Source organism: Dipteris shenzhenensis, chromosome 14, assembly GCF_047967505.1.
Source record: "Dipteris shenzhenensis isolate YYH24624 ecotype China chromosome 14, Dip_SZ_1.0, whole genome shotgun sequence".
NCBI classification, from domain to species: Eukaryota; Viridiplantae; Streptophyta; class Polypodiopsida; order Gleicheniales; family Dipteridaceae; genus Dipteris; species Dipteris shenzhenensis.
Genome location: NC_141609.1, coordinates 43,090,180 through 43,146,609, shown reverse-complemented (window position 1 = coordinate 43,146,609; position 56,430 = coordinate 43,090,180). Strand labels below are relative to the sequence as shown.

At 44.3% G+C, this 56,430-nt stretch overlaps 1 protein-coding gene across 1 annotated transcript; it reads left to right on the top strand.

Annotated features, from left to right (window-relative positions):
* Positions 1-8,343: 8,343 nt before the first annotated feature.
* Positions 8,344-53,019, top strand: LOC147894671 (uncharacterized). The gene is made up of 6 exons (XM_087385354.1): positions 8,344-8,544; positions 11,310-11,426; positions 23,730-23,799; positions 24,120-24,361; positions 51,353-51,469; positions 51,949-53,019. Exons 2-6 carry the CDS (start codon positions 11,331-11,333, stop codon positions 53,017-53,019), a joined length of 1,596 nt encoding a protein of 531 aa, XP_087241480.1. The 5' UTR covers positions 8,344-8,544; positions 11,310-11,330.
* The last annotated feature ends 3,411 nt before the right edge of the window (positions 53,020-56,430 follow it).

The window sequence follows — 56,430 nt, the reverse complement described above, 5'->3', positions numbered from 1 at the left end:
AGGACAAATGGGAGTATGTTGATGGATCCATACCTAGACCATTGGCCGATCCAGCCACCAGTAGCTCTACTCCATCTGTTGTCACAGCACCAGCAACGGGATCTACATCGGGATCTACATCTACACAAACAGTTTCCGCACCAGTAGCAGATCCTGCCATTGCCCGAGCTCAAGCAGAATGGGATAAGAAAGACAAGTATGCCTATCACCTGATCAAGCAGAATGTGCAAGATGTCATGCTAGGACAGCTCAACACAGTCAAGACATCAAAAGAAGCATGGGATATGTTCGCAGCTCTCTACGAGTCCAAGAACACATCCAAGATTCTCACCTTGAGAAACCAGATCAACCAGAGTTTCCGCAATAGCAATGAAACTGGTCATGCTTATGTACTCCGCATCAAAGACTACAACAATCAACTTGCAGCAGCAGGAGAGACTATGAATCCCGCAGAAATGGTTCAAGTAATCCTGAATGGACTAGGAGAAGGATATGAGAATCTGGTCCAGAGTATTGCCATCCAACGGCAAATTCCAACACTTGAAGAACTTCAGTCAGTTCTACTTGGTGAAGAACTCAGGACTCAGGCCATTCAAGCACGTAAAGGTCATTCTAATGATCAGGCATTCACCGCTTCAGACAGAAGCAGAGGCAAAGGCAGAAACAGAGGTAGATCATATCAGAAAAGTGGTCAAAATCAAAGTCAGAATCAGCATCAGCATCAGCAGCATCAGCAGCATCCTCAGCAACATCAAAATCAGCAAAGAGGAAATCATTCCAACCGAGGAAGATTCCAAGGACGAGGAAATGCATCCACCAATGTGTCAAACATTCAATGCAACTATTGTCACAAGTTTGGACACTATGAAAGAGATTGCCGCAAGAAGCAGTATGACCAAGGCGGTCAATCCAGCAGTAATCGAGGGAATTCCCGAGGAAGAGGAAATCATCGTGGTGGACATTCTAGTCACAGTCATTTTGCAAATGAACATGGAAATATGTTTCTTGCAAGTGAGGAATTGCATCAGACTGATACAATGCACCTAGACACTGATTTCAATCCCAAAGAAGATTTCAGCTATCAAGTCAACCAAGTGGAACAGGATCCTTGGTACATCGACAGCGGTGCATCATCTCATATGACAAATCATCAGGAATGGTTCACAGAAATGAAGCCATTAGAAGGTCAAAAGAATGTCATCTATACAGCAGACAATACACCGAATCCGGTTCAAGGGACAGGTGTTATCCCTATGAACAATTTCACTGGTACAAAAGGATTAGTCAAAGATGTGCTCTATGTTCCGAAGCTCAGCAAGAACCTTTTGTCAGTAGGTCAAATGACGGAACACAACTACAAAGTCATCTTCGACGGTGATGAATGCACTCTCAGAGACAAATCCAAAAGAGGTCAGCTAGTAGCAAAAGGTGTCAAAGAAGGACGCTTATACAGGATGCTAGCTACAGTACCAGATAAGCATGCCATGTCAGCTCAAATGCAACAGATGCCACTATCTGCAAAATGGCACAAGAGATATGGTCATGTCAACTTCAAGTACTTGTTAGATCTAAGGAATCAAAATATGGCAATTGGGATTCCGAAGCTACAGTTTCTTGGAAAGGTTTGTGAAGCATGCTGCTTCGGCAAACAAAAGCGAACCAACTTTGTCAGAAGTACCTCTCGTGCACGAGGTATTCTTGATTTAATTCATACAGATGTATGGGGTTATGCCCAGACCCGCAGCATCAATGGTTCACTTTATTACTTGACCTTCATCGACGACTACAGCAGATATTGTTGGGTCTACTTTCTGAAAGAGAAATCTGAAGTGTTTGCCAGATTTCAAGAATTCAAAGCCATGGTAGAAAACCAAACAGGCAGAAAGATCAAGGTCATGAGATCAGACAGAGGAGGTGAATACATGTCTTCAGCCTTCATGAACTTTTGCAAAAGTCACGGCATTCGAAGACAATTCACATGTGCAGATACTCCTCAGCAAAATGCAATAGCTGAAAGGAAGAATGGGACTTTAGCAGACAGTGCTAGAGCAATGCTTAGTGAAAAGCATCTTCCGAATCAGTATTGGGCAGAAGCAATAGCTACAGCTAACTACTTGCTTAATCGGCTTCCTACCGAACTGATACAAGGAATGACTCCTTATGAAGCATTCACTGGACACAAGCCACGCATTGGGCATCTCCGCATATTTGGTTGCATAGCATATGCCCACATACATGATGATCATCGCAGGAAATTGGATGCAAAGTCACGCAAATGCATCATGGTTGGCTACAGTGAAGAAAGTAAAGCATACAAATTGTATGATCCCATCAACCGCAAAGTCATCATCTCCAGACATGTAATCTTCGATGAGGAATCAGAATGGAAAACCTCACCTACACAGGAGATAGAAGCATCGACTTCACAGTCATCTACAGAACAGGTTGATGAAGAAGAGCAAGAATTGCCAGCAACACCCCAATCAGCGTCACAGCAGCTCAGACGGTCTACTAGGGAAAGCAGACCACCAGCCAGATTGACATATGCTCAGAAAGGCAAAGCAATTCAGGTGGAAACCACCAACTATGCTCTTATGACTACCATCATGGCTACAGAAGAACCAGTGTACTTCGAAGACGCAGTAGATAAGCCAGAATGGCAAACTGCTATGAATGAAGAAATGGATGCTTTGTATAAAAACAACACTTGGGAATTATGCGACCTTCCACCAGGAAAGAAGGCCATAGCCAACAAATGGGTATACAAAGTGAAGTACAATCCAGATGGCAGTATTCAGAGATACAAAGCCAGATTAGTTGCAAAAGGATTTGCACAACAATATGGCCAAGATTATGATGAGACTTATGCTCCAGTAGCAAAGATGGATTCCATACGGTTCTTGATATCACTAGCCACACTCAGTAAATGGAATGTGTATCAGCTCGATGTCAAGAATGCATTTCTCAATGGTTATCTAGACGAGGAAGTCTACATGCAACAACCAGCAGGTTATGTTGAACCAGGACAGGAGAACAAGGTTTGCCATCTCAAGAAAAGTCTCTATGGCTTAAAGCAAGCACCCAGAAGTTGGTACAGTAGAATTGACAAATATTTTGCTGATCTGGGATACATGAAGTCCAATGCAGATCATACTCTCTACTACAAAGTTCAAGGGGAAGATATTACTATTGCACTTTTGTACGTAGATGATCTGACTGTGACAGGAAGCAAGGATAGCTTCATCAGAAAATTAAAACAAGACTTATCTGCAGAGTTCGACATGAAAGATCTTGGACTTATGCACTATTGTCTTGGAATTGAGTTCTGGAGAGATTCAGATAGCACATTCATGAGTCAGCTCAAATATGTTGACAGTCTCCTGAAGAAGTTTCATATGGCAGATTGCAAGATTGCAGCCACTCCCATGGAACAGAGTTTGAAACTTACTAAAGATTCAGAAAAGCCTACAGTCAATGACAGATACTACAGGCAACTCATTGGATCTCTTATATATCTGACAATCACACGGCCAGATATTTGTTATGCAGTAAGCTCACTAGCACAGTTTATGGCAAATCCAAAACAGTCTCACTAGAATGCGGCCAAAAGAGTCTTGAGATACATCAGAGGTACAAGACAATTTGGGATAGAATACAGAGGAAGTCATCCACGGTTGCATGGATACTGTGACAGTGACTATGCTGGAGATCATGAGACCAGGAGATCGACACAGGGATATGCATTTTTCCTTGGTCAAGGTGCTATATCATGGTTATCAAACAAACAGCCAACTGTTTCTTTGTCTTCGACTGAAGCAGAATATAGAGCACTCACTACAGGTGCATGTGAGGCTATATGGCTCAGAAGACTATTGTCAGAAACAGATTACTTTGATGAGTCAAAGCCAACAACAATATACTGTGATAATTAATCGGCTCAAGCATTGGCAAAAAATCCAGTATATCACTCCAGAACAAAGCACATTGATGTCAGAGAGCACTTCATCAGAGAAAGAGTGTTACTTGGTGACATCACACTGCAGCATTGTGATAGCAAAGAAAATGTTGCAGACATCTTTACCAAACCACTCGGTAAAGAGCTATTCCAGAAACACCGACTAGCTCTTGGTTTGATGCAGAGGAAGGACATTCCCATTAAAGGGGTGTGATGGAATGTAATGCTCAGTCCTTCTTCGATTCCCCAGAATCATCATCTTGAGGGAAGGCCTACTTCATGATGTTGATCTTGAGGGAAGGTGTTGAGAGTTCACGCTCAACATCATGTGATCATGTGTGCATAGCACCATCACGTGATCATATGTGCATAGCACTAACCTTATAGAGTGCTATAAAGGAAAGGGTTAGATCCCCTAACCCTAACCCTAAAAGGGTTTGTATATATTCTATTTTTTCAACTAATTCTAGTGTACAGTTAGTCATTTGTGGTGTGCTCTCTAGCTGTGCCCTCTCTCCTCATCTCCACTCTTCTCCTCTCCCCTCTTCATATTTTGTCACACCCTGCAAGATCAACATAAAATTTCCTTCGCAATTGAGTGGGGTGTGTATGATATTTGGGCTTACCAATGTGCTCGCCACATTCTTGCAGTAGTTGATGATCACCATGTTCAAGGAGTACCTAAGGGACTTTGTAAAAGTCTTCCTGGATGACGTGTGTATGAACTCAACATGGGATGATCACTTAAGATACCTAAAACTAGTCCTTGAAAGATGCAGGTTGTATTGGATATACCTGAATCCCCTCAAGTGCCAATTTTGAGTCAAGCACGGCGTGATTCTCGATCACATAGTGTCCAAGAATGGCATCTCCATGGATTACAACAAGATCAAGCCCATTCCAGAGTTACCTCCCCCCACTAATGCCAAGGGAGTGTAGTGGTTTACAGGCCATACGGGCTACTATCGAAGGTTTATCCTATTTAATGTAGACATAGCTCAGCCATTGTACAAGCTGTTAGTAGTCTTTGAGTGGATCGAGGAATGCCCTCAATAGGGACAGATCCCACAAACTCATCAAGGATGCAGCACCATATCAACTAATTATAGGCCAACTATACCGCATGGGAAAGGATGGCATCATGCGCAGACGTGTGCGCGAGCACGAATACATCCACATGCTTGAAGAAGCACATTTTGGGATAGCAGGTGCTGGGTTGAGACAAAGCTCTTAGAAGCCCAGGGCACAAGGCAAGTGGGTTGCTTGGGTCTAGAAACTTATGACAGCACCAAATACGCGATCCTAACTCAGTGGGGTTCAGAAGGTAGTAACACAAGAACCTGTCAACTCTTGATGCAGTTCCATAAGAACCTACCCTCGACCTAGTGTGATGAACAAGCCCCCAAGCCCATGGAGTGTCATGATTCCTTGAATAGTTTAGCTCAACGAAAAGGTTGCCCAGGTCATTGAGCAAGCAACCCAAGAATCAAGCCCTAAAAAGGGGTAGTTACACAAGAACCTTCCTCTAGGCCCATCCACGTGCCATCAAAGGACACTTTACTCAATAGAGCACCCACACAGTATTACTCAGGCATAACCCACCTACCACATCAAGGGTCATGGTACCACCAGGACCTGTTTCCACACCGATTACAACCACACAAGAACCCACATGCCTTATCCCAAAAGAGTTTCATAAGAGTGAATGCCACAGTGCCAATACACCCCTGACATCCAAGATGATGCACAAACTCTCTACATGCTCTACTTGGACGATGATGCGGTATGCTATTACTCGACATTCATCTCCATTGCATTCCACACAGTCAGCAAGTCGAGGTCTAGGTGAGTTTGCATGGTAGGCATATCACCCACATGCACCAGCAGCTCACACGTCCTTGGTATTCCAATGCACCCACTCACATTCATGGTCATGATTATGTGAATACGGCCAATACATCTCTTGTGCATGTTCTTCATGTTTTGCATCATTGCATGCTGACCTCATGAGTCTATGTGACACCTAGTCTGTTCACCCTGTTTTTTCCCTTCGCATGACACCCTCAGCATCCACATCCCCCTCTTTTTCCTTTTTCCTTTTTTCGTTTTTTCTTATTTCCTTCTTTCCCTCTTTACCTTTTTCCCCTGTCTCTCTCTCTTCCCCCCCCTCTCTCATAAATTTTGACAACTGCTATCCCCACCACTGTTGCCTTTCTATTATCCCCATAGCCATTGCCCTTTTGCTATCCCCATGGCCCTTTTCCATAGCTTCTATCTCACTGATCGTCGCCTTCCTGCTATTCCATTGATCCATCGACCAATAACTCCTATCCCCATAACCCGTCACCTGATGCTATCCCCCCAGCCATAGGGATACCAAAAACTATAAAAGGCCACCTTATCCCCTCGAGTCATCGCCTTTTGCATTATAGCAATGGCCTATGTGTCAAGAATAGGGACACACACATAGGAAGGGAAAGAGAGAGATTATTGTTGCTAGACATAATGTGTGTTGTGCACTTCAATGGTTGCTAGTTCATGAGATGTTTGCTCTATGCTCCATTGAATGCTGTCATAATTACAAGTTTTTTGCAATTGCATTTAAACTTGTTTCCTAACCTTTTTTTTTGTGAGCCATATTTCATTCTAGTTTCTTTTTGCAAAAAGGCGCCCAGACAAGTGTATGTTCTCTATAATTGTTTGTTAGGTCATAGGGGTATATCGAATGATTTGTGGATTAGTTCATTTTTTAACGACTTCCACATGTTATAGTATGATGTCACTTCATCTAGCGATGAGTTTTTAATATAGGTCAGATGAAAAACATACATGTCAATTGTGGATGGGCAGATGATACCAGTAAGTCACTTGGTAGGTTTTGCAATATTGTGGGTGGTTTCAAAACAAAAACATGGTCTACTGGTGGCGATGTGTTGATGAATTTGAATGGTCTAAATGAATGCTACATTGATAGGGAACGATTATGTGCATTGCTTGTTGTGTTGATATTTATTACATGCTTAAGAAAAAGCTGCTAGATTTTCAGATCCGAGTTGCTGCAACACAATGTTATAATTTCATGCAAGCCTTTTTTTATTATTTTATCAACTTTGGTAATGTATGATGTGGAGTATCTTGTAATTGTATAAAGGTCTAAGAGGTGTGCATGTTTGCTTAAGCAATTTATCCATATGCTATGCAATGGTTTTTTTTAAAAGAGGGTGGGCTTTTCTTGACCTTATTTGTGCACCAATGCAAGGAGAAACCCATTAGGGGATATTTGGGATCTCAAAAGTGCCTCCAATCAATATTTTCTTATCCTTGGGGAGGAGTTTGAGGTGGACGAATGGGAGTGCTCCTTTCTGTAGGCCAATATCATGTTGAGGTAGCACATAGGTATTCATGAGGAGAGTGCTCATTGGTTGCTTCTCTTACACAAGGGGGCACCCAACCCTTTTCTCCCCCTTCTTAACCCATGCTTCCCATGCTTGACCCTCTTCAAGCCTCCTCCCATTTACACTTGCCCCAAATCATCCCCATCCTCTCCATCAATGGTGTTGTGGGCCTTTCTAGACAAGATTCTCTCTAGGCTATTCTTGCTCTAGCATATTATACTTCAGCCCTCCTCTACTCTAGTCCAACAGTTCCTCTACTACTCCTACCCTCCTTTTCTCCTATACTCAAGTCCAGGCTCCAGCAGCTCCTTTCTCAACCTTAGCAACTTGTAGCACCTCCTGCACCTACACCTACTCTAGCACCTCTCCCTCCGTTGACCCAGTCCCACTCCTTTTTCTCTCCGTCCCTCACTTTCTTGTGTCATACCTGCCCTCTCAGTCATTTCCTATCGACTTTAGGTGATGGAGTTTCAACTCTAATGTTTTGGACTCTCTCCTCCTCTGTTGTACCTCCATTCCTACTTTTTTCTCTCCCCCCTTGCTCTACTACTCCATTGGCCTCTCTTCCTTATTATAATCTACCTCATTACATTGTTGGGCGCCCTTTAATAGCAAACACCTAGATCCATCCCTTATTTTCCTCTTCATTACCGTGCAAGTACGATGAGGAGCATATCCACATGACCATGAAATGTTGTGGCCAATTGTATATTCCATAACACCAAAAGGATTTCTGTAGTTGCATTGGAATATGTCCAAATCTGGACTAAGTAGTGGGGAAAGAATTTTTGGGAAACAAAATTCGTAATTTTGCTTCTTGAGGAGGCCAAAATGCTTTTGTGGAAAATGTTTTCCATGGTCAAATGATGTATTAGTATTAATATATATATTTGACGAGTAAAAGTTACCTCGAAAATGTTATGACGTATCTTCAAGCAATATTTTCCCGTGATAGAGCCGCCAATAAGGTAGAGCCATAAGCAAATAGTTTTAGCTTTATCTTGAGGATCAGCTAGGAGCATGTCACAAGTCAGATTATAGATACCCATTATTAAAGGTCGGTGAAATATGTTGCGTGGTACGACAGAATCACAGATCGTACGTCCAGCGTTAGAAATGAGAATGGCTTAGAGGAAAGTGTAATGGGATCTTTGAAGGTAGGGTTGCATGCTTGCCTTGGGAAATGTTGACTAGGTAAATGGAATGCCTTTTCGGTTTTGAATCATAATTCTCGGCCTTTTCCAACGTGGGCGTTGGTTTGAAAAAATATAGAGGTTGCATTGTTGTGTCATCCTTTCCTCCGGCCTATGGTGAAGCATTCATGTTATAACACAGATCAGTTCTTGTCCGATCACGATTTTTTTTTGAAGATCTGATGTTCACATTAAGGATCTTGAAGGTTTGTTGAGTCTTTCTTTGTGGGCTTTATCTGCAATTACATGGTTTGATCCCGATGCTTTGAAGTTAGCATAGTTTGTACTGTCCACCTTATTTCGTGTGTGATTTATTCCCCACCTTGTTTCGTGTGCTGCTTTTGGGCGTTACATTTTTCCTTCCATTTGTGAGCGGTGTATTTTCTTCGTTATGTATGGCATTATTCTCTGTAAAATGCCACTTGGCGGTCCATTGGCTACCCATTCTCCTACGTACTTTGCCGGTCGACTATTGTCGATAGCTACTTGTTTTATGTAAAAGTGAGTCCTTTAGTGCTAGGCTCCATTTGAATGCTTTCACTGACGACTTACGAAACACCCCTCAAACAGTGGCTCTAAATAGGCTGTGTGCTTCTGAGCTCGTTACACTCCTAGATGGATTAGGCTCACCCTCTGTTTAAACGCTTGAGATGCATTTCCTCTTTTTCTTCATACGTTCAAGTTTGCTCCCTTTGTGTGATAACAAATGATCTTAAGATCTACCGAAAATGCAGCACTTTAAAGGATATGTAGGGTCACGAAAGCCTTATACAGATTCCTTGAGTCATCCTCTACAAGATAACAGGGTATTTGATTGCTTGGCTCTCAGTTCGGAAAACATTAGTAACAGCTTAGAAAGATTAGTTTTAACTTTTGCCTTAAAATGGACAGTTTATTGATGTTTGAAGCGTATCCCGTTCTAACTGTTGAACGTTAAATTCCTCCTCATTGAGTTGAGATATTTAAAATTTGGATGGAAAAATTTACCATACATAGAGAAGGTTGCTACGTTTTGTTTACAACAAAAGATGTTGAAGGTTCAAAGAAGTGAATTTAGAGATTTTCATAAAGCAGAAAATGTTATCAGTAGTTCTGGAATACACCAAATAAGTGTTCCTGATGTTGGCATTCGAGGCAATATAGTGGCCAAATCTGAAATTTTTGCTATCCGAGGCTTCAAATATCCATGAAGCCTTCAGCTAAATGGAGTGCCAGGTGGTTCTGATGTGTATAAAAGCACTTATGAAAATATTAGAATACTTTGGATGTTGGTTACTAACCTTTGCTATCCCAGGCTTCAAATATCCAAGAAGCCTTCAGCTGGATTTAACAAATGGAGTGCCGGATGGTTCTAATGTTTATAAAATCACTTATGAAAATATTAGAATACTTTGAATGTTGGTTACTAACTTTTGCTATCCCAGGCTTCAAATATACAAGGAGCCTTCAGCTGGATTTAACAGATGGAGTGGCAGACGATTCTGCTGTAGTTTTTGTTTATAAAATTACTTTTGAAAATATTAGAATACTTTGAATGTTGATTACTGGATATGTGTTGGAAAAAATTCCATGAATTTTTCCATGCCCCTTGGCTACCCGCTGTCAATCTTGTTGCCTGAAACAACGATATGAGGCCTCCCAGCCCTTTTTGACCCATGCTGTCGACCAGTATTGCAGCTGCTGACCAGGGTGCTGGGCCTATAAATGCCCCCAGCCCTGGTTCCATTTGTGCTGTCCTGCGCCAGCCCATTGGCCCTCTCTATTGATGCTTGCCTCGGCTATATATAGCCTTATGCGAGACCTAACACAGGGCAGACAGTTAGCCCTAAATGCTGACAAAGGGTGGCCCATGTGGCTGCCTTAAAAACATTCCAAGGAGGATGTCTATGTGCTATCCATGTGGCAGCCAGGTTGATGCCACGTGGCAACTCTAGTCTATTAAAGGACTTTACATCACGAGATAAAACATGGAGAAGAAAGGCAAAATGCATTATGTGGAACTGCAAAGTATGGGCTGACGCCCTAGAGATCTTGAGAGCAATGTGGGGGGAAAAGAGGCTTGCGGGGGATGCCCCATAAGTGGGGTCCCACCTTTTAGGGGAGAGTTTTTGAATTGAGTGGCCTTCCAGTTCCTGGAAAAGGAAAGTGCGAGGCATATCCCTCCCAGATTTTAAGGGGACTGAGTGCAGTTCCATTTTGTGAGGGCAGAATATTCCTCCCCCGTGTACAATGGGAGTTATGGACTTTTAATGGACCCTGTTAATAACAATCAACACTTACTGTGCCTTGATATCTGCTCTGTGTTTAAGTACTTCGATTTGCAGTGCTCTTTCGACCAATGTCCAGTTATGATGATGCTGAGTGTTTCAAAAGAGCCCTCCTATATCACATCCTGACTGAATAGCTAAACTCTTGGCTGCTTGAAACCGTCATTTTCTTTTAAGAAGTAGTCATTTTCTTGGACTGTGCTCAACCCATTTCTGTAATAATTAGGTACTTCTAAGCTTTGAAGTGCCTAAGTTACGTTTTCAAGGGATGTCTTGTGCTGGAGCTGTATACATAGGGTGCACTTCTAAGCTTTGAAGTTCGTAAGTTGCCTTTTCAAGGGATGTCTTGTGCTGGAGCTTGTAACATGGGTGGTAATTATCTCCTTTTTGTTGTGGATCATCATTTAATAGGTTTAACATTGGATTCTATACAAGCACAATCTTCTTATGGAAATTTTTTCTGTTGAAGTTTCATGATTCTTTGGGGTCTTTGGGGCAGATTTTGTATGAGTAAGGTCTGATGGAGCATTTGGAGGAATTTCCTTTCATTATTGGGCAAAAGGTAGAGGCAAGGTCTAACATCAAAGGCTATCGTGGAGCATGGTTTCGTTGTGAGGTAGCTTTCAGAAAACTTGTTGTTTTCCATGCATGGTTAGTGTTGCAGTTTAGGGTCTATTTAAGGACAAAGTTTATGCTTTCCCCTATCATTTTTAGTCCCCTTTTGCTTTTTAGATTATTTGAGACTCGACTCTCATTTTTAAGCATGATTGGTGTCACTTTTAAGGGTCTAATCTACTTTCCAAGAGACGAATTTTCCTCTTTTCACTGTTGTTATCAGTTCTTCTCAAAGCATTTGGAGACCTTGATTCTCACTTGTATGCAGGATTTAAACTCTAGTGGTGCAAGGTCAAGCTTATGGTTTAGTTTTTTGTTTGCTTAAGCAAACCATGAGGCACATAGGCTTACATTACTCTTGCATGTGGTTCAATCTAAGCTCCAAGTGAGATAGGCCTTTGACTTATGGTATTTGGAAAATTGTACAGCTTGATAGCCCAAACTATAATCGAGAGTGAGCTAGATCACTCATCTGCTAGGAGGACTTTTGAGACAGTTCCTTTCCCTAGCTCCCACGATCATCTTCATTGAACTACGAACTAGGAACCATACATAAAGTGCATAATTTGGAATTGACCACCCAACCATAGAGCCGTCCACTCACCCCCAAGCACCAGAGATCATAGAAAAGATACACGGCCCGCCGATCCTAGGCTAGTAGACCTCAGTATCCCATACCACAGAAGCCCATCCATGAGGTTTACATCGTAGACCTCAGTATCTCATACCACAGAAGCCCATCCATGACGTTTACATCGACCTAGCTTGTCAAGTATAACCATACCTCTAGTAGGAATCACTATCTAGGTACCGATCAATGTCTCCAACACTGAGCCCCCCTATGCCAATATATAGCCACAATCCATAGATAAAGTGAGGATCTTGGGCCTTGAGACGGAGTTGTATGGCATGAGCATGGTTAAAGGGGAGTCGGTTCAAATCACATCACTAAGATGAAGGTGGTGCGGGAGCAGCTGGCGGCGGTTGGTCGAAGAATGAGCTCAACTAGGATGGCAAGGCTAATGCTGGGAATGCTCCCCTAGAGTTATAATAGTTTTGTGACTACGATGATTGCAGGGCAGAGGGTGGCGCCAGTGATGTTTGAGGAGCTAGTTGTACTCCTGCAACAAGAAGCTCGGGAAAAGAAGTATGATGGAACAAATGATAAAGCCCTTTGTAAGAAAATAATACAACGTCTGTGCTCAACAGATAAGAGGATCTCGTACGCAAGAGAGAAAACAAGATAGTATGGAGAATCAAAAATTTGATTACTGTAGAACTGATACAATAGATGGCGCTGCCTCCCAACTGTGTGCTCCTGTGAAAGAAGCTTCGATGGCGTGCTGGAAACAATAGAAGACGGAGGCTGGATGCTAAGAAATCAGGGTTGCTGTAGCTAGTGATAAGAAATTAGGGTTGCTGTAGCTAGTGATAAAATGGGCTTCACGGGCTTGCTCTTATATAGCTACCAGTTGTAGTCGGTTAGGCTCAATTGGGTGACCGACCCAGTCCGCCCAAAACGGTCGATTGGAGGTCAGTCCCGAAATAGGCCACCGACCATATGATAGAACCGGTGTGCAAAACAGAGCAACTAACCTTTGGTGTTCGTTCGGCCCAGAGCCATCCGGGATCATTTGAGGCTCCAAATGGGCCCTGCAACCCGAGAGTGGGCTGTCTCGGGAAATGCTCCGTCTACCCTCAGTGCGGTCAGTCAAGGGATGCCTTCTTGCACTTGCATGTAGCCTAGTTGGCGGTGTGCCAACTCTATCTGAAGCCGTCCAGCCATCAGGCCACACATGGCCCCCATCTGGTGTCCAAACTAGGACCTACCGGATAACCGAGCTACTCAAATGCCTTCTCCTCATATGGGGGCTTACAAGTAGAGTTAGCTGGTTCCCGCGTAGTTATATGAGAGTGGAGCATTGATATCTAACACCCCCCCTCAATGTCCATCCGCAAGTGAACTTACTTTTTCGGCCCAATGCCAAGTCGATGAAGATGCCTCTCCAACAAGTCTCTTCTAAGAGCCTTCGTGAAGATGTCCGCAGCAGTCTTTGTAGTCGGACAGTACACCAAGTCGACCTCTCCATCCATGATGAGCTCGCGTACAAAGTGATATTGAATCTCAATGTGTTTTGTGTGAGCGTGGAACACCGGGTTCTTTGCAATCGCCATGCAACTCTGATTGTCACATGATAACTGCGTAGGCTTATTCTGCACTGCACCCATGTCCCCCAAAATCCTTCTCAACCACACTACCTCGCAAGAAGCAAAGCATGTAGATTTGTACTCGGCCTCGGTAGAAGAAAGAGCAACTGTGGGTTGCTTCTTGCTGACCCATGACACAACTCCAGATCCAAGTGAGAAACAGTACCCTGTCACTGATCTCCTGTTGTCCACGTCTCCTGCCCAATCCGAGTCACAGAATCCGGTCAAGATGTTGCCCTTGGTATAGGTGATGTCATAATCAAGTGTGCCTTTGATGTATTTCAGCACCCGCATCCCTGTCCTCCAATGGTTCTCTCAGGGCTTATTGGAAAACCTGCTTAGTACACGAGTCGTAAAACTGATGTCCAGCCGTGTGTTGCATAGGTAAATCAAGCTGCCCACAAGCCCTCTGTACTTCGCTTCGTCCACCAGTGGTGATGAATCCTCGTTTGAGAGCTTCACGTCTACCTCCATAGGGGTACCAAGTGTCTTGCACTCAGCCATGCCAAATGCCTTCAGTATCTCTCCAGCATACTTCAGTTGTGAAATGAAGATTTGTTTCGGCTCCTGCCAAACTTCAATCCCCAAACAGAAATGCATTAGTCCGAGGTCTGTCATTTCAAACTCTCTTCCTAGCAAATGCTTCGTCTGCGAGATCTTCTCTTCATGGTTCCCTGTTATGACAAGGTCGTTCACATAAAGAACCACGATCATACACCTGCCTTCTTCTTTGAAGATATACAAATTTGCATCAGATGGGCTCCTCCTGAATCCGTTTTGCAGAAAGTAGGCATCAATTCGCTGGTATCACGGTCGTGGGACGTGTTTCAGCCCGTAAAGTGCCTTCTTCAGTTTGCAGACTTTACTTTCCAAACCGGGGATCTCAAAACGTGGTGGTTGTTCCACATATACCTCCTCCTTGAGATCTCCATTCAGAAAGGCGGATTTTACATCCATCTGAAACACAGGCCAACTTCCCTGGGTAGCTAAAGCCAAAACACTGCGAATTGTGGTTAGTCGAGTTGTGGGAGCAAAAGTATCTTGATAATCAAAACCATGTACCTGTGCAAATCCTTTTGCCACGAGCTGAGCCTTGTACTTATCCAACGTGCCGTTGGACTTGTACTTGGTCTTGTATACCCACTTGGTTCCGATTACCTTGCGTTTTGGTGATCGATCCACAAGGTCCCAAGTGTTGTTCTTCATTATGGAGCCATACTCCGACTGCAGAGCGTCCATCCACCTATCATCGCCTTGTGCCTCTTCAAGACACTTGGGTTCATCAGCACGGATCACTTCTGTCATCAAAGCATAGTTGACCAAGTGTTCCTGCATCCTTCTTTGCTTCTCTAATCTCTTGGACCGGCGGTGTTCGGATGGTTCCTCCTCAATGGCTGGAGGTTCTCTGCCATCCAAAAGCTGCTTTACTCACTTCGGGAATGGCCGTTGCCGTTGTGGTTCTGCAGGCTCTTCTTCATCTTCTTTGTCTTGAATCCTCCCAAGCACCGTTGGGGGAGTTCGGTCTGCTACTGGTGGCGGTACTGGATGGATATCCTGGTCTTGGTTGTCTGGGAAGGAAGCATCCTCCTCCAATTGATGCGGCTGTTCTGAGAAGACCACATTGCGACTTACAATTACCTTCCTGGTAACAGGGTTATAGAGACGGTAACCCTTCGCCTCTTCACTGTAGCCCAAGAAAATGCACTTCCGGCTCTTCAGTTCCCATTTAGTCCTGGTAGCATCAGAGACATGCACAAAACAGTCACATCCAAAAACTCTGAAATGTGCAGCTGAAGCTTTCTTACCAGAAAAGGCTTGCAGTGGAGTCATCCCATTCACAGCCTTCGTGTAGCTACGATTCAGGATGTAAACTGCAGTGTTACATGCTTCAGCCCAGAAAGTCTTTGGCAAATCTTTCCCTTTCATCATCCTCAGGCCCATTTCGCAGATGACGCGCATCTTGCGTTCTGCTACTCCATTTTGCTGTGATGTATGTGGCGGAGGTTTCTGCCTCTTGATTCTGTGACTTTTGCAGTAACTTTCGAATTCAGTTGATGTGAACTCTCCACCTTTGTCTGATCTCAACTTCTTCACCTTTCTCCCCGTTTCTTTCTCGACCATTACATGCCATTCCTTGAACCTACTAAAAGCCTCGTCTTTAGTCTTCAGGAAGTATATCCATATCCTTCTACTGTAGTCGTCGATCAACGTCATGAAGTAGTAGGAACCACCCAAAGCTTCCGTCTTCATCTTTCTGCAGAGGTGCGTGTGAACGAGCTCTAGAGGAGCCTTTGCCCTGCTGGCCTCTTTAGGAAAGGGATGCCGATGCTACTTGCCCCCATCATGCAAGCTTCACATACATTGGGCAGATCTGAAATTCCTCTTAGGTCTGCAATCATTCCACTTTTATGCATCTCCTTCAAAGAAGTAAGGTTTAGATGACCAAACCTCTCATGTCACAGCTTAGTGTTCTTCACATCCGCTCGAGCACTGAAAGCTGAGAGTTCATAAATGTTGTTGCGCCGTGTACCTTTACCAACGACCTTCCCTTGAAGATCCAGAATCTGTGTACCATTCTTATCGAATTGAACTTTGAGGTCTCGATCCGTGATCACGGAAACAGACAACAAGTCCCTCTTGATATCTGGCACATAAAGAACATCGGACAACTGTTTTACAACTCCATCTGACTTGAGAGCAATCGTATCTTTTCCTTTTGTTGGACATTTTGCATCATTGTCGACTGCTACCAAGATGTCATTCCCTACCGGCTGTAGAGAGGTATACCAATTCTTCCGATTGGTCATGTGGCGCGATGCACCACTGTCAATGATCCACGGTTCATCCACAGGTACATGAATTGCCTCCGTGCAAATCTCCTCAATTGCGACGAACAGCTCTATTGGTACTGCCTGCACGCTGTTGCTGGGGACTCTGTCTTTACTCCGTTCTTCTCATCTGCAATCTTCTTTCGACACTCATTCTGCTTGTGCCCTGCCTTGTTGTAATAGAAGCACTTGATCTTCTTCCTTCTCTTTTTATCATCAGAAGAAGATGGGTTACCAGAGTCCTTACCCTTTTCTTTGATCCGGTCCAGAAAGCCGAATCTTCTCCAGTCCTCGTCTTTTGACGCATCTCCTCCTCCAGAAGCATCGCGCTGAAATCCTCAAAGTTGAGGGGCGGATTTCTGTTCTGCGTATTCAGCGTCGCAACAAGACTGTCGTACTTTGGTGGGAGAATCCGTATCCACCTTCGTGCCAGATTCCACTAGTGATGGTGATGCCAATCGCAGTCATCTGATCGCGCAGATTCTTCACCCTGGTGATGAACTTCTCTGGCGCTTCAGACTCAGACAACTTCTCGTTCGCGAGTTGAGTCTTCAGATTCTGAATTCGCGTCTGATTCGTAGTCTCGTACTGATTTTTCAAGACCGTCCATGCCTCCGTTGTGGTGATATGTTGAATTAACGCCATGACGGAATCACTAACACTGCAGACAATAGAACACAACGCATCTGCATTTCTTCTTGTCCATGCGAGAATCTCGTACTATCTGTTGTCCTGCATTGGCTGGATCCGGTCTCGCAACCGGCCTCACGTCCACCCCAGTAGCAGTGTCCCAAAGCTCGTATGCGCTTAGGATGGTCTTCATCTTGAACTTCGAGAGTGGATAGTTAGAGCTGTCTAACTTTTTGCTTTCGCCGAACGGTGGGATTCGCAGTCTTGCAGGCTGGGCCATCTCTCACAATCTTCTCGCAAACAGAAAACACACTATTAAATTTTCTTGCTAGAGTCCAGGCTCTGATACCATGTAAGAAAATAATACAACGTCTGGGCTCAACAGATAACAGGATCTTGTACGCAAGAGAGAAAAGAAGATAGTATAGAGAATTAAAAATTTGATTATTGTAGAACTGATACAATAGATGGCGCTGCCTCCCAACCGTGCGCTCCTGTGAAAGAAGCTTTGATGGCGTGCTGGAAACAATAGACGATGGAGGCTGGATGCTAAGGAATCAGGATTGCTGTAGCCAGTGATAAAATGGGCTTCACGGGCTTGCTCTTATATAGCTACCAGTCGTAGTCGGTTAGGCTCAATTGGGTGACTGACCCAGTCCGCCTAAAACGGTCAACTGGGGGTTGGTCCCGAAATAGGCCACCGACCATACGATAGAACTGGTGCGCAAAATAGAGCAACTAACCAACGAGTCCGTTCAGCCCAGAGCCATCCAGGATCATCTGAGGCTCCAAACAGGCCCCGCAACCCGAGAGTGGGCTGCCCCGGGAAATGCTCTGTCTACCCTCAGTGTGGTCAGTCAAGGGATGCCTTCCCGCACTTGCATGTAGCCTAGTTGGCGGTGTGCTAACTCTATTTGAAGCCGTCCAGCTATCAGACCACACATGGCCCCCATCTGGTGTCCAAACCAGGACCTACCGGATAACCGAGCTACTCAAATGCCTTCTCCTCATATGGGGGGCTTACAAGTAGAGTTAGCTGGTTCCGCGTAGTTACACGAGAGTGGAGCATTGATATCTAACACCCTTATAGCTTAGGATAGGAGCAAAGGCAAGGGTATGGCAAAGGCAAGCCCAAGAAATCTGACGATGGAGCGGACTCTTTTAGATGAAGAGAACAAGAAGAAGAGGAAGAAAGAAAAGAAAAGCTTCTATTGTGATGAGCCATGGCATTTGTGAAGGACTGCACAAAGAAAAAGGCTGACTAGAAGAAAAAGGGGGTCAGCTCAGAGTCAGTGGAGTCAAACTCGGCTTAGTTGGTGATCAGAGAGGACCTTTTCTTGGTGGCATCTCCCGGTGTTGCTGAGATTAGGTGTTTGGACCGCAGTGTCACTGACAAGATGTCTGACATTGAGAGATGGTCAAAAGAGGAGTCAAAAACTTTTGTGAAGGTGATGGATAGTGATGACTGCCTAGAGCCATCGGGGTGCTTGGCTGGTGTTGCTGACAAGGAGGGGGATTCTTTGAGAGGAGCTGAGGCCTTAGGGTCAAATGGAGGCTGTGACTTAGAGGGGGCCAACACAGAATCACACAAGGATGCTGATGGTTTAGGTTATCTGGATTTATGCTTGGGATATAAGTTCTCGAGTATGCTATTTGGTTGCAGACCTAGCCTGATGGACACATTGAAACAAAGCTTGAGAGCATGGTGCCTCGAGAACTTCAGGCTGTTCACCCATTATGAGGGGGACAGCTGGAGGAAACTGGTACTTGGAGTGCTTGAGTTCGAAGGTGGGTTCGTGTGACTGACGGAGATGGTGCCATTAGGTGCTACCAAAGATGGACCTGTGTACCAGACTGGTGTGTTTATGCGTAACCGGACCTAGCGGAGAGCTGCCACTAGATGAAAAACCATAAACTGATGATGACACCAGAGGGCTACGACATGGGAGCTACTGGAGCATCTTCATCGACAGATTGGGATCTGGCCAAAATGGGTCGGTGAGGGGGGGTGTTGGGAGATTATTGGTCACCTCCCCATCTGTGAGCCCCCATATGAGGAGTGAATCAAGGGGGTGTACCTAGGGTTTGAGGGATTGCCACATGGACAGCATGGTGGCTGCCAAGTGGGCAGTAGTCAGACAAAGCAAAATACAAGAGGAGTACCTGGCAGAGAGCGCACCTCCAGGAGGGCAGAACAAAGGCGGAATTGCCATGCAGCTGTCCATGACTGGAGCAGGCCAGATCGCACAGGGTTTCTAGTATCTATGGGCTGTGAGGAGGAGGCTGATATGACATCACCTGCAGTACGGATCTGCGTCAGCAGTACGGACACATGTACGTGCCTGTTTGAAGGTGTTCCGGGAGCTGAAGAAGACCTGGCAGGGTACGGATCTGCAGCAGCAAGATGGAGAAGGAAACACGGCAGACCTGGCAGGGTACGGATCTGCAGAAGCAAGATGGAGAAGGAATCACAGAAGATTTTGTAGGCCAAGGGGCCTTGGATCAGGGCAGATTTGGGCAGGCCTGCCTATGGCCAGTGGCAGCCTGCCACGTGGCCAGGCAGGGCCAGCAAAACCTCAGAGTGTGTCCCCCCCCCACCAGGGTCGGCAAAAGTTGAGTGGGGGGGCTGATTGGGTTGGCTCATTTCCCCGGTCAGTCGGCTGTTTTGGAGGGGGGCTTTACCCCTATATAAAAAGTCCATTTGGGCCATACAAGGCATCACCTGGAGAATCAAGGAGTAGTAGATCAGCCACTTTGGGGCCTACATCCAGGAGGAGAAAAGTGGGCTGGAGGGCTGTAGACTAAGCTTGCAGAAGCTGCCCACCTAGGCTGCTACCCAGTCAGTAAGGTGGGGGGATCACTGGACGGAGAGTCTATACAAGCTTAGGAGGAACAGGAATCTAGAGGTGCCAAGCAGATAGTAGGAGAGATTTTGGTAAGATTGGAGGGACATGGTTCGGTGTGACATTGAAAGGGAGGTCTAACTTATAAGCTGCATCATTGATTTTTTGAATGATGCAGACTGGATTGCAATATTTGTGGGGAATCCTTGCATATTTCCTACTCTCTAAGGTCTTAGACCTTTTGGATTTCTAAGATACACCCCCACATGCCTTTATAATTCCAAGGGCACGTTTCTAATTTGCATAAAACTTTGATCTGTCTTGAGCACTTTTTATGGAAGCTTTAGCTTGTGCTAACATTTCTTGCATGTCTCTCAAGAAATATTTAGCTATCTGTACCTTCATATTCTTAAGGTCCAAGGCAATTGACAATCTTGGCTAGTATACATACATAAGCATAAAAAGGCTTAATTCTGTAGCTGAATGAGTAGCATTGTTATAGGTTTCTTGGAGATGTATGCTCTGAGCATTTTTTCCATAATGCGATCTCTGTTTGCCAATTAGATTGAGGATGATTAGTCGAGCTCAGGCTTAAATCAGTTTTTAATTTCTCAAAAACTGCTCACCGGAAGAGTAATAACTTCTCATTGACTATGTCACTAGGCAAACAAGGTCTGAAAATTTGATTATTATATTGCTGTGCTAATTTTGGTGCATTTTTCCTATTAGGTGTAAACCATGCAAGTTTGGTGGTTTGGAGAACTACGACCCAAACTGCATCATGTCCTCTGTTTGTCCGGGGTAATGACGTCCATAGATATACTTTCCCATTTAGCATTGGGATACTGTAGGGAATGCAAAATGCCTCCAATCTTAAAGCATTCTGCTTTCTTAATTTGACATTGTTGACATTTTAACATATAGTCCTGTATCAGATACCAGGATGACCTGCACTAGGGTTGTCATGACATTGATATAAAATCTTTGTCTTCACATCATTCCTATCAGGTATACACAATTTTCTCTTATGGGATAATAATCCATTTCAGATCGTATACGGAATTCTAGCCTCATTCTCAATATCTTGAGAATCCTTATTGATTCTAGAGATACAATATAGTGAGCATTGGATGAGGCATTCAGTTAGAATTGGATTCTATCATGAAGAACAATACATGAGAACTGGTAGGTGTAGGACTTCCTGCTAGATCTGATTGAAATACGTGTTAATCTTGCATTGGCCTTTCAGATAATTTTAGAAATTAGTTTTTATTTCAACAGAGCTCAGCACATTAACTTTGCCAATCCTGCTGAAAAGCATGTGTGACTTGATTTTGATTGTCTTTACAATATCTAATTTGGAAATCAAATTCTTGCATTAGCTTTGTCCATCTTGCCTTTCTTCCCCTCAATGAGGCTGTTTACAAAAATACATAAGAGATTCACAATCAACTATAACCTTAAAACTCGAGCCATATAAGTAATGTCTCCATATCTTTGAGGCGTTTATTACAACATATATTTCGTTTACTGTGTGTAATACTTTAGTTGAGCATAATTTAACTTTTTTTACTTTTGAAGGCAACTGATCTCCCATCTTGGATTGAAGCAGCACCTATATCGAATTCCCTACCATTTGCTCCGATCACGGATGGTTTATTAGGATCCACAGTAGCTAGCTAGGTGTAATTGTTTGAGGGATAGACAATTGCAATATTGTTATAACGTTGCTCCATCAATATGAATCCCATTAGTAGAGATTATATGGCCAAGATACAAGATTTCACGTAAGAAAATCACATTTAAACTAGAATATTAGGAGCAATTATAAGATGGTTAAACTCTTAATATCGTCTAAAATATGAAGAACAGTTCTAAGATGAATATTTTGCTTTAACAAGGTTTTATTATGAATTAGGATATCATCCAAAAACACCACTACAAACTTATACAATTAAGGCTGGAATATATCATTCATTATTTGTTGAAAGTTGCAAGAGCATGTGTGAGACCAAATGGTAATAGTGCGAATTCACAGTGGCCATATCTCATCTCTAAACCTAGTTTTGTAAGCATCCTTGTCATAAATTCTTATATGATGATGCTCCATATGTAGACGAATTTTAGTAAAATATTTGACACCCGCTAATCGATCCTTGAGGTCATCCATTCTCATCCTCAAATTCAACATATATTTGACACCCGCTAATTGATCCATGAGGTCAGCCATTCTCATCCTCAAATTTAATGTGCTTTGCATCTTGTTTTCTTTCTTTTGACTTAAACGCGATAAGAATTCATAAAGACTGGTTGAGTACCAGGAAGTGTGTCTATTTTATGTTCAACACTTGAGCAGATGGTTTTATATCTATCTTATGGTCAACTCTTGAGTAGGTGGTAAAACCATAAGGCAATTCCTTTGGAAATACATGAGATTTTCTATTATTTGTCATAGAGAAATAAATCTAGATTCTTTAGAGGAATTAGCAATCAAAAGAAAAGAGAATGGCTATACATTGAAAAATTCCAAAGTCGGCATCATCTGATACGTTAAATCCTTCCAGAGGGTTTATACTATTTTAAGATGGCTTAACAAAATTAGGTTGAAGGTATACATCATCCCCATTTTGAACAAAATGTTGGCATGTCTTTTCCAATCAATCTTCAAACTTTCACTCTTGGTAAAAAACCATTCTATCCCCAAGATGAAGTCTATCCTATTTAGATTCATAACAAGGAAAGGTAACTCTTCCATGTAACATTAAGCAGGCATCTACACCCATGACAAATACAAAAGAAAACCCATAATCACTATCATATTGGCATCGATACATAGGGAGAAAAATCTCCGAGCTCATGGAGAAAATGGGAGCTGGTGGGGGTGCCAACCCTAAGAGAGGGTCGTTGATGTGTGAGGCTGCTGTGGTGGTATAAAACTTGTGATGGAGCCCTGGGGGCTGTCGATGTGTGCAGTCTGTTGTGGTCTCCTGGCTATGGCCCTGTGCAAACAAGTGCCACTGTCACTCCTGTAGGACGTGTCTATTATCTGATGAGCATGGAGGGAAGGACCCCTAATGTGATCTGTGCCTCAGTCCTTTGGTGAGTCCAATGTATCTCTGGCTTGGGTGCTCGCAGCCTCCGTCTCCGTGAGTCCTGCTGTTCTGGTGCTGTCTTGCTGGAAAACTCGGTGATCACACTCTGAGTGGAGTCTGCCTGTGTACCCTGATTTTGCGTATGTGCCTTGAACAACCGCTTCCTGTGTGGGACAGTCTCATGGATGAAGGCCGCCAAACATCTTAGATGCCCGAATGCACCTGTGTATATGCATCCATGTATGTGTATGGAAATATAACATGTGGTGTTTGCCTATCAGTGTTTTGATTTGTATCTTTAGAACATTTTGTTTGGTCCACTCTTCTCATGGCTAGAAGTAATGCATTGTATACAGTAAAACCCTAAAAGGATGGTCTAGGAACTTATGGTTTGGTTGGCTAACTCATCTTTGTTGTTTGGGGCTTTTATTTTTTTAATTTTTGGAATCTCTTCTAATGTTAGAAAAAAAATTGTTGGACGAATTTGAATTCTAAACTTGAGATTATACTTTGCTGTTAGCATGATGTAATCTGCTGCTCGATTAAATAATATAATTTATTTACTTGTTGGCTTGATATAAACTGTTGCTACTTCGTTTTTGTAATCGACCAGGTTGTGTTTTATCCATTATCTATAAGTCTATTTGATTATCGTGCTGATCTTTAGATACATGTTTATACAAGTTTCTGTCACCCTTGGCAGATAAAGGATATTCATCTTCGTAGGGGTGAAATATGGTGTGCTATGCAGTATTTGGACTTCCCTGATGAAAGTAAGTAACCAGAGCAATACCCAATAAAGATGTCGGTTCTACTGTCATTTATTAGAATATAATGGCATGAATAGTCTTGGCATCAAGCATTTTGAATTTGAATTTTGCCATGCATTGGGGATTGTTGAAATCCGCCTTACACATGGAGCGTATGATATAATCTTTGTGTGATAGAGAGCATTGTAAACTGAAGCAGTGTTTCATTTGTGGTTGGATATTAGTAAGGGTTATGCCATTGCTAAAAATGAGGCCTACTAAGCATGACAAGCTTTTGAGGAAAGGAAGAACACGTTCTTACTATTTTTTGCAATTTTTTCTAGAAGTGAGCTCTACAAAGGCATATCAACAAGATACCACTGGAAAGAAGAAACGAGTGCTAATGCTGCGGCCATCCTTTCCCTCAGTATATAAGGGACTTGACAATCCTGCCATTAGTGGCTCAGCAGGGGCAGTTGTCGTTATCAATGGTGAATGGCAAGTTGGGGATCTTGTAGATTGGTGGTCTGATGGTTGCTACTGGGGAGCCAAGATAATAGCTGTGATAAATAGAGATTTTGTTCAGGTAATGCCCTTGGACTTCTGAATGCTGTTGATTAGGCTACTTCATCTGAGGATCAAGCATGCCTTATGCTTCTGTAACATATGGAGAGTCCAATAACTGTATTCATAATGAAATGTTGGATGCCTCTTGCATATGAGGAGAATAGTGTTGTCAATGATTGTATGGCGAAAGTAGCCATGAGAAAAGATCTGATGGGAAATGGATATGATAAGATGCACCAGGCGGGTGTTGTGGCTTATCCCAAAATGAGAGAATAGTGGTTTGTACATAGAGTCAATGTGGAGAAAACCCAAGTATTGATTGTTGTGATAAGAAAAAAAGATGCTGATATGTCTTTTCTTTTCACAAAGCTTAGAGATGAGTGAATGGACTGCATGTATAGAAAATAAGCAAGGGCATCTTCAAGCTGCAAAACAAGTGTAGGAAAAGGAAAACTCAAAAAATTATTACCACATCCATGTAAATTGTTCCTATTAGGTTATGAAGATGGGGGGTTCAGATGTATGGCAGAAAACATGAAAAAGAGTTGAACTGTTCAAAATACGAGGTGTTAACATCTAGACTCCATATCCAATGCTCTTGGTTGGCGAGGGGTATTCTTCTACTTGGGAGGTGCTTTACCTTTTGTTTCTACCTAGAGTTGTAGTGGCTAAGCCTTACAGAAACTCACACCTTTCAACACTCTTCCTACAGTCCTTTGTATTCAGCTCCTAGAGTATGGATGATATCATGTCAAATATTGATGAGGGTGGCAACAGGTCTGCTCTGCTGCCCCCTCATAACAAGGCTGCATCGGGCCATCGAAATTTGCTAGGCTGTTTGTTGGGAATCGTCTCGGAATCGTCTCCCAAACTGTTATAACCCAAAGGTTATGGCATGTCTGGATTAATGATGGGGTTAGGTCCAAGCGGTGGATCCTTTTAAAGGAACTAGGAAATATGTTAGGACTATTCTCTGTGTACGGGTGCCCTTGACACCTCTTGAGTGGGCCTATATATTTGAGATGAAGGCATTAATAGGGATACCTTGGGACGAAGTCCTTGTGATATTGGGACCTAGAGTAGCCCTATGCCAAGTCTAGCCTAACACCTGGATTGGTGGACACCTGTGGTATAGGACATGTGATTGTGGACATGGCAGGATGCTTGGCTAACCCTAGGTTCGGGTAGTGAGCTCACCAGTTCCCCCAATCCGGTCTTCCTAACCTATGGTTGTTGTTTAGGACTTGGCATCAGAGTAGAACCTACACCCAGGCTTGGGTCACCGTCCTCTCTTGATCTTTTGTTGGGGAGAAGAAGGCTAGGGCCTTGAATGGAATCATGCATAATCGTTGAGATGCACATTTCAGTTTGGTGAACTATCCTGAAGTGTTGGCAACTCAACTGTGTGTGTTTATTGAACAGTAAAGAGAGCAACACAGATTTGAGAAAGAACTCAGATGTACAGCCAAAACGGAATATATATAAAGGTAAGTACCAAGCACAAAAACTACCAACAGATGTACCAACATCTCTAGTAAACAACCATTGAGGTAAGGTACTAAATTTAGCTCTGATTGCTGCATCCTCGGAAGTGGACAACTACTCTTCTGCCATGTGCCTCTGTGTAAGCTTTAGTAGCTGCTCAAAGGTAGAGCACTCTTGCAAAGTTCTGCCCTTTAGTTCACTACTGATAGAGCTTCTCCTATGCACCTCCTTGTGTTCTTCTTCAGAGTGTAGGTCTGACCTAGGTATACTCTGGATCTATGGACGATCTACTCCAACAGTAACTCCAACAATAATGACTCTTTGGTCTCCCTGTAGTCTGTTCTAAGGCTCATTAGAGTACCAAGGCCCCCAATAATGGGGCATGCATATAGGGACTTGATGCTCCCAAAACTTGGCTGACTAGATCCCACAGACTAGCAGCTTGTCAACCGACCCTTTTGTAGAACCAGGTTAGCGAACATTGCAATTATGTGCCCTTCAGGACATAAGATGAAGCTGGCACTAGAATGGGTTTAGGTCCTCGCACATGACCCATTTAAAGGGTTCCTTTAAAGTTAGTTAACTCTAAGGTTAAGTTTATACTACACCCAGTGTGTGGATACCCTTAAGTTAGGGACACCCTTGGATGAGTCTAAATTTGAGCCATGGGCTCATATATGGGTATCCCTTGAGGATGGATCCCTGGGACACCAGGACCTGGAGCTGGCCTAAGTTTAGTCAATCCCTACACTTGGATTGGTGGGTATTTGTGGAATGGGACGCAGATGCTTGGGAGAAGACGTGGACTTGGTGTTGTGGCCTAGCCTTAGACTCGGGTAGAGATCTGATGTACTGGATCTATGTTTGGAGGTGAGCTTGCCAGCTCCCCCTATATGGTTCTTGCTGACCGTTGTTTTGTTTGCAAGTATGGAATGCTCGAAGTATGCGATCTTCGGGTATAGGGTCCAGCTAACATATGCTTGGGTGCATGTGCTTGCGTGTGGCTGAGTTGCCATGTGGACAACATGCAGGCCTCATGCGATTGGCTTCATGCATGCATTGCATGGCTCCTACATGTCTCTTTTTGACAATTGGCAGCCATGCATGCGACATGCACAAGTAGAAGTGTGCATGTGTGTCACATGCAAGCTTTGCATGTGTGGATAGCATTGGCATGCGGGACTCAAAGTGTCCATCCGTAAAGGAGTCATGCATGCTCTTTGGTAGGCATGCATGTTTGGAAGTAATGGCATGCTCTGATTTCTGGGGCATATGTGGACATGCACTGACATGCAAGGCCTAGTGTTAGTTGCTTGTGTTCGAGGTCAGCATCTCCTGATGTACCATTGGTTAGGTTAGGTCAGAGAGAGGGCCTTTGTTGTGGGTGTGCCTGCCCCCTATGAGGGTAGTGTAGAGTAGGGCTGAGGGCAGATCTGTCTATGTGGTGGCCCCACCTGAGGGTTGTCAGTACGGCTGCATGCGGATGTTGAAAACAGATCCGACAAATCCTTAACACCCTTTTGGAATCAAATTGTAGCAACTTCAAAGATTTGGGGCAGATCGCAGAAGATCAAATGCCTTGATGAATGGACACTTGTGGAAGGGTATGCCCTTTCGACGGGACACTTCCTATGAGGCACAACCCTTCACAAGAGACATTCTATTGAAGAGACATTCCTATTGTAATGTACCCTCTCATCAAGGGTCACACCCTTCACAAGGGGTACACACCTCTTCATGCACATACACTTTGGAGTACACACCTTTTCATGTGTGACTCTTCACTCTCTATATAAGAGAGGCCCAATTGTATGGATGACACACAACAGATACCCTACAGACATTCAAGCAATACAATTATTCCTTGTTCTCTGCTATTTCAATCTCCTTTCTGTTCCTTAGCACATTTCTAAATATAGTAAATCTAGGATTTCTTACAGTGGTATCAGAGCAAATTTCGCTCCTGCCTGTAGGAAATGCCCCCCACCTTCTAGCGCTGATTTGATACATCTTTTTCCGCTAGAAGGATATCCGTGCACATTGTGCATGGAAGAGATGGAGAGGATGAGCGTAAAAATTTTTCGCGCCAACCCTGCCTAAAGTCATCTATGGCCTCTCCATCTCCCACACATCACGAGTTGATGTGAATGGACATGACAAAAATCATGTCTTTACAGGTGTTTGGGCTGTCCCAAAACCAAGGGACGCACCTTTTCCACAATCGGACACACCTTTTGATGAAGAGTCTCGACAATTTGCAGCAAATTCAGGGCTCAGTGGAGGGTAGGAAATCCAAATTGCAGTAGGTATATTGGCCCTAGGTGGCTGGAAAACAGTTCGCAGCAGGATCTCTCCTCAAAAACAGGTTCCACATGCCAAGAACTAGTACATACGGTGCTGAAATTAGCCATCCTCGAGAAGCGTGCAAGAGTAGAAAAAGTGGTTTGCAGCAAGAAAAAGGGTGCTGGAAGAGAGAGATGAAGACGGTACATAACATTAGGGCCCAGAAATAAGGGCTGGACCCCCCCGAAGGTCTTTATTGCAATAAAACAAACTTTGTACAACTGGCTCTAAGAAGAGCATGAAGCTGAGTACAATCTTGAATGAATCTAGGAGCTCTGAGGCCCCTTCTTTTATAGACTTGGCCTAGCTAAAAGCTAGACCTGCTATTCTAAAGCTACTTTTTCCTCTCCCTCCGCTCTCTTCCTCCACTCCCTTGCTCAGCCTCCATCCACCCCTACAAAAGCTAAGCTTTCCTGCTTTTAGCCCACCAAGGGGCAGCTTTTATGGTCTTTATTAATGTCACCATCTCCCGGGTGCTTTTTGCCTTGTGGGACCTGCTTTTTGCCACCTGCTCCAGCTTTTTGAGCCTTTTAGCACTCTTCCAATCCTACATCTTTAACCTATTAACCACGGACACCCAAAGAAAAAAGAGAGGACACGTGGCAGCTTGGAGGAGAAGAGCTTGCCACGTGTCACAAAGAAGGAGCTCTTGGATGGAGGCTTGGAGAGGGGAGGAGGTGGGAAGACAAGAGGCAAGCTTTGGGGAGGAGGTGGAAAGACAAGAGGCAGCTTTAGGGGCAAGGAGAAGATAGAAGGTCAATGGAATGGAGGAGATGGAAGGTCACCTTCGGGAGGAGGAGGAGATGGAAGGTCTCAAAGCCATGGGTTAAGGCTTAAGAATCCAATAAGGTGAATTGATTAGCAATTCAAGAATCAAAGATCCACCTTCAGATGGGGAGTGGTTGAGGATGGTCATGCATCTTTGCCCGTGCAAAGCACGGGTTCAGTACTCGTAAACTCCAACCCTTTAACCCATTAAAGGCTAGCAAAATGCTTGCATTCCTAGTTCTTGGACTAATCTTAGTCCCTTGTGGGTGTCCCCACAGTTCCTTTTACCAATGCAAAGCAAAAGTAAAACAATAAAACTTATTCTTATTTAACCATAGTCAACATTGTCTGCCTGAAGTCAATTCCAATAAAGATTGTACTTTATTTCTTGAGAGAAGTACCAAATGGTGACAGATCTGTCAGGAGGGGATTGCATAGCCGTGGCAGCCCTTGTGGAGGCGCAATTGGGCTGGCCAGTGTGGGGCCCTGCGTGGCCACCCTTTGGTGCTGCAGCCCCAGGCTATATATGGGTAGAGGTGGGCCGACCTGATGGTCGACCACCTAGGCTGCTTGGTGGGGGCAAGGGGTCAGCCCCCTATATGGCTGCAGATTTCTAGAGGGACAGTCCCCCTTGCCACTCACTGACACTAAGGTCTGGTATGATTGTGCACGCACACTTTATGACATCCCAAATCAGCCAGTCCCTAACCTCTCACATATGCCATGCCCCACATCCTGCACCCTCTTCACTAGGGAGGGGGTAAAGGATGCCGTAATGAAACTTCATAATGACCAAGTGAAGGATCATGAGGGACTATGCATTGATTTCATTGCATATGGGATTAACCTCCTAGCCCCGATCTCAGCAAAGCTCTTTAATGAGGCTGTTTGTTTGGGGTTTCCACACACCTTGACCATTAATACTATCTCACCCATCCACAAGGCAGGGGATCCCATGAGCCCGGAGAAGTACAGGACCATCATGATTGGACATGTCATGTCCAAGATTTATGCATCAGTACTTGATTCCGAGGTCAGCAGATTTGCGGAGTGTCGAGGACTTAGAGGAGCAGGACAGGTTGGATTCTGGCTTGATCACGGAACCATGGACCACATTCTCACGCTAAGATGTATCATTGAGGAGGCGAGGACACGGAAGCAGAGGGTTTATTGTTGCTTTGTGGATTTCCGCAAGGCATTTGACACGATTTCGAGAGCTCACCTCATACGGCGCCTACATGATTTGGGTTATGACCAGGAGATCATTTGGGCTGTCATGGCACTTTATGAGAGAGTTTCAGGCAAAGTCCGTGCAAGGTTAGGGTGGACAGACGAGATCATGAGCACTATCGGGGTCAAACAAGGGTGTCCGTTATCACCTATCTTGTTTGGCCTCTACCTTGACGAGCTTGAGATAGTGTTGCAGACACATGGAGGTAGGTTGCTCTCTTGCGGGTACGTTGATTTGGATATTGCTTTACGTAGATGACGTGGCTCTCTTGTCTTCCTCAGCAGAGGGGCTCCAGAGACACCTTGATGCACTACAGTCCTTTTGCGAGTCTCATGATCTTCAATACATCTCGAGCCGTCATGCGCCAGGAGCAGTTCACATTTGATGGGTCACTTTTGAGATAGTTTCATCATACACTTATCTTGGGGTTGTCTTTTTCGGATCCATCTTCACTATGAGACCCGCGATGCAGGCTCGCTTGAGTGGAGGATATGCTTCATTGGCCATATTAGAGAGGCAATGCTTCCGCTCGCACTTTCAAGATCCTTGGACCAAGGGGATGCTTTTTGACTCCTTGGTCCTTCTAGCGGGGATGTACGGCAGCCCATGTTGGGGGCGAGACTTGTCGGATAGAGAGTAGGACCATGTAGAGCGGCTACAGGTTCTCATGTTATCACGGATGATTCGTGGTAAGCCATCCATTCCTCATTAGATCATTTAGGCTGAGTTTGGGTCACCCCCATTACAGCTAGATGCTGTATTTCAGTTCATCACGTATCTGTACCGAGTCAGGGAGTATGGAGATTACACCTCTGGGTGTAGTAGGCTACCATGGCTAGCACTGTCCTCTTCTATGGCATTTGCGGCAGGAGGGGACCAGAGGTGCTGGTATGCATGCACAGAGAGATGGTTTGGGCGACTGGGGCTCCACATGGATAGACTACCTCCCTTTCAGTACAACATGCATGCTCCGTTTTCTACCAGGTTATCCGTGAGGATCTCTTACAGTTACACACATTTCGGACGTGGTTGGGATTGAGTGAACTCCCAGTGAAGGTTAGCTTCTATAGAGATCACTTCTTACATATCACAGTTGAGGGTTTCAATGACCCCGTAGGATACACACAGATCTAGTTACCCCACTCACTGAGGATCTCTATTGGGCAGGTCCGGGTCTCTTCACATAGACTACATATTGAGAGCGGCGGAGCTGGGCGACTACCCAGGGAGAGGCGCATATGCACATTATGTGACATGTAGGAGGTTGAGACAGAGAAACACTTCATCTTCAGGTGTCCTATCTACTATGAGATCTGAGGGCGTTTCTATTGCCTCTTCAGAGATAGCTATGGGATTTTGGCCCGATTCCTCTCCTACCCAGACCAGCGATGTTTGGCAGGTTTCATTCATGAGGTACTCAGATACCGCGAGAGGATACTTCGAGCACGGAGACAGGAGCAGACTTTTTCCTTGGCTGATCCCTCTTAGAGCTCTATCACGGAGTTTTTTCAGCCAGATCACATGGACCCCCATGAGACGAGGCCTCGACATGATCGTGACTCGGAGCTAGTGACCCGACAGCTCAGAGAGAGGGTTGACACACATATCACAATTGGGGACATCCCCTCCCTGTTTAGAGTCGGAGCCTGATCGACAGGGGTCACGGTAGCCCTGATTAGATGCAGAGCTATGACCAGGAGACGTGCCAGGGCTGCATCTGTGAGTGGCCGACAGCACTCTATCGCCGATTTCATGCCCGCATTGCCTCATCCACCCTGATGTTTTGATGACGATGATGATGATGATGATGATGATGATGATTGATATATAGTCGACCACCGACATGACTACGTCGTACTTAGGACTTAGTACTACCATTCTGCATTTTTTGCATTTTGCATTGGTGTGGATGCTCATTTAGTAGCTCCATCACCACAGCTCGTTTGTACCAGATTTTTCTCAGTCTCATAGACCCATCGGTCTTCCGAAGACTTTAATAAACTCTTTCGTCGCTCCGCCTTTCCTACTGCCCACGTGCCTCCCCTCCTCCTGCCTGTTTTGCCACCCCTCCTTGGCTGTTCCGCCTCCCTTGCTGGCTGCTCCGCCACCCCTCCACGCAGCTTCTCCTCTCTCCTGCCCACCTGCCTCCTCTCCTTGCCTCCACCAGTACACCCCCTTCACCCTCCATCTGCGCAGCTCCTCCATCCACGCAGCTCCCCCCCTGCCAGTCTACTCTCCACCTGCAGCTCCCATTTGCCTTCTCCTACCCTACTTCACCATTCACAGTGCACCCCTTCATCCATAGGTCCCCCATCCCCCCCCTCCTCGTCACTTACAAGACCACAATGGGGGGGCTCTGCTATACGGTATGGCCCAACTAAAGAGCCCATTACACCTGCGAAAACAAAAATAACAGAGATTTATTAGTTGCAATCTCGAAAGGGGAAAGAGAAAAGGACATTGACAAAACAAGCTCAAAAAGGAAGATAAACCTCAACATGTTCAACTCAAAATTGAAGATGTCAATAAGCGCTTCAATCGTGGAGATGATAGCAACTTTTAGGAAACCAAACCGGTTTAAGGATAATAAAGGGAAGGGTAAAGCTCTTGTAAGAAATGTGAACAGCCAATCACGTCCTGGATGGGTGCAATTTCTTTCTATGACGGACGAAAAAGGAGGGTGACCTTGTCACCCTCGAAATCTACCGTGACTATTGAGCCAATAGTGAATGCTATCCATTCAGCCAATACCTTTGGGCCTCATGATCTTTTTAAGGTGTATGTATTTGTGAATGGACAAAGAATAGTGGTTCTCCTAGACGATGGATGTAATTATGACTTAGTGAGTGATAGATTGGTAAAATTACTCCATCTTAAATAAAAAACATGTCGCTCTCAGGAGCTTTTAGGGGACTCAATGAAGAAGACATCCATAGTACGGAATATTCATTTTTGTATACAAAAATATAGAGATCGAAGGGGTTTTCTAGTAGCTCCTTTACAAGACGTTGACATGATTCTAGGTAAACCATGGCGGTATGATTTTAACCCTACTATTCAACCTCATACTCATTATTGTTGCTTTGTACATAAGGATGAAAACATAAGGATCATAGGGGATTGAGACGTGTATACAATCTCATTGATTACTCCTACCCAAGCAAAAAGATTGGTAAAAAGAGGGGTAGATTGTAGTCTTGTGTATATACGGGATTCACGAGATCTTCATATCTCAAAAGAAGATCGGAAGAGAAATGAGTTCCTTAGAGCTTATGAGGATCGATTTTCAAGAGATGACTCATTCGAATTGCCTATGGAGAGAGAAGATGATCATGCCATAGACTTAGAGCAAGGAGCTTCTCCTCCATGTAGAGCCCCATATAGGATGAGCAGGATACAAATGGAGGAGGTAGAAAAACAAATTGAAGATCTATTGCAAAAAGGCTTGATTTGACCAAGCAGTTCTCCATTTGGAGCACCTGTATTATTGGTCAAGAAGAAGGATGGATCATATCGTGTGTGTATAGATTACCGTTTTGTGAATAAACTTACGATTAAGAACTGGTATCCGATTCCAAGAGTGGATGATTTATTGGATATGCTTAAAGGTGCTAACGTTTTAGCAAATTGGACTTGAAATCTGGTTATCATCAACTTCGTATGAAAGCTGGGGATGAACATAAGACTTCTTTTTGCACTCTCACTGGACATTATGAGTTTTTGGTCATGCCTTTTGGCCTAACTAATGCTCCAGCCACTTTGAGTAGGTTAATGAGAAGGGTTTTACGACCCTACTTGGGGAAATTTGCCATAGTCTTCTTTGACAACATTTTAGTTTTCAGCCAGAATGAGGAAGAGCATAAGGATCACCTTGCTAAGGTGATGGAGCTCCTAAGGAAGGATTGATTGTTCCTAAATACCAAGAAGAGTGAGTTCTTCAAGACAAAAATAGAGTATTTGGGACACCTTGTGTTTGCTGAGGGAATTCGGGTTGATCCTAAAAAGGTCAAGGCCATAATTGAATGGACAATACCCAAAAATATGCATGAGCTGAGATCCTTCCTAGGGATGTGTAGTTATTATCGCAGATTCATTAAGAATTTTGCACATCTTGCTTCTCCACTAACAGATTTGTTGAAGAAGCATTCCTTGTATGAGTGGGGAGAGAATCACCAAGTAGCTTTTGAGGAGCTTAAAAGAACATTGGTCACTGCACCAGTGTTAACACTTCTGGACATGGACAAAGAGTTCTTTGCTGTATGTACGGATGCAAGTGGTACCTCAATTGGGACAGTGTTGATGCAAGGAGGGCATCCCATTGCTTATGAGAGTAGAAAACTTCAAGGGGCTGAATTGAGATATATCACGTATGAGAAGGAGTTACTGGCAGTCATTCATGCTTTAAAGTTATGGAAGCATTATTTATATGGTTCTGCTTTCAAGATTAAGACCGACCATCAAAGTATCAAGCACTTGTTTTCTCAACCCATTGTTTCTTCAAGGAAAATCAAATGGGCTGAATATTTTCAATCCTTTGGGCAACCAAATATTGAATATCAGCCAGGAAAGGAGAATTTAGTAGCTGATGCTTTGAGTAGACGGCCCCAAGTTAATCACATTTCTGTGATTAAGGAGAAATCATTAGGAGCAATGGTTGAAGCTTATCCTTTAGATGAGGACTTCGCTGACATTCATGGGAAGATTCAACGTAATGAGGTCAGGGGTTTAGAGGCTTATTCCATCGTGGATGGATACTTATTTTTGGGACGTGCCATGTGTACCTGCCTATTCCCTCGAAAAGGTGGGAACACATTACAATGGATTTTGTGTTAGGTTTCCCCAAGGTTGGTCAGTTTGAGCAGATTTTCATTGTTATAGATAGGCTGAGTAAACAAGCTCATATTATTCCCTGTAAAAAGGAGTTGTCTGCTCCTGAAACAACAAGGTTATTCATTAGGGAAATCTTTAGGTTACATGGGTTACCAAAATCTATTGTATCTGATACTGATGGCCATTTCATTAGCAACTTTTGGACAGCCCTATTAGAGAATCTCGGAACCAAACTGAAATTTACTGCAGCCTTCCATCCTCAAGGAAATGGACAAAGTGAGAATGCCAATCAAACCATAAATACTTTACTTCGAGCTTATGTCCATGACCAACCTAGAAGGTGGCCAGAGTTCTTACCCATGTTAGAGTTGCTTATAATAACACTGTACATACTTCCACCAAGAAAGCCCCATTTGAAATCATCTATGGGCAATGTTTACCCACTCCAATAACACACTTGGGGGAGCGAATTTTTGCTGCTGACCAGTTTGCTGAGGATATGTCACAGGTTATTGAGCAGGTAAAAGACCATATTAAGAAGGCCCAGGTTCAACAATCCAAGGCAGCCAATAAAAAAAGAAAGAAGTTTATTACAAGGAGGATGATTGGGTTTTACTGAAGATTGATAAAAGAAGAATCAAGTCAGTGAGAGGAAGTACAAAACATGTCAAGTTAGCACCGAAGTTTTATGGTCCATTTCAGATTTCAGCAGCTTTATATCCAGAAGAAGGATCCAGAGCCTATGAGCTGAAATTACCAGCCCCTTGGCATATGAAGAATATCTTTCATGTGAGCAATTTGAAGAGATACCATGGCGATACTTCTGCATTTTTGGATACTCAGCATCAAGAAGAACCTGAACTTGAAGATGGGACTGAAGTTCTTACTCCGGAGCAGATCGTGTACCATAAAGAGAAGAGTACTCATGGAAAGAAGAGATATATGTATTTACTGAAGTTTAAAAACCAGCCAGCTAGTGATGCACAATGGATGGAAGAAGAGTTCTTTACAGATACTCGCAGATTATAAAGAGGCGATGCAATTGCAGAAGTAACAAGAGAAAGTGCACATAAGAGGAAGAGACAAGCAATAATCCAGAAGAGGACTTCTGCTCATTCAAGCAGAAGATCATGACAAGAGAAATGATTATTTAGTTAATTAACAGTCATTACAACCTTATTATTGCTAGGCGCCAATTTGATGGTGCGGTTATATGTTTGTATTTATGATCAATCAAGCGGTGTAAATAGTACCGCCAAAACTATGTAACATTGGCCAATGATTAGTAATAAAGATGTGCACACACGTGTCTAGGTCCTAGGGGCAATAAAGGGAAAGGGTGCATTAGAGTGCATTGAATGGTAGGCGCATGGATCATAGGATACGGGTAGGTGTAAATGGGAAGATGGAACTTGAGTGATCTCAAGGGACATTAATGAAAGGGTATCACCCTTTCATTATGAATTTCACGTAGCATTCTCTCTACCACATTGCATTCATCTGCCATCTCTCTCCCACCTTGCATGTAGGTCGAAATAGAAACAAGTACTCTCACAAGAGCGCTCTTCCCCATTGGAGGGCCAATTGGCATTCAAATTCTGCATGCATTGCACACATTTGCATTCCAAAAAGTTTCGTTTTTCACAGCATTGCCTCCCCAATCTAGCTAGCGAGGCATATTCTTTGCTCAGAGGAGCCTGCATTGCCGGTCTCATGGTGAAAATAGGTCCAGAAAAGAGAACCCCTAGGTAAGTATATGATGAAACAACCTCGACCGGTGACCCATCAAACGTAAACCGCTCTTGATGCAACATGACCCAAGATGTATTGAAGAGCATGACCTCAGTTTTACCAAGGTTGACCTTCAGATCATACGACTCACAGAAAGACTGTAGCGCATCCAAATGTCTCGGGAGCCTCTCTGTTGAGGACGATAGGAGTACCACATCATCTGCGTAAAGCAATATCTGAATCAAAGTGCTAGTGAGAGAGCATCGAGGCCCCCCTAGTGTCTGCATGACTACCTCAAGCTCATCGATATATTGGCGAACAAGGTGGGTAATCAAGAACATCCTTGTTTGACTCCAATCGTACTCATAATATTATCCCATCTGTCCACCCAGCTCCTGTCTAAATCTTGCCTAAGACTCTCTCGTAAAGTGTGATAACAGCCCATATGATCTCCTGATCATAGCCCAAGTCTCGCAAAGCTGGATGAGGCGGGCTCTAGGAATTGTGTCAAAGGCTTTGCGAAAATCCACAAAGCAATAATAAACCCTTTGTCACTGTGCCCTCGCCTCCTTAATAATACATCTGAGCGTGAGAATGTGATCCATGGTCTCATGATCGTGTCGGAACTCGGCCTGTCCATAAGCTCTAAGCCCTCGCATCTTTGCGAATCAATTGACCTCAGAATCGAGCACTGATGCATAAATCTTGGACATAACATGCCCAATCATAATGATCGTGTAGTTCCCTGGGCTCATTGGATCCCCTGCCTTGTGGATAGGTGCGATATTATTAAGGGTCCAAGTGCGTGGGAAGTCAAGGCAAACAGCTTCATTAAAGAATTCAGCACATAGCCCCTCATGATCTTTCGCTCGGCCGTTATGAAGCTTCATCACAATGTACTTAACACCCCCCTTAGTGACGAGTGTATAGCAAGTAGGACGAGGTATGTGTGAAAGGTCAAGAGTAGGCTGATTCGGGATGTCATAAAACATGCGTGCATAGTCATACCAAAATTTAGTATCGGTGATACATGAGGGGGACCGTCTTTCTAGGAATCGCCGCCAAAAGTCTTTGGAGTTGTTACTAAACAAAGTGCTTAATAATTCCTCCTCGTTTCGGTGGATAAACTCTTGTTTCTTCCTACGAACCAATCAACAGTACTCGCGTATCGTTTCAGGTTCTGTCAGGAGATTATGTTTGGTTTTGAATCTGAGTTTGGCGGCGCAAAGCCTTACACTCATCATCGTACCAACTGTTGCAAGGGACAGTCCCTAGTGGCGGTGGACGAGTAGAGTGGGTAGTGTGAGGGAAAGCGCAAAGTGCAGCCTCATGAAGTGAGCGGGTGATTAGGCTAGCTCGATCTTCTAGTAGGGGTATAAAGTCAATATACATGAGGAGCGTATAAAGGCGTGCTGAGTACCTAGGTGAAAGACTACAATCGAGTTGTATGTCCTGGTAAGTGCTGTGAGTGATGGGGGGTTGAAGGGTATTGTGAGGCGTGGGAGAGAGATACAGAAGAAGAGATAGGCATGGTTAGCCCAAGGGGGTAGTGGTGCAATGGAAAAGTCAGTGATGCATGAGGCAAAGGTAGGAGATCCCATGATGTAGTCAACAAGGGTGGAGCCCCCTCCATGATGGAAGAAAGTAAAACCGCTCGAGGAAGGCCATCTACCAAGACCATTATAAATAATGAGATCATGCATACTCCCGAGAACTAGCAATGCCTGCCCATATAATGTGACAGGGGCTCACCTATCTATTGAGACTCGCTCCAAACTTGCATCCTCTAGGTCAATATCTGGCAGCATAATAGAATCATTTCTGAAGTCAAGGAGTGATACCTAACGTGTCACTGTTCTCGCATTGAAGTTCCCAACCAAGAGGACTTCCCCGCGACTCATGAAATCAACATCCTGGTAGAGAGCTGTGTATGGTGATGTGTCAGTCTCCTCTCGGACATCTCAGGCAAAGTGTGAGGTCTCAGGGGAGGAAGTAACATACTGCTATGAATAGATCCTGGCTATCCGTGTGTCGAATCCGGATCCAAAGAAACCTAGAGTGTGGGTCTCCTTCTCTATTGAGATGGCTCCCAAAAGATAAGAACTGTAGAGAACTGCTACTCCACCGGACCCTCGTACTCCTCCAGTGTCCCTCGTGTCATCTTTGTATGCCGCCTCCCAAGTATAGCCACTAACCACTAGTATAGGACGCTCTAGACTCTGATGTGTCTCCATGTAAAAGACTGTCACGACTTGTATATGATTCCGAGAAATTCCCTCGTTCCGACCATAAGGTACCATTAGAGTTCTAGATGGTGCAGGAAGGGTCTCAGATGTCTGAGTCCCATAGACCCCACTCCCTATGTGGGAGAGAGACCTTGTGCCCGATGGGGGCTGGTAAGGAGTTGCCCATCTCGTACTACCGTCGACTTCAAATCCTTTCGGGCCTTATCTCGCTGCTGTAACAGAATGTCTCTCCTCTACCTGCAAGGGGTGAGATCCTCATGCATGGAGATAGATGGGTGATCTCGTAGAGCGGATCTACGTCGCAAAGCTGTGAATCGCGCATGTGCATCATGAAAGCGTATAATGAGGGGCTGCTCTCGGTTTGGGTCTCTCCCAACTCGCCAGGCCCTCTCAATGTGTCATCATGCTTCAACATGTATCCACTTGCTTGGTAATACTTCTTTTTGTTTTTCAATAGTATGCTTATTAAGAAATAAAACGTTTTCCTACTGTTCAGTTACAGTCAATGGGGACTAGGTCTAGCATTTGAGGGTGGACCCCCTTGCTTGGGGTTCTGGGCATTAGTGACCCACAAGAGTGATGGGCTCTCTTTGAGAGGGACATCTGGAAACCACACCCCACCTGAGTACCCAAACATGGGACCAATCAAATGCACAGATTGCATACTGACCTAGGAACCATTAAAGAGAATGTTCCCTGAGCTTTGGGTGTGGGCCTGGCAACATGCCAAGAGTAATGGAGATACAAGATAAGACGACAAACAAATGAGCTCAGTATGGCTCAATTATGACCTTAGAGTACGTCAGTAGATAGTCCAAGCTGTTAGGAACCCGTGGGTGCGATCAGAATTGAATTCTGACAACTTTGAAATTTTAGGGTTTTTGGGAGTGACACATGGCAGACTGCCACATGGAATCTGAGCTGGGAGGTCAGTCCACCTGTCCCACACATGTGGCAGCATGCATGGCAAGTGGCAGGGCATGCAGGCCAAGTGTCTGACCCCAAATTTGGCAGATTTGGGGCAGGTTGTGGGCTGTCCTCTTTGGGACTGCAGCCCACCAAAAATCTGGGACAAGTGTCCACCTTCCACTTTGGGCTTGGGGGGGGGGGGGGGCTGAGCCTATAAAAGAAGGCCTCTCCCCTTCATTCCCTACATGAAAACTTTTCTTCTCCCTCCTTTTGGAGGATGCAGCAGAACCTCTCCAGCTCCTTGGGTGCAGCCAGCTTCTCCCCTAGGCCATTCTCTCACCTCAGCATTACTTTCTCTCTCTACAACAGCACACACTCTCTCTACAGTTCCAGCCCCTCCTCTCTAGAAATCTGCCCCCTCTCAGCTCTTCTGAAACAGCAGCAGCATCCTCTCTCCTTCTCCTAGCCTGGAGCAGCCACAGCCCCTTTCTCTCTCCTGTTGCAGTCTTTCTCTCTCTACTGCAGAATTTCTCTCTCTACTGCTCCAGCCCCTTGCCCTTGCAGAAATATTCCTTTCTCTGCACCTCTGGAACAACAGCAGCTCCTCTCTTACATCCCCTCCCTTGGGATCAGCATTGGCACTCTCTCTCTACAGCTATCACTCCATAAAAGCTTTCTCTCTCTAGCCTACAAGCTGTTTTTCTAAGCTGTTCTCATTCCAGCCCCATTTCCACACTCTCCTCACCCAAGGGAGCTTCAGAGGCATCAAGGACTTCATCTACAAAAGGGTCAAGTCACGAAGGGAGTCTGTATTGTCAAGTTTATCTCATTTACAGCACTATTTCATGTTGTTTCTACTATCTTTCTAGAAACTAGTGCTTGCCTCTAATGTTGAATATAAGTGGTGATTGTTGCAAGCTTCTTCCTTGTGGATTGGGCAAGCCAAGAGTTGAAACCTAAGCTTGGAGTCCTCTTTTTTGTTGTCTACCTTGTACATGTGCTCTTGAGTCTTGTATCTAGGTCCTAGGCTTTCACTGAGCTCATCAGTTTGGAAGGTGCATTGCACCTTGGTCTTGTATCTCCATTTTTAAGAATAAAGTGAGCCTAGATAAAGGGGGGGGCCTGTCTTGCCCCCTCAATCATATTGCAATTTCCAATGATGTCACTTTGTGTTTAAGCTGTATAAGTCTTAATTCCAGCTTAATTGCAATCTCTTAAGTTCAAGTATATGTGTTTGGCAACTCGCAATCATTTCATTCAAACGCCTCTGCAAAATCCGGTGTCTGAATTGATAGAAAGCACCGAGTAGTTTACATTCAATGCCATGCTCTGCTACCCCTAGAGTAGTGTGTTAGAATTATAGATATAATTCAGCAGTGACCAATGTAATATAATAAGCTAGTTAGGGGCACTTTTCCCTCTTTAAGAGGTTTTTCCCCCTAACCGCAGTTAGTTCACTAACTATGGTTAGTGACTACTAAGGTGTTGTCACTAGGACAAAACCTTATCCCTCTCTCATTGAGTTGTACTCTACACACTCTACAATTGCAACTTAGCTTTCAGCTTCCAAGCTTCCAGCTCTCACTCTCTCTTACTCTCTCTCACTCACCATCTCCTCACATTTGGTATCAGAGCATAAGATCCAGCTCCCTACGCATTCTCCGTTCAGCTCTAGCTACAGTCTGCTACACCTCGTCCGTACAGTCCGTACGATTGTACGGAATCCTGTTGTACAGTTCCACCGTACAGCTCAGCTCCCGTACAGTTCCGTACATACAGCTCGTCGTGGTCGTTCGTACAGCGCGTACCATACTGCTCGTCTGTACATCTGCGTACCGTACCTGTTCATCGCACAGTGCAGTACATCGTGTACCGTACCTATCTTCGTACCTACGTACCGTACCTGTTGCAGCCGTACTTACATCACCTTCCGTACGAAGTTGTACATGCAGTACCTGCTATCGCTGTACTTGCGTGTACACATTGTACAACAGGTAGTTGTACCTGTTTTCGTACAAGTTCCTATTTCAGTACACCTTGTCATCGCCGTACGGTTCTGCGTCATCAGTACTCTGTTGTACATCCGCACGTGTGGAAGATTTGTACCTGCAGATCCGTACAGGATTTCCTTCATCTGCAGGTTCACAGTTACTTGCAAAGCAAACTTTGCAGATAGATCTGCAAATTTGGTCTAAAATTTGGGGCTTTTGTTCAGAAATTGCAAATTTGGGGCTTTTGGTGAATTTGCCCCTTTCTGATTGCAATTTCAAGCACGAAATTTGGGGCTTTCAGTTTTGCAGTACAATTTCTTGAAGAAATTTGGGGATTTTGTAATTACACTGCAATCTTGCAGTAAAATTTGGGGCTTTTGCAAACAGAGCGCAATTCTTGCAACATTTGGGGCTTTTGATCAATTTGCCCCTTTCTGGTTGCAATTTCAGGCCTAATTTGGGACTTTTGTGTTGGGAGAGCAATTTTTGGAGTATTCAGTTCATACTGTCTTTCTTGGAGTGTTTTGCAGCACTTTTGGCAGATTCTGGAGAGTTTTTGATGCTTGGACAGATTTTTGACAGTGCAAGTACATAAATCTAAGTTGCATTTACAGCCCGTGCTTGGCTGTGTTTTTTGGGAGTTGTGCATTTCATTCCCAGTAAGGGAATTCAGTTTTGTATCTGCTTCAATCTCTTTCTCAAATATGGCCCATCAAAATCAGAATGACTTCCAGTTCGGTGGTCTTTCACAGGAAGACAAGTTGGATGGTACCAACTACCTCTGGAGTTTCATGGTACGCAATATTCTGATTTCTCGCAATTTATGGGATTATGTCAATGGGGATGAGATCCGACCAGCAGATATTGCACCTGCTACCCCTCCCCAGCAAGGAGGTGGAAGAGGTCGTGCACAGGGTGCAGCTGCATGACAAGTTGTTGGTGCAGCTACAGTCACTACTATAGAGCAAAAGAGATGGGATTCACAGGATGCCTTAGCTTTGTCATGCATCTCTCTTTCAGTAAAAAGATTTATCATTCCGCATATCCGGTCGTGTAAGACCTCCAGGGCAGCGTGGGATATTTTGGAAAGCATGTATGCAGCTCGGAATGATGCAAGGGTATCTTTCTTGAAAAGAGAGTTGAGTAATACACATATGGAAGAGGGTGACTCCATGTCAGTCCACCTCACAAAGCTACAGGATCTCAGAGAGCAATTGTTAAACATAGATGAAATTATTCCTGATTCAGAGATGATAACAATCACTCTGAATTCTCTTCCTGAGTCTTATCTCAGCTTTCATACCTCGCTGAACTTATCATTGAGGGGGGGTGCAAATCCTCACTTTTCATGAGTTGATAGGACTTCTGCTTCAGGAAGAGCAGACTAGGAAAAATTTGGCTTCACGTGCAGGTGAACAAGCCATGCTCTCAAAGTTTAAATCAAAAACAAAGGGACAGGCAAAGACATCAGTAAATCAGCCTTCCAGTAGGTCAGGACAGCCTTCCCAAAAGGCTAAAAATGATGCAAGTAAGCCCAAGAAGAAGGGTTTTTGTCACTACTGCAAAAAGCCAGGTCATCACATAGCAAATCAAAAACATTCTATGGTTGATGCTTTGCCTCTCTTGGAGTCACCTCTCCCTCATGCGTGTGAAGGGTGCATATTTGGGAATCCCTTCAAGAAGGATGGTGCAGTACGAGCTGTTTGGAAATTACAGCTCATTCATAGTGATGTGTGTGGTCCAATAAGGACTTCTACATTGGGTGGTTATCTCTATTATGTCACATTTATTGATGACTACTCAAACTACACTTGGGTCTATGGTTCAAAGAAAAAACAGATGTGTTTGAGCTTTTCAACACTTTGTGGCAAAGGTTGAGAATGAAACAAGACTCACGGTTTAGATCCTATGCACAGATAGAGGGGGGGAGGTATATGTTGAGATTCCGCATCTCCAGGCGTGGCCAGCCGACCAGCCCCCATGCAGCAAGGGGGGCCAGAGGGGGTAGGCTGGCCGACCAGCTGGTCGGCCCAGTTGGCCTGACCGACCAGGCTGTTCGGTCCAGTCAAACTGGCCGACTCCCCCCCTTGGCCTGCCTTATAAAAGGGCCTCCTTCCCTTCATTTCCTCTATCACTTCTTGCAGCTCCTCAAGGCTCCAGCATACAGCCTGCTCCTGACCATCCCCTCAGAGCCCCCTCTCAGCTGCTCAGTTGGCTGCCCACACTCCCGCAGCAGATCTTGCCTCTTCAGGGCCCTTGCCTCCCCGCTCCAGGCCTCTGCCTCTTCGTTTCAGGCTTCTCCTGCCTCCGTGCTCTCAGGCTTCAGCTTTCTTGTGTTCCCCCCTTTTTCTCTGCTTCAGTTCAGCCTCTCCAGCAGCTCCTGTTTTCTATCTTATTCAATATATCTTGTATTTCAGTTGCTGCCCTGGTTTAAGGGCTGATTTACAGCAGATCAGTGGTGGTACATTTTGTTATCTCTAGTGTTCTCTGTGTGGCTCTATAATTTCAGTTTGTTTGCATCTTCCGCTGCCATTTTAATATGGTATCAGAGCACCAGGTTACTCTCTGATCTGGGAACTTCTATATTGATGAAGTTGAAGAAGTTTGTCCTCCACTGACTACAGAGCTTTCTTCTCCCCTCCCTATATATATATATTTTGTTATTTTTTCCTCCCGTACCCCGGGCTATCAATAGCAGCCTACTGCTTCATCAAGAGCCCTCCCCCCCTTCCTTCATCGCGCATCGGGTCGGCTCCCGTCTTCACCCGTACGACTTTATTCAGGGGTTTCTGGCAGAACTTATTGGCTCTTGATCTTTGGGTTCGATTGTTGAGATTGGCCCTGTTCTAGACCTTGATCTTTTCACCAGCCCCGTTCTCTTCAGCCCCTTGTTGCTGTCCATTCCCTGTTTTCAGTTATGGCTGATGAAACAAAGGATTCTACTCCGGATCTTCGCGTATCCCCTATGTCCAGTTTCTTTCAAGAGTCTGACAAGCCTGTACGTATTCCCACTCTTCCTACATTTCCAGATGCTCGGCAGTTAGATGGGACCAATTATTCTCTTTGGAAAATTCAGATGGCGTCTGTATTGGAATCTTATGATCTTGCTGAGTTTGTTGATCCCGGGATCCCTCGTCTGTCACCTGAGGAGGAGCCACATGCTTCTCTTATCTGGGATAAATTGAATGCTCGTGTACGCTCGTTCATCTTTCTCAATTGTCAACCAGGGGTTCTCAATCATATCAAGCTTACTATGGATCTAAGCCCGATGTTTCCCATTTTCGAGTATTTGGCTGTGATGCTTATGTTCATATTCCTAAATCTGATCGTGGAAAGCTTGATCCTAAGTCCCACAACTCTTGTTCGTAGGCTACAACTCCGTCTCCACTGGCTATCGCCTCTATGATCCTCGCCGCCGCATTATCTCCGTGAGCAGGGATGTTCTTTTCGACGAGCAGGTCCTTCCGACATCCTCCGACTCTCCTCCTGTTCTTGGAGATCCGTCCGATGCCCCGGAGCCCTCTCTCCCTCCACCTGCCTCGTCCCCCGGTACATCACCTCCTATTCTCTCTCCTCCGCCTCCTTCTCCGGCTCCACCCTCGTCTGCTCCTCCTTTGGAACCCCGCTCGGTACGTGTTCCGCGATGGCTCATTGATACTCTCCGCTCCTCCGGTCTTGAGGATCCCTACTCCGAACCACCCCCTGATGATGGGCCTCGTCGCTCTCATCGCCATCTCCCACCGTCCTCTTCTGATCCCCTTCATGTCAATTATGCCCTTATGTCTCGCATCCTCGCCACTCGTGAGCCCACTACCGTTCCTCAGGCGCTGGCCCAGCCTCATTGGAAACAGGCTATGGAAGCGGAAATTCATGCTCTTCTTCGGAACCACACCTGGGACCTTGTCCCTCGTCCCTCACATCGTTCCGTCATTGGTGTCCGGTGGATTTTCAAAACAAAATACGCCTCTGATGGTTTTGTCGACAAGTATAAAGCTCGGCTGGTGGCTAAAGGCTATGCCCAACGACCCGGCATCGACTATGGGGAGACCTTTGCACCTACCGCCCGGATGAGCACCATCTGCACGATCCTCGCTCTTGCCGCCCACCATCAGTTGCCCATCTTTCAAATGGACGTCAAATCTGCATTTTTGAATGGTGATCTTCATGAAGAGGTATATGTGGATCAGCCGCCCGGCTTCATTGATTCTCGTTCTCCTTTCATGGTCTGTCGCCTTCGCAAGGCTCTCTACGGTCTCAAGCAAGCTCCTCGGGCCTGGAATCAGCGTATTGATACCTTCTTCTGCCGCCAAGGACTTCTTCGCTCTCTGGCTGATCCCAATCTTTATCTTTTTCATGAAGGACAGCTTCATACCTTCATCATTCTTTATGTGGATGATTTAATCCTCACCGGGAGTCATACCAATCATATCCTTGCCATTAAAGTTGCTCTTCAAACTGAATTTGAGATGACGGATATGGGCCTTCTCCATTTTTTCTTGGGTCTTGAGATTTGGCAGACTAAGAGGGGGTATTTTGTCTCTCAGCAACGCTATGTTCAAGAGCTCCTCGAAACTTTCCACATGGCTGACTGTCGGCCCATCACCTCTCCCATGGATCCCAACGCTAAACTCTCTGCTTCTGGGTCCACTGCTTATCCTGATGCCTCCCTCTACCGCCAGCTTGTTGGATCTCTTCTTTGGCTACTTAACACTCGACTGGATCTCGGCTTCTCTGTCGGCACCCTCAGTACCTTCATGCACACCCCTTCGCTTTCTCATTGGCAAGCTGCTCGACGTCTCCTCCGCTATCTTCAAGGGACCTCTACTTTCGGGCTCTTTTATGCTGCCGGTGGTTCCTCTCCTTCCCCGCTCACTCTCCGAGGTTGGAGTGACTCCGATTGGGCTGGCGACCCCGATTCTCGCCGCTCTACCACGGGCTATGTTTTCTCCTTTGGCTCTGCGGCTATCTCCTGGTCCAGTAAACGCCAACCCACGGTCGCCCTATCTTCCACCGAGGCTGAGTATCGGGCTATGTGTAGTGCCACCTGTGAGGCTGTGTGGCTTCGACGCCTTCTTCTCGATTGTGGTTTTCAGCAATCCACTTCTACCACACTTTTTTGTGACAATCAAAGCTGTATTGCCCTTGCTCGCAATCCGGTTTTTCATGCTCGGACAAAACACATTGAAATTCAGTACCACTACACGCGAGAGAAGGTTCTTGACGGTACCATTGTGCTCCTCTTCAGCACCACTTCCGACAACGTCGCCGACATATTTACCAAATCTGTTTCTCCTCCCCTTCTCCAACGTCATACCAGCTCTCTGGGTCTTGTGCCACACCCTGGAGCTGAGAGGGGGTGTTGAGATTCCGCATCTCCAGGCGTGGCCAGCCGACCAACCCCCATGCAGCAAGGGGGGCCAGAGGGGGTAGGCTGGCCGACCAGCTGGTCGGCCCAGTTGGCCTGACCGACCAGGCTGGTCGGTCCAGTCAAACTGGCCGACTCCCCCCCTTGGCCTGCCCTATAAAAGGGCCTCCTTCCCTTCATTTCCTCTATCACTTCTTGCAGCTCCTCAAGGCTCCAGCATACAGCCTGCTCCTGACCATCCCCTCAGAGCCCCCTCTCAGCTGCTCAGTTGGCTGCCCACACTCCCGCAGCAGATCTTGCCTCTTCAGGGCCCTTGCCTCCCCGCTCCAGGCCTCTGCCTCTTCGTTTCAGGCTTCTCCTGCCTCCGTGCTCTCAGGCTTCAGCTTTCTTGTGTTCCCCCCTTTTTCTCTGCTTCAGTTCAGCCTCTCCAGCAGCTCCTGTTTTCTATCTTATTCAAGATATCTTGTATTTCAGTTGCTGCCCTGGTTTAAGGGCTGATTTACAGCAGATCAGTGGTGGTACATTTTGTTATCTCTAGTGTTCTCTGTGTGGCTCTATAATTTCAGTTTGTTTGCATCTTCCGCTGCCATTTTAATAGTATATGTCTCATGAATTTGAGGCTTATTTGAAAGAGAAAGGCATCACACATCAGCTTACAGTGAGGCTTACCCCTCAGCAAAATGGCAAAGCTGAGCGGAAGAATAGAACTCCTATGGAGATGGATAGATGCATGCTCACAAGCAAAAAGTTGCCTCACAGGTTTTGGCTTGAAGGTCTCATGTGTGCCAACTATGTTTTGAATCGGGTTCCCACTAAGGCTTTGAAAACAAAGACTCCTTATGAAGTTTGGCATGGAGAAAGTGGAATATTTTTGTGTCTTTGGATGTGTTGCATACGCCCATGTGCTTGTTGAGTTTCGACACAAGTTGTCAAACAAGGCACTTAAATGCATATTTGTTGGGTATAGTGTAGAGAGCAAAGGGTAAGTCTCTATAACCCTGCTTCATGCAAGATTTTTGTCAGCAGAGATGTAATCTTTTTAGAAAATTCAGCACATACACAAGCTGAATTTAATGTAGCAGCTTCGTCTACATCAGATGATGTTTTTGAGGGATTAATACCCATTGCTTTGGGTTCCGCATTTGACATCCCTGCTGAAAATCAACATTTACAGCAAGCTCCTCTTGTTCCACATGCCCCGATTCAGCCACCAGCTGATTTAGTTCCTCCATAGGAAGTGGAAGATGCTGTCAGGCAAGAGATTACAGAAATACACGTAGCCAAATCTGTTCCCAATCGGGCGCTCCAAACTCTCAGGGAGAGTAGGCTTGATGCTCCTTTTCTTGGCAGAACTTGTAGTGCAGCAAGGCATGAAGGGGGGGCTCTTTCTATTGAATTAGATTATGCAGGTACTCTTCTTGATGAGGAAGAGCCTGATACTTTTGAAGAAGCCAAGGATAATGTGCACTGGATGCAAGCCATGCAAGATGAGTTGCAATCCATTGAGAAAAATAAGACCTGGAATCTTGTGGATTTGCCACCAGGAAAGAATGCCATGTAGGTACCAGATGGGTTTTCAAAGTAAAAAGGAAGTCAGATGGGTCCATTGACAGGTACAAGAAGGCACGGCTGGTCGCAAAAGGCCATGCTCAGAAGAAGGGCATTGATTATGAGGAGACATTAGCTCCTACTTCCAGGATGACCACTATCAGATCAGTTATTGCTATGGTTGCACATTTTGATTGGAATGTTCATCAGCCGGACATAAAAACAGCTTTTCTAATAAGGACTTGTTCGAAGAGGTTTATGTCAAACAACCTCCTAGCTTTGAAATTTCGGATAATGCATATAAAGTTTGTAAGCTGAATAAAGCTTTGTATGAGCTGAAACAAGCCCCACGTGCATGGTACTCCAAGATTGATGCCTATGTGACCAGCAAGGGGCTTCATAACAGTTCAACTGAAAGTACTCTCTACATCAAGAAGGATGGGTGGGATATTTTGGTCATCATTCTTTATGTAGATGACATGCTGCTCATAGGGTCACATGGAGGAAAAATTGCAGATTTAAAAGCTGAATTGAAAGCTACATTTGACATGTCGGCAAATGTGGGCAGCTCGTATGACTTGCGACTTCTGCTATCCATTCCAGTGACTTGTGTACTTCGGCCGACCTGGTTAGTCTCTTGTCGTTTCTATCTCCCTAGCATATGGAGTTGTTCATGACTTGGGTGCACATGATGATTGTTGCTTTCTTGTGTTCATTCTCTGGACTTCTCTTCCTGACGTGACCATCCCCCTTGCATAGGGCACTCATATAGTGCGATTCATTGCATTACAGCCTCGACACCAGCACACCCTTCCATAGAGCTTACTACACCCGTACACCCTTTGTGCTCCTCACTCTAGTGGCTTTTGGCCTCCGGTAACACCTTCGGAAGAGATAGCCACAGTTCCCCCCCCCCTCTCTTAGACACCTAGGGTCTCCACAACGAGACGAAACAGAAAGGTTTGTGGACTCAGGGAAGGATTTCGACATGCTTATCAGACTGATGAGCCCATGATTGGGACAACCATCAAATTTTTATTGTAGTGCATGTTTGCAGAGCGATTTTGTCAAAACCAAGGCAAAGGTCATCTGGTTAACTCACATGGACAAAGTTACTAGGCCATTATTCCTTGATTTGGGGGAGGCAGCTAGGTTGTGCCATGAATTCTTCGAATGCCTAGTGGAGAAAATTCATGGGATTCAAAGAGAGCAGACCATACTCAAGAGGAGGACCTACCACCTTAAGAAGTCACCCACGGCCTTAGAATCATTGGACTAATCAGACCAAGGTAAACTCACGCAATGCCAAATTCTACAGTTGCATTCACTATTGCAGTTTGGGCATGTTCCTGGATTCATCTAGGTATATGCTTATGCCGTATTAGTGGACATGTAAATTTCACCTTGTATAGTTTCGTCCATGTTGCGGCCTGCTGATATTGCAATAATTCTTTCTATCTTAAGCGGTCCGTTGCCCTATCAGCTTGATTGTCTAAGCATTATCTTTGCTTAAATGCTCGTTTGGGAGAGACTAAAATGAAATCGGTTAGTCTTCACAAGCAGTTGTAGTTTGAATGAAAAGATTGTGGATTACTTTTTCTCCTTTAGTGCTAGCCTTCATCATGGCTGAGTCTGCCCTTCACCTTCGGAGTGCCGACAGAAACACAGTATGAAGACCTTTGTATAAATGGATGCTCAAGTATGTGTGGATGTGTGGATTTCTATGTGTGAGAGCATATGTTTATACTATGGTCTACACCCACTGTTGGGCGTGGGGATGTTATGGTAGCTAGTCCCTGCTATGCGTGATGGAGTTTATGGTTTTCAACCTTGTGACTATCATGAGATTGAAACTGCACTATGTTATGTTTTTGGAGGATGAGTTTGGGCATGTTCTTGGGTTCATCTAGATATATTGCAGTTACACTGTTGTGAACTTAACCAGAATGCACAATTTATGAGATTTTAAAATGTTTCAAGAAAGAAAAAGGTGATTACCATCTTTAAGAAGCATAATGCAAAAATACTCATCCTTGTAGATATTGTTTCACCAGCCACGTTCTATATAACAGGGATGCAGATATGATTGAAGGTTAAGTTGTTGACGGGATTTGGAAACCTGAAGGGTTTCATTAGGAAGTTACGAGTTGTTTAGGAAACACTATTCCTATGTGAACTCCTGTGGCCAAACCCCCATGATCAATGAGAGAGATAGTTCAAAGAGAGGTGATAAGTGGTAATCATCTATTCTTTGGGGTTATCCGTTGAATAACCTAACGAAAGCTTATGTAAAGAGCTGAGGCGAGTTTATATTTGTGTGCTGTATTGTTTCTTTCGGGACTGGCATTTACCCCATGGAAATTGCTAATAATGATTTTGAGGGACTATTTCAGGACCTTTTGTGAATTTCTCAAATTAATGAATACTTTGGGTCCATCTGAGCTATATGGTCATACAGTCTTTTGTCATAGTAATTTGTGCAACACCTTCTTGGATGTCTTCCATTTTTGAGCTTTATCTGGCGATTTTTTCGATTGTTTTGCTCTGTTTATTGTATATGTAGGTTGAACTACCAAACTCTCCAATTGGTGAGGGAGGAAGGTATGAAGCTGCAGTCAAAGATATCCGTCCTTCTTTGGACTGGTCTGTAGAACAGCTTTGGACTGTACCATTTTTGAAGGTAATCAAATGTATGTACTTCTGGCTCGATATCAAATCTGTTTTGAAGATCTTTGTGACTGCTTCTTTAAATCTGTGCAACCACAAGGGGACACAGCAAGAATTATTTTGAATTCCACATACATAAATAAGAAGTATACATACCTACATATGTTTCTAGACACATGAGAAGTATGCACGTACATACAGGCACATATGTAGGTTTTTATACGCATACGAAATGTATGTTTCTATAGGCAGATAAGAAGTATGTCCGTTCACAATGCATCCGTGCATATGCCACAAGACCCATGTGCACGTGCATGCGCACATGCACACAAAATCAACCAACCAAGAACCTAATGATTAAATTCCATGCTTACGTGCACACACTAACGGCTGCGTATGCACGTGTACATGCACACATGTGTGTGCGAACTTTTGTTTCTGCGAATCAGGATGCTAGAACATTGATTTATTTGTCTGTTTCTCATCTTGCAGTCTTTTTCAAACAATCAAATGGGAGGTTTTGCACTAAACCAGGAATCTAGTGGCTGGACTGGTCTTTGTTATCAACCCGAGACTCTGAAGAATGAGCGTTTTTTCATAGCTAAACAGGAGCCTTTGATGACCACTGTTGTTAGAGGCGCTAACTTATATGTGGACGAGGAAGCAGAATTGAAGAGGAAGGCATGGTTTTCCGAATGTAATTACATGTTGGAGGGACGTATAACACCAGATGGGGGGCCGTCCACTGACTCATACAGATTTGTTGAACCTGCAGAAGCCATTGCGCTGGATGTTCCCTTCACTGTCTCAGGGACACCTCTGATGGGGAACTCAAGCTTGTCTTATCAGGCATCCATGTCACACAAACCTGGCACAGAAAGTAGTGCTAACACAAGAAACACTTTTCCTTTGATGAACAACTCTCTTCAGAGAGATCAGTTAAATTGCTTATCCAAAGAGTGTGCAGACGACTTGTTGGAGGTGAAATTTATTGAACGTGATAAAAGGGGAAAGGATTGCGAGGAAGTGAGGACTGATCAAACAGGCCGGCTAAGGGCAAGTAGATTTAAAGAGATTGATCATTTCACAGTGCAAATTCAGGAGCATGAAACTGGAAGGCAAACCATGGAGTCTAACATATTTGAGAGGGGGGAGAAAATGGGGGCAATGACTTCAGACAACAGACATTCCTCTGATACAGGGCGTGTCTCTCCGGGTGTTTCTAATCAAACTGCCAGAGCACTCTCTGATGAAACTATTGATATTCTGGTTAGCGATGGCAAATGCCTGGATGTAGATGACCTTAGCATTGGCTCATCAATTGTTGCTTTAGAGGAGCTGGTCAGCAGGGTAGTCTGGCTGAAAGGGGTCTTGCAGCTAGGTTTGAAAGGTTGGTCTCAAGAAAGACATAAAAGGAAGTGGGCGTTATGTGAAATAGAAGCTCCACTAGGTGGCAATTTTGAACAGGATGGGAAATATGGATCCCTTGAGCAGGGTTCAAAAAAACCAGTGTTGAAGGGCACACTTGGAAAGCTTGGCAAGTTCACATTATGTAGGGAATAAACTCTTAGCTGGTCTTTCTCTGAGGATCGTATCTCGAAGGAGTGAGCCGCCCCTTATCTGAGTTCTGGAAGCCTTGTTCTCGTTAGGGTCTCTTCATGACTTGCTTGCTAATTCTTTACACCTTTTAACAAAGTTTTAATTGAGAATTGTCATTTTTTTAGAACGATAAGTCAAGTACAAAAGATGTGGAGCTCAGAATAGAGGTAGGTGTTTCTCTTGAGATGTGGCTGCTAATTTTTGTGGTGTCCCCCTGCTGCAAACCAACCTGGCAATGTTTTCCTCGAGCCATCATCAATCCTCCAATCACAAACATGATGCTGATCTTGTTATATTTTTAAATCTGGGTAGCTAAGTTGTAGACTGAAGCTTTGTAGGGGATATTTGCGATCATGTGCAGGGATGGTCGATTGCAGCATGTTTTCTACTTCAAAGTTCTTACGATAATTTGAGGAAAACGAGGGACCCGTACCTTGCTTCACATTGAACCACCCTTTTCTTCTCCTTGGATCACCCAGAGTGTGCAGCAATGACCAGGCTCATCACTGTCATTCCTCTTTTCCCTCTCTTATCCAACCCCTCCTATCCCTCAGTCTCTTCCTCTGCAGCTCCCAGGTGCATGGTTGTTAGAGCCTATGCACTCAGCGCTCCATACATAGAAGCTTTAACATTAAAGGCTGTAGACAGTAGAGACTCCAGTCAAGAGCTTGCAAGTCACAACTTAGATTTGAAATTCCAAATCCAAATAACAAGGATACCTTGCAACTACTACCACAAAGAACACGAAATACGGAAGTCCAAAGTTCTATGATAGATCAATCATCATAGGTATCATAATTGAAGTTTGCTACATTGTAAAACAAACATGAAGATGATAATTGAAATGAAAGTCTCAAGTTGCATGTCAAGAGTGAGCCAAGAAGACTTAAAACAAGGGTTAAAAATATTGGCATATGATTAAAATTTTTAAATACGAAACAACTATTACCTACTTAACCACACAAAAAAGTTTTTAAATTTATTTAAAATTAAATAGATGTGTCTTAACCGTTTCTTAAACATGCACATGTCTAAAGTATCGAACGTGTCTTACTTGTAAGACAAGTGAATTTTAATAACCATTCCTAGGTGATGTTTGTGTTGATTCCAAGTGCCTGTACGTAGACATACACTCAACGGTATCGATGGTAGGGTATTGATAGCAAAAACATTAGGATTGATTCTAAATTGGGTAGGTCATATTGGATGTTTGTTGTTTTCGGGTTTCTTTTGTGGGATTCATGGTAGGGTATTGATAGTAGAAGCATTAGGATTGATCCCAAATTGGGTAGATGTCGATGGTAGGGTATTGATAGCAAAAGCATTAGGATTGGTCCTAAATTGGGTAGATGATCTTTTTGGATGTTTGTTGCTTTTGGGTTTCTTTTGTGGGTATAGCTTGGCTGTGGATTTGGCCTAAAATTGTTGGTCTTATTCGTAGGAATTGAGGTATCCCTTTCCATTTCTTTCTAGTTGAACAAATGTGTAGCAGTTGAGGTTGCTTATGGCTTGAGACACATGGGCTATGTTGCTCCTTATGTTCGTTTGTGTTTTGATTTAACTTGCGCTATTGGCCAGAGTTTTGAGTTGAAGCTCCTAGATCTATGGTCGGCTAGTTGCTTTGTAGCACTCTCTTTTTGTTGCTTGATCGGTTATGATGATCTTTTATACCTATGGATGGTCCTCTTAAACTCCAAGCGGCTCCTCGATTCGATGTTTTGGAAGGTGTTTGTCAAATGTGCCATAGTTTTCAAAGATGGTTTTGTTTCTTGAGCTTTGTATTCTAGCTCTCTTCTTTGAGCTGAGCTTCTTGTAAGGAGGTAATTGTTCTTCATTGTAGCTACCTCAAGCTTTTGCTTGCTTGCCTAATGAATTGAAAGTTGCAGTGGCATGCTACGTTCTCTTTTTCTCATGCTGCTCATTGCTTTGATCGTAAATTTGTATTGAAGTTAATTGTCTAGTGGTTTCTAGATCAAGAGCGTTTCAATCTATTGAGGAGGGACTTGGGATTGAGATTCTATCCCGCCTGTCCTTTTTGCTAGATTATTGGTTTTTGTTGCTCTCTATTCTATCCAAGGTGAGCATCCTTGTCATCTAATGTTTGACAAAAGAAACAAAATTTCTTTTATTGCCAAGGTTTTAACTCTTTTCCATGCCGCTCGGTGCTTTTGATCATAATTTTGTAATTTTTACAAGTATCAATGGTTTGTCGATTAGATGTCCACTAAATTTGTGGAATGAGACCTTGGACTAGGATTTTGTTCCCTATCCCACCCTTTTGGTTCATTGGTTTCTCTTCTTGTTTGTTCTATTCGACTTGAGGACCCCTTTGTCATGTAGCATTTAACAAAGAAACCATGTTTTTCTTGTTTTGCAAAGGGTATCTCTCCTTTGGGTTGAGATGGAATATACATTGTTTCATAGATAATTTGAGTACAAATATTTCTCTCTGAGCATTTTTTTTTATTACCTCACTATATTGCCGATTCCAATTCAATTGTTTTTCACTATTTATGTTCTTCATTATATGTGCACGTGGAATGCCATTCCACTGTGTGTTGCCTTACCTGAATAACAAATTCAACATGTACAATCTTTGGAATAGGGAGATCCTGGCATTTCTCTACTTGCAACCAAAATTAAGGACATAAGATTGAGGCATGCCATTGAAATACATTGCCCTTTTGTACACCCTCCCTGCACCCCCAATTCCCCTAAAAGCAACGAGAGTATGTAATCTACCCATTTCAAGGACTACATAGTCTTTGTCCTATGCATGCGGATATTATGAAAATAAGAAACAAAAATGTGACGTGGCATGAATCAAGACAACCTTGCCCATTTGGAGCCAAAGGTGAACTTCATGGCCATGCCTGTATCCTTTGAAATCTTCTCCATATCTCATTTGCGTTCGCCATGTTGTACTTCATGTCTTGAAGTTGTGGTGGTGGAATGCTTTGAAAGTAGCTATATTTTACTCTCTCCCTTGTAAGAAGGTACGTTGCATTATATTGATACAGATTCCTCTTTTGCAAAAAAGACAACTTATCTCCAAGATGCATTTGCCTACTCAAAAGGCAGTAAACTTCCTTATGAAAGACTCCATTGGTTCCCCTTACTCAAACTACGAAGGAAATACATCTACCGTGAATAAGCATTATACCACACCTAAACATAAAATTTTCAAATGGAATCATTACAATGACATTGTAAGGAATGTACACAAAGCAAAAGAGCTTACAACATGATGGTATGATAGCTTGATTGATTGATGGAGGCAAGCACATGCCGTTTGCCTTGTAGACCTGTTGCACCCTTGCAAGCCACCCTTTCTTCCACAATGTGAACTTCAAGATGTAGCCCTTCCACTCATGC

Bases quoted from the DNA above. Each gene is read 5' to 3' on its own strand.
- LOC147894671 (XM_087385354.1), top strand. From the start codon at position 11,331: ATGGAGCATTTGGAGGAATTTCCTTTCATTATTGGGCAAAAGGTAGAG. The intron at 23,800-24,119 runs GTAAGTAACCAG...AATTTTTTCTAG, and splicing joins TTTGGACTTCCCTGATGAAA to AAGTGAGCTCTACAAAGGCA. The intron at 51,470-51,948 runs GTAATCAAATGT...CTCATCTTGCAG, and splicing joins GGACTGTACCATTTTTGAAG to TCTTTTTCAAACAATCAAAT.